Here is a 72,089-nt window from a genome sequence, read left to right as displayed (position 1 = left end):
AAATAAAAACAGGTGCACACACATATTGACACATTGATATTTAAGGAGATTTCTTATGGCTTTTTACGTTGAGCCATGGTAATGTGCCGTTACGTGCTTTTTAAATGAGCGTATTCAAGCACGGCAGGTGAGCTTCTGCTAGCTACGTGTGGTATGTGAACCCTTCAGTACACTTTAGCTGTTTGAGTCCCCTTTAAGCACAGATTCGATTAGCCTCCTTTCACTCTATCATGGTAACATTCTCCTCTTCGCCTCCATCCGAGCGGAGAAGCTTTAGCTCCAGCAACGACTCTGCAGCCATTAGACCCGTGAGAAGGTAAAGGTTAGCTCTCCAGTGGATAAAGCTGTGAAACCACAATGAAAATAAAAAGTGTTGGTTGGGGTGCATGAACGTATCCGCCTATCCGATTGAAACAGAATGATATTAGACGCTGAATGTATCTATAGTTGGTGGTTTCAGGAAATACCATTTCTGTCAGCTTGATTGGACGAAAGGGCAATGTTTTCTAGATAAATCTAATCTGTGGGCCCACCGCTGTGACACCCACGCTTAGTTAAACACACAGAGCAGTAGAAGAGGAAGGATTTATAAAAGGATATTTGATATGTTCGAGAAGGATTAAGCTATTACACTTCCAGTAAATTTAGAATGGCTGTCGAATGACCTTTATACATGGCGCCCCCTGTAGGACAAAAACATCTTTGTTCCCGGAGGCGCGGGTGGGAGTGCATAGGCCTGCCACTGTAAATACTTTATAAGGGAATGGTGACACGTGGAGTAGACCTCACAAAATGCCCTGAATGCCAGCAAACGGTGGGCGGCGGGGGTGGGGGGATGCGTCGGTCACCACAGGGGTCATGGGAACATGGGCACCCTGTCCGCAAGCCAGTAGGAAGGCGGACCTAAATATAGAAGAGGCCAGTGCACGTCCGATCCATGGGGAAGATAAATAGGCAAGCGATCCCTGTGGGCCGGTCGGCATGTGGGACCAGGTTGCCCATGGTGGAAGACATGGCGTTGCAGGGAGTACCCATAATGCTTTGCGGCTTGGTGCGTAGTGCTTAAGGGCTGAGAGCTCTCCAAATCGCATCCCGGGCCCTTCTGTCATCTGTAATCCCTGTTAGCTCCTCTGGATAGACACTTCTATGTATCTCAGTACCTGTTGTTAGTTTCTCCTCTTCACCTGTTCCATCACTTCTGGTCAGATCATTTTTCCTCAGTCTCGAAAACACATGGAACTCTTGATTAAAGAATCACATGACCGAACACTCTCCACCGAGTCCCGACATATCCGTACCTTTATCTTTTTGACTGATTTACATTTCAGCAAAACTGTAAGTCACATGAAAAAGTCATACATATACAAATCCGTATTGAGAGACCGTTTCCTGTTCATTGACATTGACTGTTCACTGACATTGACTCTTCACTGACATTGACTCTTCACTGACATTGACTGTTCACTGACATTGACTGTTCACTGACATTGACTGTTCACTGACATTGACTCTTCACTGACATTGACTCTTCACTGACATTGACTGTTCATCGACGTATTTAACAGCCTTGGTGGGCATTAATAACCGAAGCCGGTTGGAGGCGCGGTGACGCTATCTGGTTACCACGTGTGCCACTGTCCCTTTAACGCCTCCCCCTGCCCACCGCGCACTTGCGTCCATTGCCATCTAACATGGGAGAGCAGGGGGCGGCTTGTCAGCGTCTCTTTCCCTATGAATGCGCCTTTTCTAATCCTGGCTGCAATAATACTACTCCTGCTGTTAATGGCGGCCTGTTCCTAGGGAAGCCCAGACTGAGTGGGCGTTGGCTCAGGCTAACTTTAGCATGTTTTATTTCCATCCCGGTATAAATACCTATATCGTCCTATAATGTCTGTCAAACAAAGGCGATGACATTTTCCCACAGTACGTTACTGTTTTGCCTCAGCTTCCATACATCTGCTTCACCTTGTCCTTCTCTGCCCTGTGTGTGTATTCTGTTCATATATATATATATATATATATATATATATATATATATATATATATATATATATAATTACATCAGTTTCCAGGTCTTCTTTTCTGTTTAAACTTTTAATACTCTGTTAAAAACTCGATAACTGGATAAAAGTGGTTATGTCTCAGCTGGTTGATAAAATGAATAAAAAGCTAAGGAAGAGTGGGTATAATGGTACGGAATGCTGGTTTTTTTGTCCACGTACAGGAGGAAAACAGGAAGATGGGAAGGAAAAAAATTCAGATCTCTCGGATCCTGGACCAGCGGAATCGGCAGGTAAGCCTGTTTCTCTGTGCCTGTGGGGTTCTTGCTTTATTTCTGAGTGACTTTTTTTAGTTTGAATACCGAAGATAGAAAGTGATGGTGGGGGTGGGGGGATTTGGGAGTCAGAAAATAAATAAAGTATTAAACCACGCTTGTGGTTTTAGGTAATTTACACCCCAGGCATCCAGCTTTGTAAACGGGATCCAAGAGCCCTGTTGCATCCTGTTGCTGTTTACAGTCATACAGCCGATCTGTGTTGTGTTAACACTGAAGCTATGAAGTTCGCTCTTTAATACCCATTACCGTTTGACCGCTGAAGTGCGTTCATTTCAGTTTTAGCGCTGCGGTAACTGTGTCGTCCTCACCCCTCCCCTGACGCGCCAGGTTACCTTCACCAAGCGAAAGTTCGGCCTGATGAAGAAGGCCTATGAGTTGAGCGTGCTGTGCGACTGCGAGATCGCCCTCATCATCTTCAACAGCACCAACCGCCTCTTTCAGTACGCCAGCACTGACATGGACAAGGTCCTACTGAAGTACACCGAGTACAGCGAGCCACACGAGAGCCGCACCAACGCCGACATCCTGGAGGTGCAGCCCCCGCTTCTGCTGTTCAACCATCCATCCATCCATCCATCCATCCTTTCATCTGCCCATCCATCCATCCATTTTCCAGTCACTGCACTTGTCGCAGGACACACCGGACAAGATGTCAGTCCATTCTATGGCACACAAACCCTATTACACACTTAGAGACACCAATTAGTAAAAATAAACTTAAGTAATAGGATCGTGCTCACTGACAGGGTGGGTGACACGTCCCTAAGATCCCAAAGTAGCCTTTTCCCCGTAGCTGATTCTTGGCTCACTGCCCGGCTTGGCTCTGACTTGCCCTCTGACTGCCCTGCTGTCCCGTGCGAGTTTCGGGGGCGTTGGCTAGTTTTCATGGCTGTCTCATGTTCCCAGCTCAGGGCGTCTTACCTGCTTCTTCACAAGTCAGGCCACACCTCGCTGACATGGGCTGTTCTGACCAGTTACCTCGACAAATTTTCTGAACTGTCTGTGTTGTCCTCACCCCACCTATCCCCCACCCCTGTTGGCTGCAGACTCTGCGCAGGAAGGGCCTGGGGCTGGAAGGAGTGGAGGTCTACAGCGAGGAGGGTGTTCCAGTGCCGGCCGGGAAGTACCAGCAGCTTGAGGAGAGTGTGGACCTGTCTGTCGCACGCCAGCGTTACTATGTAGGTGGCGCGTCTGCGCGGGAAGGCGGGCCGTCCTCTGGGTCCATGTCCTCTGGGTCCATGTCCTCAGGGTCCTTCCTGAACCGATGGGAAGACACACAGCTGCTTAGGGAGTAGCACTGGCAGTAATCGTGACAAAAATCATGAAAAAAACACAACTTCAGGGAGGTGTTTCAGGATTGCCTGAAAGTGGCACCCCCACCCTCCCAGTCGAGGGTCCTGTTTTCGGGGGGTCTTAAGGATGTCAGCAGGCCTAATATCTTTAGGTTGCTGAACACTTACTGTTTCACAGTTATACGATAGACCATAGACCATAGTTTCCATATAATTAACTCACAAACTCTTTCCATCCATCTTCAGTAGTCTGGAGTCTTGTCAGACTTATGATGTCATCATCCCTAGTGTTAGCTGTTGCAAAGATAGTGTTTTTACAGTGTTGCTCGACTTGCACCCATCAGCATAGCCGGGGGGGTGGTTCTCTCATGCGGTTTCAGCTTGTTGCTCTGTACAGCGATGGAGCCCTTTGTTGGTGCTGAAGCGGAAGTTGCTTTGTGATGCACCTACCTTTCTTAGGCTCTATACTAGTTACCGCTTAAGCCCTAATCTGCCCTGAGAATCTGTCAGTTAAAGGCCTTTTCAACAGCCAGACACAAAATTGACCGAAAAACTGTCTCCCTCCCCCCCTTCCCCGAGTTCTTGCTCTTACATAGAGCCAAATTGTCGTCCCTGTAGCCGCCACCTGCTCCTCCCCCAGAAGGCCCGTATTTGCTTTCGGAGAACGGATTCTCGGCGGGAAACGGCCCGGGCCCCGCGCCGCACCGATCCCCTGCCTTTAAGCCTGGTTCCTTCAAACCAGGCACGCCAAGCCCGACGGGATCACATGCCCACTCATCTCTTGGGCCGCCGCACACAGGTGAGAGCACTGGCATCGCCAGGAGGTCACCTATTAGCCAAAGAGGGAAAGCACACATGTGATTGGTTAATTGACTGATTGTTTGTTGATTGGTTGGCTGGTTCGTTGATTGATTGGTTGGTTGGTTGGTTGGTAAGTAATTTTATTCATGCCCCTGAGAGGAAAAGTATTTAGACTAGCAACAAGAATATAGGAGGGAATAAATGTACAGTGTAGTAAAAAGGCAGTATGAGTCCAGTGGCATAAGGTACAAATGTGATTGGTTGGCAAGGCCTATGGAGTACAATATCGGTGAACCTGATAGGCTGAATGCACAGTGCCTTGAGGTAGGGGATCCTCACCATGTTGCTTGTGAGGAACTCAGGGCAGCAAAGGATCTGATAAGCTGACAGTGAGTTTCTGTCTGTGCTGGGTTGAGGACATAGAGCCCTCAGCCCTGAGTTTGCACATGGCCACTGGGGAAGGTTAAGCGTGTGCGATGCTCTGCTAGGGCTGCGTGTTCGGTGGGTGCCCCAGGCTGCATGCTGGATGGCGTGTAGGGAGCTATGAGCTCAGACTCGGTTTGAGCCCCGTAACGACATGTACAGGAAGAGGACTCCTCCGCAGTGCAGAATAGCCACCACCATGTTCAAAAAAAGCACCAGCTTTGCGGTTTCAGGGTGCTCACCTCTTGACAGACTTGACATCTCCTCGCTTTCAGAGGCACTAATAGTGAGCCGCTGGTGCAGGGCTGCAAGGCCCATGGTCTAGCTTGTGTAACAGGCCTCGTGCACCGCACGCTGTGCCTCGTCCAGAGACATCCGTCTGCCGTAATGAATCATAAGACCTGCATTGCCATTTTCACGGGTATTAGTGCAGTGAGCTTTGGAGAACTCGCAGGTCTTTTTGTGTATTCCAGACAATTAACACGCTGCTCCTAGTTAACAATGTCCCTTTTCACAATGCATTGGCGACTGGCTAAACAATTTTCTTAGAAACAGAGTTAAAGCACGCAAAAGTTGAGCCAGAGTTGGCAGAGGTTCCATTTTAACCACTTCCTGTCTTTCACTTCCTGTCTGTTCTGTAGGAATTGGCTACTCCGTGTTCTCACACGGTGGCCTGGGCAGAACTTTGGACATGAAGACTTCACCTCCGCTGAACCTGGGCTGTGACGGACGGCGCATCGAGTCGCACGCCGGTCTGCCTTGCAGCCGCGCCAACCTGAATGGCGGGGTGAGCCAATGGCCCGGCAATGCTAAGCGATGTTAACGGGGGCGACTGGTCGCCGGAGGTAGGGATTCAAGGGCCTTTCACACCTAGCTGCCATATTGGTGGGGCTGGAGGTGTCATGAGCTAAAACTGTCGAATCAATAATCGAGTTTCCTGTCAAATCTGCCGCTCTGGCTCCTGTATCCCCCCCCCCCCCCCCAGCTAAGAATGGCTTCCTTGGTTACCGGATCTTTTTCAGACGTTTGACCACGCTTTGCCCGCAGCTGTTCCTGCGCCCACCCAATGGACTGTGACTTTGTTCGTGGAAAAAAAAAATTCTGATCTTTATCATAGAGCTTTGTCATCATAAGATACAAATTTTCCTGGCCGCTTATGGTCGCTCTGCGCCCTCCTGCAAGTCGCTGCGATCTCCGCTCGTGGCGTGTCGTGGCGAATCTTTGGATCTCCCTGGCGTTGACCACCTCTTTGTGTCCCCCGACAGAGAGTGCTGTATCAAGGCGGCCATGCTGGAAACCACATGATACCCATGGGGAAAGCAGGTTGGACGGAAACTCTCTTTGGCCGCCGTTGGCAGCCGGAGCTCTCGCCTGCAGGGCTTCTTGTTGAGACTCCTGGTTTTTCCTTTGCCCACCTTCCTCAATCCACTGTTCAAAATAGCACTTTGTTCGAACGTCTCTCATATCCTTGTAACTGTAAAATGTTCTCCTTTTTAAAATTAAGAAAGCCCTTTGCACTTAGAGCAGTCTTTCCTAGTTCGGTCCTTGGAGATCCACAGATTAGGTAGGGAGCGAAAATGTGGACCGTCTGGGAGGTAGCAAAAATGTGGACCGTCTGTGGCTCCGTGAGAACCAGATTGGGAAACAATGACTTAGAGATAATAGTGAGACTGTTACCCTACAGATATTTATTATACCATTTTGGGAATGACTGTGATGTAGTCTCTCTTGTTATCCTCAGAGTATCCCTACGGGGGTTTCACCCACCCTGCCAGTTTACACCGATATGCTATGAGCCACTGGCAGCCATCGCCCCCCCAGGACACTGCCCACGGGTAAGGGGTTTCAAGCCCACCACCATGACAGTGCCAAAGCTTTGCCAGGAATTTTGGGTCACATATAGCCATTTAGCACACAACCTTCAACAGGCCAGGCAGCTCAAAGTCAATGATGAGGAAGTTACTCGCAAAAGTAATCTTTTACAGACAGAGGTGGGTAGTTCAGGTCCAGAGAGTACAAATCCAGACCAAGGTTTGTTTCAACCAACGAGTCGAACTCTGTGACTGTGACTCATTATACTCGTGAAGGAGGGCTATTTGAAGTAATTTTGTCCCCCATCTTGGGAACAAAAGGCGCTGAAAATGCGAGTGCTGACCATCCATTGAGCAGATCTTAATTTTAACATATGGACCAGCAGCCACCCCATACAGAAATAAAGACAGCATTGCAGATGCGTGAGTGACAGAGGCATCATGGGAAAGCAGAGCTGGATTCTATCACCAGTTTGAAACATTAGAAGCTGTTGACCATAGACAGCTACGGCCTGGGGAGTTCTGATTGCACCTCCTGAGTGCGTTTAACTCTGTCACTGCAGGATCTGAGCCAACCGATGTGAGCATGTGTCAGCGCTGAAAGGCAAATACAAACGCAGCTAAAAACTTATTACAACTAACTCAAAAATAGCTAAAATGGAAAACTGACTAAAAGCAAGCCAAATGCAAAAATAACATATATACCCAGTACAGACAATTAAAGGTAATCAGCCATTTTATGAAAATGTGTGCAAATACATGAGATGGACCTTAACTTTCTATCAGTGGTAAGGGTGCAGATTTGGCAGATGGTCTAAAGTCCTGTATTACCTGAATAGTTTAATACTTTAGTAGTTTATCATTGCTGATGCAGACCAGGAGATCCGGTACTGATGGGCTCTGTTTCTTAAAACCCATCTTCCATAGCCGAGGCTGTCTGAGATCAGTCAGTGAGAACCTGCTTACATGTGACAGGAAATGTCTGTGCGATGGGCTATGTGGAAGTCCATTCGGAGTCCTATGTGGCCGGAACTGACCTCAGCCAAAGACCAGAGCAAAACCAGTTTCATTGTGCTATTTTAGGAATATTAATGCTCCAGGATAAGTCCAGGAGCTGGTGCCCCTATAAGGTGCCTGACCAACTGACAAAACAGAAGCTGAGGCAGGAGGTCATGACTGACATCTCGGGGTAGTTTTCTCTGCTGTAGTCCGCACTGCCAGTGAATTATCCTTGTAGTGTAACCTGGTTCTAATATTTGTGCACAAGTGACACCTACAGGCTAATCCTGGCATTGCTGCCATAAAACAATATTGATTAATGGATATATCTCGCTGGATTTCTTGCAATGAACTGGCATCCTACAGTGGGCCCCTGAGTGGGCCCCTGAGTGGGCCCCTGAGTGGGCCCTGTACCTCCGCAGATTGACTCCAAAGTCACTCTGTGCCATCTTGCGGGGTGGTGTGTGGTTCAGCCGGTTAGGCCTTGTCTTTATAACCAGAAGGTCTGTGGTTTGAATCCTGGGGCTGGCAGACTGATGTCATCATTGGGCTTCTGAACAAAGCCTTTACATCTCACACTGCGCACCCCCCCCCCCCCAAGGTGGATGTAGGGGTCCCATTAAAGGGAGGAAATTAGGATGATTCAAAGTGCCCCTAAGTGACAGGGGCTGTGAAAATTGTATTGGTTGAGGGGTCCAATATTAAATGCTTTTGTGGGGCCTAAAATTTCTAGCAGCACCCCTGGATGGATGCGTGACTGTCCTCAGATCAAGTGGGACTTATGTAACTGCATATAAAAATAATAACATGCTATTGTTAGAGGAGTAAAAGTATGAGCCAGAACTCTTGCAGGGGACTGCTGAACGGTGCGAAATGTGTTCATAACCCCTGCTCTGGTTGCAGGATGCCCAGTGGGGGGTGCTCCCTCCCAGTGCCCAGCTCCGCGCCACCCCCGCATCTGCGCTCCTCCCTCAACCTCAGCATCAAATCCGAGCGCGCCTCCCCCGAGCACTCAGGCTCCCCGGCCACTCCACCCCTCCATCGCGTCGAGCACCAGTCGCCTATCAGCAACCATGAGGAGGCCGGCCACGCCCACCCCGAGGCATACCCAATCATGGAGAGGGAGGATGTGCCGAAAGGAGGCTATTTGTGTCAACACGGCTCAGCCCGGCCCACGGCGGAGGACAAGGGCGGGATGCCGATTCGGCAGCTAGAGATAGTGGATGGGTGGCAGAGATAGCCAGGCAGCCTGTTGGGGGGGGGGGGGAGGCTGGCTTCTTCATTTGCGTATCCCAAAGGATAAGCCCCAGTGTTCTACTCGTCCATGTGGGATCACACAGTTCCTTTTGTGTTCCGGAATGGGACAGAATTCGAGTCGGCTTGTCGGTTTTAGATACAGCTTCTGGATAGAGGAATCGAAATCCCTCTTACGGCCGTGTGGAGCCTGAGCAGGTGAGCTGAGCTCAGGACGTCCCCTTCACCTTCTCAGGGTACCAAAGGCTTTGCGTTTCAGAAAAGCACAGCGCCACCTGAAAGCCCCCCTGCTTCTTAATCGTAGTTTTTATTCTGCGCGGTAGTCGTGTGTCAGCGAGAATTGGTATAATCCCCCCCCACCCCCAACGCCAGTTGGAGATGTCACTGCGTGTGGCATCTTTTTACATTTCACAAAATGGCCCCCTTGGAAACCCAAAATTCAAAGTGTAGCAGTTCAGGTAAACTAAACTTAACTGAAATGACTGCTGGGGTACAGTAAACCATGCCATGAATAGTAAATTATAAAATCATTTTTTTTAGTCTTAGATCTTTTTTTTCATTGAAATGACTTTTTACATAATGATGGTTCCACGTTAATGTTATGATTCGATTGTTTTTCTTTGTTAGTTTTTCCTACCTTCACGACTTCACGTGTCCCAATAAGGGTTTTCTGAAAGATGCACTAGAAGATACCAGGCTTTCACCATCACACTTCCTGCCAGCCTCATATCTCATTTTTAAATGAACAAAGCGATTTTAAATGCATCTGATCTACCACTTTGTAATACGGCGTTTGATTACCATGACTCGTGCTCTGCTTCCAAATAAAATGCCTGCATATTTCTTTTTCTGTTTTCTATGGAAAGAAAGAAATATCTGTAGCTGAAACTTGCTTGTGTTTGCTTTCTTACAAGAGCTGGTGTTTATCTTTTTTGTCAATGTTTTAGCATCAGGGGAAACTGCAATGATTCGTTCAATGAGGGATCCCTCGTTCACAACTCCCTTTTGTCATCTGCTGATGTAATGATGGACTCAATGTGGCTAATATAATTTAAATAACATTAAGTATAAAATATAATAACATAGGGGTGGCATGGTGGTGCAGTGGTTAGCGCTGTTGCCTCACACCTCTGGGACCCGGGTTCGAGTCTCCGCCTGGGTTACATGTGTGCGGAGTTTGCATGTTCTCCCCATGTCGTCGTGGGGTTTCCTCTGGGTACTCCGGTTTCCCCCCACAGTCCAAAAACATGCAGAGGCTAATTGAAGTTACTAAATTGCCCATAGGTGTGTGTGTGTGACTGAATGGTGTGTGAGTGTGCCCTGCGATGGGCTGCCCCCCCATCCTGGGTTGTTCCCTGCCTCGTGCCCATCGCTTCCGGGATAGGCTCCGGACCCCCCGCGACCCAGTAGGATAAGCGGTTTGGAAAATGGATGGATGTATATAACATACAAAATGTGCATTAGACATATATACCATATTTAATTATATACAAATGTGAAATGCATTTCGATAACATGAAATTAAATGCAATATATCAGTTTAATAAAATTTTAATACAGTTTTATTGTATTAACTTACAAGCGACAGCTCTCCGCCAGCAGTAAATATTTAAGGCAGGGATGCCCAACTCTAGTCCTGGGGGGCCAGAGTCCTGCACATTTTTGGGTTTCCCCTCATTTAATACGCCCGATTCAACTCCTTGTGTTAATTACCAAACAGCTCTTTAGCGGAATCGTTTATGGTGGATCAGGGAAAGAACTAAGCTACACTGGGCTCTGGCCCCCCAGGACTGGAGTTGGGTACCCCTGATCACATCAGCAGGGCAAATTAAAGGAAGATTCCCAGCGAAGCATTTCTGTGCCAGGCCTGAAGAGGGCGCGAGTGCCTCCAGGGGCGCCGAATTAACCAGCCGGTTTCATGAAGCCTCAGACGGTGCGGGAGCGCTCATCGTCCGAAACAATATGAAATCGCTTGGCTACGTCTGCGCCCCCTCATAAGTCGGCCGCCAATATATTTCACCGGCACTGCCTATCAGTGAAGGATTCTGAACGAATCTTCGTTAAACGTACTCGAAAGAAGCATTATTTCCATCCTAGTCAGATTCATAAGCCGAGCGGCGTCTGTGTGAATCAAACTATTCGTAATCCTGGTAGGTAATAAAACATGCGGCTGCCAGCAGGTCGTGTGATCTTCTGCGGTTTGTAGTTTTTGCCACTTGGTGTCACCCTATTACTCTTTCTCATAGTGCCGCGAATCTTCACGAAAATAGTCCCTGTCGGATAAAAGCATGCGTATCATTAATACTTTCTTCGTTTTTCTTGACAAAAAAGACAATGAGGGAACAGCCTGGGGAAATTCAACCCTGCTTTACCACGGTGGATGTCTTCTTATTATTAATGGAGCATCAGAGAATAAGATATATTTGGCGCAAACAACCCAATGTTCACATGATATCCAAAAAAACTTGAAACTAATAGCAGCAGTTTAATTAAAGAGGCTACACAGTGTGCCATTCCGCTAACACTATAATTATAACTGTAATGGTTAAAGTTTTAAAACTGAATTTGCCGTTTAGTAATATTACACACAACTAAATGCTTTAAAATATATTGGTAGTAACATTACAAAAAGAGTCTGAAGTAATATACTATATTTATCTACCTTTATATTTTATTTAATGTGTTAAGCAAACGTCTTGTTATTAAGTGCTTAATTGATTACGTCTCTACTTGACATTTGTTGAAATACATCTGCAGTCATCTTTAGGTCCACATTGCGCCTTTCAGGTATTTTGTCTGTTTATATGGATGTCAAATAATTTCATATTTCATGTATCAACATGGACAATTCATATCCTATGAACTCTCAGGAGAAGGAAAAGCTTTTTTCCAGTTTCTGCAAGAATATGATATATTTGTATTTCATTGCACAGAACTGTACGTCTGTATTAAGCTTTTTCTTTTTTTTAATCAAATTGTTCTCCCCGAACATGGATTTACACCCCTTTCCTTCCTCAAGTTAAAAGAAAGCCACGGGGGCTGTGTCTGGGCTCCTCCCTCGAGAGCAGGGGCGGTCTGCGCGAGATGTCTGCATTCTCCACTTCAGGTCTCTATGGCAACAGCCGAGGCCGCTGCAGGCTTCAAACGGGACCTCCAAACAGATGCACATAATGAATGTAATTATATAGATATGTCAGCCCTGTCACCTTCCAGTTCATTAAGCGAGAGACTCTCCCACACCTGTCACGAGTGGCTTGATTTCGCGGAAATGCTCTGCTCTGCCTCAGGGTACATTATACAATATATGGCTTATAAAACGAGGGGGCATGTGAGCTTCCTTCGTAGGAGGAGAGATGCACAAAAAGAAAAACGTCTGCCTGCTTGGAAGAGTTGTTTGCTCTTCTTTGTCGAAGGGTACGGCATCTTAATATCCTCGCTTCCAAATTCCTTCAGGTTCCACTGTAATAAAATGTCAGTCGCTTAACGCCGCTTAACTGCCTCGTCGGTAACGTCGTCGCTTAACGCCGTCGTTCTCGTCTCTTGTCAGATGCTGAGGTTCGCCATTTACGCCTGGAGAAACACTTCGAAGTGCGATTTTATTATTATTTTTAAAATAATCAAAAAGCCTTATATATGGTTGCCAACTTTGGTCAGCTGGCTGGAGTGAGTTTTTCAAATCCAGATACGTCTGCACACACATGTACACTGATTTACATGTATGTAACAGTTTTATTACCGTGAAAATAGTCTGTAGGGTTTGCAAACTACCCAACGTAGCAATTTTAGGTTTATAATGGCGATAATACTGATTTTGTATAAAATTTCTTGCGTGAGCGTGATTGCCACGCCAGGTACACGAGAGCTGGCAGCCGTGCATCATGAAGGATCCCATCAAATGACCTGAGAATCCGGCCTGGCAGGTAGTGTGAGCGATCTTTTAATTATCATCGTGCATATGCAATCACGGGAATGTGAGAACATACGGAGGGGGCAGGGACGGATTACGACCGGGCCAGTGGGGCCGCTGCCCAGGGGCCCTTGGGGTGCAGGGGCCCCGTGGGGCACCTAGCCCAAAACAATTTACAACGCTTATCAACAATGTATTTTCGTTTGTCTATTTTAGAGGGCCTACATTCTTTGATCCTCTGCCTACAAGGGCCCCTGACCCTATAGGGAGGGCGTTTGGCTGCCAAGGGCCCTTGAATTGTGGTGGTTGTGGTGGTGGTGCTGGTGGTGGTGGTGGTGGTAGTGGTGGTGGCGGTGGGGGGGGGGGGGGTCCCTCGCGAATGTTTTGCCCAGGGGCCCACACAACCCATAATCCGTCCCTGGGAGGGGGTAGTGCATTTTGAGGCATTTATCTTACCAATGCTGTACTAGCAATTTTAGTGAAACGTACTGGGTAAAAACAATCAGCATTACCTTTGTGTTATTTCGAGTCGTATGTTGATTTGTACATTTTATAATATTTTTATTGTGTTTCTAGATTTTATTATGTTTTTTTTATTTTTGGGGGGAAAGTAGGGCTTGACCTATGAAATGATAAAAAAAAGGATATGGTTGAATATCTGGTCATTATTATTGGATGCCAGTAAAACCTCTCTGGAGGGTTCATAGCTTTGCAGGACACTCCTGCAGGTCAAGGGACACAGACCCTTGTGGATTAAGTCCATGTTAAAGGGGATGTGTGTAGGGTCACATCAGTCTCCCACACCTGCAGTGTGATGTCACTTTATTGTGATCCCATTAGGAAACATACTATCAGAGAGTAAAGCCACAGTGGATAGCTAAGGAAACCAGTACAGCTGTCCAGGGAGGCCGCAAACTGGAGGATGCAGTCATAGGTCACTGCCGACAATGACTTATTTGTTACAGAGAAGGAAAATCTCAGTATATTTGAAAGATTAATAATTGGAGTTGCTAAATTGTCCATAAGTGTGAATGTGTGTGTGTGTGTGTGTGTGTGTGTGTGTGTGTGTGTGTGTGTGTGTCCTGCAATGCGTTGGTGCCCCATCCTGGGCTGTTCCCAGCTTTGTGTCTGTAGTTTCCAGAATAGGCTCTGGAGCCCCACGACCATGCAAAGAACAAACGTGTATAGAAAATGGATGGATGGATGGATGGATGGATGAAGATCATTTTTAAAACATTTAAGTAAAACATTTTTATGAATGAAATTTCACCATTCACTGTTATTAGTTTCTGGATGCCAGGGATGCGGCTGTTTGTCATTCATTCACTAACTGTCTGTTATGCTCAGTGTTTGACAGGTAGTATATAATTGTCTGTAATGAAGCTGACTTAGTTAACTGTCTAAACACACACCGACCACTGGCCAAAAGCTGAGTGCCTTTACTGGTTTAGTGTGGGAATCAAATGATAACCCTAATAAATCATGCCATTTTCCAGACATATGTTCTGTGAGTCTATAGCTGTAACCCAGAGAGTGGGCTGCTTCTCTGCAGAACAGACACTCAACATGAGCGTGTTTTTCGGAACAAAAGCGAAGACAAAGCTAATCAGTAGCAGCATCAGGGCATCCCCGTTTCGGAAAGTCAAATGGAGAAGCTGTGTTTGCCATAAATGTATCAGAGCCAGTGGCCTGATCCAAGCTGTCACAAAGCAGGGGGGTTTATAGACAGATTAAATTTAATGGACTGAAAGGTCAAGAGGCAGAACACGACACACCAAGTTACCATTGTCATCTAAAAAAAAAAAACAACAGCCAATTTGCGGTCAAGAGATAAATTCTTGTCACATTTAGTGTCGCCCATCAAAGAAAAGATCAGCTGACCCCCTTCCCCCCCCCGTCAGACGTCACATGACACTGCTGTGCGTCCCCCTCCACTGGGCCCATAGAACATGCATAAAATTAATTGAGATTTTTTAAATTTTTTAAATAAAATATAATTATTTATATGTAATTTGTTGGTCTTTGATTTGGGTTACTGCTTATTTCCTCTGTGGGTTTGCAGTAAAGGGGAGCAGCGGAGTTTATCTGAACTTATACATTGATTGTGGTTTTTAGTTCTCAGGAAGATTATTTAAATGGCCCGTTTCACGTAAAGGCTCACATTACCCGCTTGTCGCTAGCCTGAAATAGCACATTAACTGTCAATTAGCTGGACCAGGGTGTCTCGGCTGCTGTCAGCTTGGTCCATCACCGGAGAAGCTTGCCACAAGAAGAATGTAATCTCAATGCTTAAAAAGCACTTATAAATGAAGAAGAAAAAAACAACAGACATTTTGATGCTTAAGGTTCAGAGAAGCTTTTTTCTTATATTATGTCAGAACCATTGTCTCTTAGTGTGGCCTACAGTAATTTTATTTACATTTTATTGTGCTTCAAACATGTAGCAGATGTATGATATACCTGGACTGAATAGCACTGATAATTGGAGGATATGAATTTCCATTCACCTCCCTTCTGAATGTGTTACCTTTGGAATAAATTATTAAGTACAGACAGGCAGATGTGAGCCACTCCTGGATTTGAGTGGCTGGGCTCTCAGTCAGGAACTAGCCCCCCCCCCCCCCCCCCCCGAACCCCCGAAAGCTACAGGCTAGCAAACCCTGGACACTCACAAGACAGCACTCTGCTAGTCAAAACCACAAAAAACAAACAAAAAAAAACAGAATTTCTTCCTGCAGAATTTCAGGCCTAGTTCAGTTAGGCTGTATCTCCAGAGTGAAAGTTGTTAGTTGTTCTCTGATTGCACTTACTGCTATGTGCTGGGACTGGTTGTGCATCAGTGATGTTTTGGATGAGATTCTTGTAATTTAGTACATCCTCTTTATGTTAAGTGTTCCAGTTTTATTCAAGAGTCTTACTCAACGGTAGAATTTCAGGTTAAATGTGTTAGTCAAGTTGATGTGGTCGCTGCACCGGAGCCAATCACCCTCAGCTGTTCCCTTAACTATTACGCTACATACTGCTCCTTTACGTGGTTACGTGCTGGGTAGGATGACGAGTGACATAAGGGTTATGAAACAACTACTTTGTTACTGGCAGACAGAAAGATGAAATAACACCGTTAAATTGCACACTTTTTTAGAAAGGTGTTTCTTTTTGCACTCATTACGTGATCACAAAGAAAATAGTGCTATGAACGCAACACAGGACACCTCCAGCACGAGATACAGGTGAAATCTGTTCCCTGGATAAGCAAAACTCATAAATCTAGAGAAATATATACACTCTTGGAGGCTGCTTCCCTCGGTCTTGCTTTTGTCAGGATTGTACAACATTGTTGATCCTCCCTGAAGGTTTCTGATCAAGACCAGTGAGGACAGCCTTCGGTGAGTAGCGGGAAGAAGGGTCCACATCACACCCCAGGCTCTCCAAACAAATGGTGCTATCGCGGTCAAGCTAGGCAGCAAAAAAAAAAACGGCACGATGCATGCTTCTCCTGACAGACGCCGCACCAATGCGTTTGGATCCTGAATGACGTAAGCTGCACGTCTGAGGACTCCTCATGTGCTCTCTGGAACATGTACGCCAGATCTGATCATGTGTTTATGTCACGCTTAAATACATGGGATCGCATTAGTTCAATTAATTAATTTCTTTGATTGATTTATAAATGCATTTATAAACAGTATTCTAATTCCAGCACTTCTTTTCCATTTGCAAGTAATATTCATTACATCTGATGTTTCTAACTCCGATTTTCCCTCTGGAGTTTCATTATCCATCCATCCATCCATCCATCCATCCGTCTTGTGTGTCTGGTTGTATTTTTTTTTAAACCGCTTTGTCTGTAAACAGGTAATGAGCCCTGGCTACCGGGGCGGGACATTGGGAAGAGCAGACGCAGACGGCGCAGACGGCGTCCTGTCTCCTCCCTCAGGGCTCTCGCGGTTCCCACACTCCGGAGCCGCCGCATTCGGGACAGGGGTCAGAGGCTGAGTGACGGCGCCCCCGCCGCCCCTTTGTGTCCCGGCCGCATGCTCCCCGCGCCTCATCTGTGTATATGCAAATGCGGCAGCCTGCGAGGGGCCGCCTTCTGTCGCCGCCGCCTGCGCTCGCACGCTCGCTCGCGCGCCCCTCGCGTCGCGCCACGTGTGCATAACCGGCGGATAACCATGGCAACCAGACAGACATGAGCAGATGTGGGGACAGGGGAGGGAGGGAGGCCGAGACGGGGCAGGTCTCGGGGAAGCGGGCCGCTCGGAGGCGAGCGGGTCTCCGTCCCTCTGCACTGCTGCGGGAACCGTAAGCTGGTCTCGACGTGCACTGGAGGTCTCATTTATCGAGGACCAGCCATGGGCGTCGCCGCCATTAAATGTACCCATCACATTTCATAATTATTCGTTTGGACCCCCCCCCCCCCACATTTAACATTAAATATTAGTTTTATCTCAGTGTGTGTCCCCCCCACATTCAAATGCTTCTGACACCCCTGGGACCAGCTAGCAGACAGGTGGCAGATATCACTGCGAATGCTGGCACAATACACAGATACCCCAGTTCCAGTCAAACCTTCTATAATCTTTTTTAAAATTAATATTAAAAAAAAATATATATATACTCTTTTGGCAAGCGATTATACTAACATGCATGGTCCTTGCTACCAGCCAGGTATCTTCAAACTGCTACAAAATACTACAAATCTAATTGTAGCTCTCAGTTCTCTTAGGCTACCTGGAAAAGATGCTCATTCGATTAATCTGTTCTTAATAGGATGCTACACATGAATAGCCTGTAGAGGGCGCTTCTCTGATGTCCTTCGTCGTGCTGCTTCTCTCCAAGTAGCTGAACTAGATGACAGGATTAATAGAAAGGATGCAGTTTATCACGCTACTGGAGAGAAGTCACAAGATGCAGTAACAAATTCTGTTTTAAAAAATCGAATATTCCAGTTGCAATATTCACCGTTTTTGTCAACATACTGCGAATGTAAACGACGTTGTTGACTGCGGTGTACTGCTTACAGTTGAATACATGCTTAATGTTTGGTCGAACTTTAATTCGTCAGCTTTTTTTGTTATGTTTCTTGTATATTCTAGGAAGCAATCTATGACGTATTCTGAATTGTTCCTTGTGCATGTAATGTATTCTAGCGACGCGCTGACGTGGCCTCAGACGACTGCCAGTGTTCATCTTGCACCGTGATACTGCCTGACCATTTCTATTTTCACTGTCAGCCACACACACACACACACACACACACACACACACACACGTATACACACACACACATATACATGTGTGTGTTTTTGTGTGTGTATTCTGCCATTTTGTTATTACTTCATTGTAAATTATCTGTAACTTTTGCTTTTCATGGAAAGGTAGTGTTTTTTTGTTTAGTAATTTCGTTTTATTAATTGCGAGACGAATATATAATGCGTATTCGTATATTTTGTTTTGGAAAGTAAAGACCCTGTTCGTTTCATTATCTTTTTTCCATTATTATTTCGTAATCGAATTTCTGTTGATCTCAGATTCTTGCACTTCGCAGGATGCTTGTGGAGGAATGTGGCCAAGGTAGTGGATTATTTATTAACCTCTGTAGCAATGTACTACTGTATTACAAACTCGAGAAGCATATATTCAATAAATTAACTTATTTAAGATAAACCGGATCTATATAATTTACTAGAATATTAAACAATACGCATTATAGCCTGTTAAAATACTAGATAATAGTCGTTATAAAGATGGCGACTATCGCAGTTCTAATTTTAATATGTTATATGTCTATATTATAGATATAAAAGGAACAATTTCCCTCTGGTTTTAGACATTTTATAGTAAATATTTATCGCTGATACTGTTTTTCCCCACTGCATTCATAATGTTAATCAAATCCTTTATGTTCGTCACTCCAAGACGGGAATAGTCACATGGACAGTCTATTGAGCTAATGCAACTACTCCAACAACCATCATCATCATCACCATCACCTTCATCATCATCAGATTAAAGGGAAAGTATTTCAGCTTTATCCTATATTGTCTTGTTTTAAACATGGTTGGATTTTTGTTCCGGTTAATTTGACTATAGAAGATTCATTCATCATTGACACAGTATTTTCTGCAAATGTAACCGAAAATGCAAACGTAGCTAAACATTAACAGAAGTCTATGATTATGCTTGCTATCGTGCACGATAGTTTCGTTTATAAAATACAACTTTATTTATTTTTGTCTGTTTGTTTTGCCTGGAAATCTTCATTTAGTGCAATGAGTGTGGATAAGGAACCCATACCCGTAAACGTCACGATGTTTAATTATACACGTAGACATTTTTTATGTGCTTGTGGTGTTACAGACGTTTATTAGAATATACTTCATATGTAGAGTAGCGACTTATTTTGACGCATGTCCTGAATTTTACATTTAATAAAATCCATTGGCTGGTATTAGTGTTTATCTTTGTTTTGTTTTTTTTGTTTTTTTTTTAATTCTGTATAGTATATATTAATAAGTCTATATCAGTACATTGGTGGGCAGCCACATGGCATTAATTTATACTCTTTATACTTTTTGTCCGTAATACCCCCCCACCTCCTCACCCCACCACCACCACGACCACGTTGTCGCGCATCCCTCCCTGCAGTTTACCGAAACGCAGCCGGGGGCTTTTACACGCACGCGGTCTGCATTGCAATTGGCCAGAAGTTGCAGTCAAAAGACTGTGCGCTTGAACTTGACCATCGGATGTGAATGGGAACCGGAGTCGCGAATTTGCCCCTTGCTCTTTCCTTTTCTTCCGAACATTTTGTTAAGTCTGATGGGGATCCTAATTACCATAAAATTCAGCCTGTTTTCAATTAAAAGGCACAAGCAGTTGGGCGCTAGTCTTTTCCACGAAATTGCAGGCTACGACGACTTGTTCCTTTGTAATCTGAGTAACAAATATTTTTACCGGTATGTAATTATGTATTTTATTTGTGTTTGTAAGAAAATTGTCCCAAGCTGCTTACCGGACCACTTGCTTGTCATTTCCGGGAGGCTACGGAAATCAGAGAAGTAAAGGTTATTGTTTGCTTGTGTATTTAATCAAATTTATAGACGTTTTTGCTTAATTAATTTCAGGAATAAAAATAAGCACGACATGTTTTTGTCAGTTTGTAAAAACAGATTCGATACATTGCTAGGTATTCTCTGTTATGACACAAACTATTTAATATTCACTGGCTACATAGTTTTTTACTATAGTCGCTATTTTGGTAAACTGTTGTAGCATTATAATTATTTAAAATGTTACGTTCTAGGGCATATTTATAAAGAATTAATCTGAAATCCGCGCATGATCGGGAGATGTTGCATAACGAAGTTTATTTACTTTAACCATGTGATTGGTGTGACTGTGTCGTATAAAGCTTGAATTAGCAAGAATGCATGGTAACAAAATTATGGCTAATTGCGTAAATTATAGTTAGCCCGTACGTAAATGTATCATTATGATATTATGGCCTGTCTTTTATCACCATTGGAGTGGAGTTGAAACGCTGATTGTTGCTTAATTGTCATATTTCAAGTGTGCTGCTTCCCAGCTGAGTACATTGAGTACTTTTCAGAAGTATTGTTATTACTATACAAGGGTCAGTTTTGTACCTGAACTTTACCTTCCCAACCGGGGGAATGGTTGTGTGGGTACTAATTAATTAGTCGTCTCCTTATAAACACCGTTAATTTAGTGGGACAGTTCAATTAGCTGATGGGTGTAGGCAAGGTATACATTTCTGCAAATGAGTGAGACTAACTCCTGCTCCGCGTGATACATGTTAAGTCATTAACTTTTCGGATAACTTACAATTCCGGACGCCTTTACGCGTTTTATAAGTTATGACTCATACCTTTATAGGTAATAAATAAATTGTAAAAAGTATGAAATCGTAGTATGTAGGATCCGTCTTCGAATGTTATTTCGTTGACAAACTTTTCACTCACTGTTACATTTCCAGACATTTTTCTTTTGAATATTCGAAGCCTTTTGGAATACAAGATTTCCCACGCTTCTAAGGCCTAGTCGAAAGATTTGATACATATAATTATTTGCGTAGAGTGATCAACGAAAATACATGCGTTATCGATATAGGCCAACTTTTCTCGTTGCTAAATGGATTAAAACAACATGCATACGAGAAATCCACAAAGAGCGATTTTGCTTTGATTGTTAGATACCCTTGCAAAACGTTTCATCCAGCCTGATCTGATGACAAACATGGCATAGCGCCGCACGTGGCGGAGAGAGGTACTGGTTGTGCACGCCACGATTTTCCATCCATCCGTTTTCCAAACCGCTTATTCTACTGGGTCACGGGAGTCCGGAGCCTATCCCGGAATCAATGGGAAACAACCCAGGATGGTGGGCCAGCCCATCGCAGGGCACACTCACACACCATTCACTCACGCATGCACACCTATGGGCAATTTTAGCAACTCCAGCTATTACCTCAGCATGTTTTTGGACTGTGGGGGGAAACCGGAGTACCCGGAGCAAACCCCACGACGACATGGGGAGAACATGCAAACTCCGCACGCATGTGAACCAGGTGGAGACTCGAACCCGGTGCTAACCACTCCACCACCATGCCGGCCGCGATTTTCTGCGCGATTTTGCCATTTGTTTGGTTGTCTTAAGTACTGTATATTTACATACAACTTGATTTTGATGGCTTCAGTGTTGCGCAAATGTAAAAGAATAGTTAATATATTAACTCAAAGTCAGTCTTCTGTCAAACCCTGATTTCTGATGTCACAATGTTAAGATAATGATCAGAATTTGATTACTTTATATATACACGCTGCCTTGCTCTACAACAGTGTTTCTCAACCCAGTCCCCGGGGACCCCTAAAGCAGCCAATCAAGAGCATTTAATACCTTGTACAGGTGCGGTGGAAACTGGGAGGAAGCTAAAATGTGGACTGTCTGGGGGTCTCCGGACTGGGTTGAGAAATACCGCTCTGCATCATTGATATATAGGCTACATAATACTTTCATTTGTATTTAACTTTTTTTTTTTTTACTGTTTTGAAAGATTTTACTTGGATTACAATACCATTAAATGTTACTTTTTCTTTGTTACACATCTATTAGTAATTTTACATGGAATATTTTTTCCTATTGTTTTTTTAGCATGGCAATGTTCTTTGTGAGATGCATCATGTGTGTAACTAGAAGGCTATATCAGAAAGGGAGCCACAGGGGAGAGTTTCATGTGTATAGCCTGGAGAACTATTGACACTACCCAACGTAGCTCGCAAATGTTTTTCACGTGATCATAGTTCAATGACGTAGCCGAATATTGGAATTGGCAGAAATGGAAACCTCGCTTGAGATTCCTGTTGATGCAGAATGTGGGACTTGACTAAGAGAATCTGAATTAAGTAACTGTGGCCCGAGTTTCCCGTTTTGTGTAATTGAAGACAAGGGTTTGGCTCTGCCATCAAACCCACGCACCAAATGTTTGGTGACCTGATCACCCCCCTTAGTGGTTAGAAAACCTGATGAAGGAAAGCGTTTTGTGACGGACTGACAGAGTTCAAAATTTGCACAGTCCCATATGTAGTGAAATTCGGAACGAAATTCACTGTCAAGACATGTATCCCGTTTCTGTTTTTGACTTTTTTTCACTGTCTAAAGAATCTCACTTACACGGGGAATTGGGAAATACCCGGTGTTTTGTAACGAAAAGTGGAATTAAGTTATCTGCAGTCCGGGGCGCAAACTTAATCAGTGATTGGTTGCAGCATTTCAAGCTTACCGTTTCCAGAAATGAGCTACACTGTAAAGTACCAAAGCACAATAGTTTCCACCTGCCTGAAGGTCTCAGTCTCAGGAGTAAATATTACATAAATATCATGTACTGCTTAAATGTACTGTTATAACAAACAGCCTATCTTAAACCAGTTGTTAAAATACTGTTTAAATAATACCCGTGATCTTAAACAACCGAGCAAACCAACGTCGCATAATTGAGTAGGGCTATCACGACGCTAACAAAATAAATAGTGGCTAGGCAGTCATGCCGCGGTGTATCCTTGTACAAACCTATAACACCCTTTGCTAGAATATCCATGGAAATAGCGTGTGTGTCAAGCCTAAAAACTATGAAGTGCAATGTTTAAAATCTGTTACAGGAGCTCTGAAATTCTACTTTTGTTTACTCAATCTTTCACATTCTTAATTTTATACAGAAATAAGGGCTCGGGATAGATTTTAAAACCGGGTTTCGTGTTTATCTTTATGAATCGTTTACTTAGTGCATATTTTCAGCATTTCTTTCTTTTACATAATTGCATAACGCATTTTTCGATTGAAACTGAATTCTCAAATGTTGTATGGTAAAATGCGCGTTATTTTTTGCTTGTGCTAGATGTTTTAGTGACTTAAAAGCAGAAAATACGGTACATCTCAGTGACGTTCTAATTCTTGTAACGAGCGTAATTTCCATGTAATAAGTTTTTATTAGCAATTTTAAATTAAACTATTACATGCTTTCAGTTTCGCTCTAGGAATATCTGATACGCTAAACGTAATTGCTGCATTGCCGATGAAAATGGAATCCTTCAGAAGTAAACACGTGCAGTTTAGCGTTCTCAAAACGTAGCTTTTATTTTTAATTGGTTGTCTTTGTTAAACTTATCTGTTGAGCTGGGACTATGAATTTCTCTATTTTGCGTCACTGAGATTTTCAATATAACAATTTGTTTATATCAACACAATATATTTTTCATTGCCACAGGCCCATCTTTCCAAGTAATTTTGAAGTTTTGGATTCATAAGAAATCATAGTCACCATTAAGGAAAATAATTCTTTTAATATAGTTTAAAAATATCTATTTTTCCACAACTACGACGTTCTAAGTGAAAGAATCCAAACGTTATAGCTTTTCATAGCTTCGTTGTTTAGGATACGGGAATTCGTCGTACTTAGACCTACATTTATCACTATATTTGAGATTTGATTGGCACAGTCTGTATGCTGGTTGATATATTGACAAAGCTTTCAGATACGCCAGATTGCAGTTTTTAAGCACTGCGAGAGTGCTATCCAGTGGAATGGGGCTTAAATGGTCACTACGGCAACTTCCATAGAGTGTCGCTGTTTCTTTATTGTAACAATGTCCCGGTTAGATCGCTTATCCAAGGCGGCGGTTTGTTGCGTCTCAGCGGTCACCTTTGGGTTATTAAAGAATCGAGTAAGGACACGTTGACCTTTTAGCTTGTTAACTGCAGTATTTTGACTGAAGTATATACAATTAAAACATTAATGCAATTTACAATAAAAATCTGGGTGCAATTAAACAAGTGTATATACAATCTATCAGAGTAATCACAGGTGTAGCCTAATCGCTAAACATGCCAAATGTCAGTCTAAGTAACAGTCTTCAGTTGTACGCTTGAAATGGATAATCATAATTAAATTCTAAATGATACTTTTGTGTGTTTAACTATTAAAGTTTTGATAGCTGTGCTGGACGTTGTTGATTTTAGCCTTTTTTCCTAAGGTGCATCTGTACACGTGTTTATATTAATACAGATTCTCACAGGAGCCAAATATTTTAACACCTGTGCCTTTTATAGAACTGCAGGTTTACTTCATTAGGTAGTCTTGACCAGTTGCAGTTGTCTAGATTTTTTCGAACGTGACTAGTTCAAAATTTTGGTCCTTTTCGAGCCATTCGTTTGTTGCCATGCTTTTAAACATATATCGTGCCCAGTTATTTAGTTTGGTTTATGAATTCATTTCGTCACCGATCATCTTTTCCTATAGCTGAGACATGTCATGCTAATGCTTTTTTAAATGATGAGTTTTTTTAACTAAATTAGTATAACACATTAACAACTAAACATTTTCTCACATTTTGAAGCCACATCCTAATTAAATTTTGGAATTTTACGGCAGTGCGATTGCCATTTTTTACCTGTAGAAAATATCTATAAACATTAATTTATGAAAGCTGCAGGAAAAAAACAAGCACTATATATTTTTTTTTCACGGGGTGGGGGGGGGACTCGGAATTATTTTGAAATGTTCATATTCCTTTATGTTTCGTACACAAATGTATGACGAACCTTCCGTCTGGACAGTGAGTTGCCGCCTTTTCACAGTGACGCGCACCTGGACACTCTGTTCTGTTGTTTTATAGTATTCAAAGTAATGCTCAATTTACAGACGATTCTGGCGCCTAGCTATCGTATAACAGCATAATAATATGGAATGAATTGAATTTGGTTGTAAAGCGTATTTTAAAACGCATCCAATGAATAAACCAAGCTATCCAGTGCCAAAAATTGCTGCAAAACGTGCCTGGAATTCATCTATTCGTGTGCTTCAACACTACACTTCCAGGGAACACAAAAAACGTCTTTAATTTGGGTTAATAGATTAATTCTCCTGGAATTCGTTATGAGTTGTTTTTATATCGTCACTGCCATTGAAATCATTGTTTGTTGAGCATGCAGGCAGAGGTTTATAATAGTAAAAAAAATCATACGATTCCAGTAAAAACGTATTTTGCGGTTATCCTGTTCTTACTAAAACTATTTTACTCTCTTAAATCAATGTGCTTCTAGTCACACTTGACATAAAGTGGCGCGCGATCACCGTGATCATAAATTGTGTGGATATCTGTACCAGTGCACTGTAGCCATCAAAATACACTTCGTCAAAAAGGAACTGCTGGGTAATGCACACATCCGAAATTTCTATCAATTTTATGCGTATGTGAGTTTGTATTGCCCCATAAAATAGTTTCATTATTATTTCTTTCTTACATTATATCACGTCTTTTACACGACAATTTATACACAGTTACACATATGTCATATTCGGCAACATATTCGAATACACATTCAAATCCGTGTGACTCGGTTCGGTTTCATGCTAGTATGATTGAAGGCTGCTCAATTTCAAGCGGATCTCAGTGTTGTAATGTTTAAAAACAGTGCTGCATGGCTGTGATTTAATAGCTCTGTGTGTGTGTGTGTGTGTGTGTGTGTGTGTGTGTGTGTGTGTGTGTGTGTGTGTCAAAGAGAGAGGGGGAGAGAGAGAGAGCTGGTTATTATCGCCAAGGTTATCTTAGGGTTGTAAGGGTCTCTTGTAAAGAATCTATGTGGCAAGTAATGTAGTAATCATGTAGTTTAGGTACAGTTATAAATTAAATCGTTTCACAATAAAAAATCAATTTGCAAAGTTCGTAAGACGATTCATAAATCTAAGATGGATACTCTGAAATTTTAAACTAACTCACTAGTTAAATCATTGAAAATGTAACTTAAAAGCTGTCTTTACTATACCGAAATCACCACATTTAACCACATTCTCGTGTGAAGGCGGATAAAATCTATGTATAATTTTGTAATACATGTTATATCAGAAGATGGCAATTTGAAAACCGTTATTATGCATATTTATATAAAAAACAAACTGGTAAGTTGGTAAGAATCGCCTTTTCGCAGATATAAATGCCGGACCGACGTTAATGTACGAGGTTTAAGCAATACACACCTTTCAGAATGTTATAAAATTATGGATAAAAATGACCTATCCCAGTGCTTGACGTCAGGACGCAATCACGCACGTAGTAAAATGTGGACATCTTGAGTCAACACTATTTTGGTATCTGCCAAGTCAACGGTGAGTCGAATCGCAGGTCTTTTGCTGTGCGCTGAGACGAAGAATCACTAGTGTAGCGTGCGCGATTAGAGCATAAAACTAGTGTTAATCAGCGCACGAATGCGCTATAAAATAATGCGGCGTGTTTCTCCTTAAGGATAGACAACGTTGTCCAGAGCCTATAGTTTTCAATGCCATCTTGCAGTATTGACACAGAAGCGTATTACAAGCACCTTCACTTGGCTCTCGTGTCCGCCCTTATTTTATTTGGAATGCAGCTCTCTGTACCGTTCTGTTATCCTGCGCATCTTTTCATAAGTCAGACGGTGCGCGTCGTTTATAACCGGACCGATTCGTCGCCGTTGTTATGATCATTTCGTTCTCTGTGTGATTCCGGTCTTCAAAGTGCAGTTGATGCAAGTGATACTTTAGGCGACGATGTGCAGATAATGCAGACGACGTACACGGCAGCCCCCTTTTCGTTCTTGCGCTGGTGCAAGACTTAAGGCACGAGTAATTTCACCATCAGCTCCTTGGAAGAGTGCCGCCACGCCTGTGGCAACGGTAGCCGTCATCAGTGAATGGAGAAATAAAGTAAACGGGAAACCTAATGAGAAGACGGGTGAATTATATATTTTGGTTAAATGATTTATTTTACGTATGATGGCAAAGTCATAAAGTTTTTTCTTTTTCAAGTGAAATAAATTTAGGGGAGGCGCGAAAGTATATAAATGATCTTAACTGGTCGCTCAAAGACGAACTATGCTAAGGCACACTACTGTGGGTAATAGTAAATTTTTGCAACTCTTGTACGTTACTCATTTCCGATTTTTAATGTAACATTTTTGCTCCTTCCACCCTTTCTATATTTATGTCTGATATATCTATGTATGCCGTGTCTGTCTTTTTGTCTGCCTATTTATATGTCTGTCTCTTTTTCTTATTTCTAAATGATTGATAAGATATAATGAAAAGATATAAGGCGTACTTGGGGGAGAGGAGGGGGAACCGTTCACGCTGAGTTGGAACAATAGGCATCAGTTCACAATGGACAATGAATAGAAGAGCTGCGCTGTTTGAGGTTCTGTACACGTTCACAGCAGCCGGGCCAGTGGAGGGCACTAATAACGGACTTGGACAGATACTCTGCTCGACTATGGGAAAACATAACGCCAGGCCGGATGCTAACAGAAATCAGGGAGTCTTCTTTGCTTCCAACTTCGTCGGTCTCAGGTCAGTCAGCCACAAGTAATGGCGGAGTCCAAAATTCGCTGTTCAGGATGGGATGTATTTTTCAATATAGTTTTTGGGGTCTTGCACTTCATCGATTACGGAGAACTTCTAACACGGGATGTCATTGGTTATTTTCACGTCCAGCCTAGTAAATTACACACGCCGCTTATTTTTTTTCATATATATTTCTAACAGTAAGGAAAAAAATATCAAACTTGTGTTATTTATGGACATTATTTCAATAATGCACATTATGGTGGATTATCCCAAAAGGCCTCGACGAGTAAGTATATGCGTTTTATATTTAATTTAATAACATATTTTTTTGGTAACGACTATGCCCTTGCCTTGATAAGATTCACAAGTCTATGCATTTATATGCACAATAACTTAAAAGGAATAGTTGAATTTCAGTATTATAAAATTTAGTGGGAGAGAGAGTGAGCACATTTTTTTCCGCTACTGGTGCTTGTAGTAAAATAGTATGAATGGTGTTTATCCTTCAATTTATTGCTGGCATTGTTGATGTGTTATTTTTATTTTGTGATTTTGTCATTCTTGTCAGAGAAATGTGACACAATAAATAATGCAGCCTTAGCGAAATCTTTCTCTAAGTCCTTTGCTAAGTAATCACGAGGCGAACTTGGTGGCCTCTGCGCTCGCGCTTAAAGCAAACAGTTGTGCGATTGTTATAGGAGCCTGGGAAAATATTTCAGGGTCTGGGAGGTGGAGTGTCTTGACGCCAGACCCTCTTGTTAAGAAGACTTCAGTGCTCCCAGACGTTATTGTCATGGTAATGAGCGCCAGCGCGTTGTTGAACTTGATGTTGACTTTTTTCTTTCGGACTACATTTTTCTCGGTCACTTGTTTGTGGGAAAATCTTCTCTATAGAGCTACAGTGTGAAATTAATTAATCGGGCCTTTTGGAAAGGGTAACAATAGAACCGAAAGGATCGTGGAAAGGTACAAAAGATCAGTATTTTAAAAATATATTTTATTATAATAAGCTAAGAAAGGGCCCAAAATATATCGTTTCCTAGGTGTCTGTTTAGGGTTAAATTGGTTTCTGGACTGATAGCATGAATTTTTTTCTTTCAAAACAACGACTTGAAAGTTTTGTATTTCATTTTCTCGATCTATACAGTTATTTACTAGTTATTAATGGAGCAGTGCTGTGGATTTCGAAATGGTATACAGGACTTCAAACGTTGCAATGAACTTCCCAAACGGTTTCGAAAATGAGGGTCTACGCCTGTGTGTGTAATGGGGAGAGCGTGCCTGTGTGGTTTCAAATATTATACAGAACAAACGATATCACCAATTTATATGAACTTTCTCATTACATTTTTTTGAGAAATGTATACACTCAAAATTTCCTCTTTTTAAATAATAATGACAGATGTGAGGTGTTTTTAAGGAATTCAAGGATTCAGTTAAAACATCTGTGAAATGTTGCTTGTAAATATAGTTCATATTCGTATAATAGCTGAAGTGATATTAATAACATCAATAATTTCTTATAACATTAAAACAAGTAAAGTTGCTCGCTGTTATTTCTTTGAGAAATTGTCGAGTTTTTATATAGAGTATTTTATATGCATATTTTACGGGCAACAGGTCCTGAAAATGAAGGCTGTCGTTTCGTGAGCTAAATATAGCACTTTTAACGTCATGTGGCGTTTAAATGATGAGTAGTGTTCGGCATTCATGTTTTTGTTTTTATATGTTTTATATCTGAATTTACATCGAAGTGGTCATTTATCATTCGACAGGCAAATGACGTATTAGGAAAATTTAAATAAGACAAAGCATATATTTAAAGTGTAGCAAATCTATGCATTAAAATGATGGAAAACCGAAACACGTGATCAACATCCTTTCCCGACAAAGAATTGCCCCTCCCTTAAGAGGTCCTTCAATAATTGTTTACATTTTTCTGCGTTTATGGGACTACATATTGGCAGTTCGAGGGTTTGCAGATTAGAACATTCATGACGTGTGGTGACATCACCGAAATAATTTTGTACGGACTTGTTCGAATTTGCTGTACCCTTGTGTGAATTATCTGTAAAAAAAAAAAACTAAAAAAAATGTATCCTACATTGATATCCGTTTTCTATATTATAGTGTACATGCATGGGCAGAAGTACAGTTATTTCTTTCATTTATTTCCCCGTCTTTAACAGAGCTGCACGTCATGGTTGCACCTACTACAGGAATCAAATATAGGCCTACGTATATATCTAGGCCTATAGGTCTAGTAAATATTGTAAAAGAATATCCTAAAAAAGAGAAATGGAAATTGAAATAATGTGAACATTTTATTTTTATTATTTAATTTGATATGCCATTTGTGTTCTCACTTTGAAATGCCCGTTCTATCTCTAGTGTAGCTGAAGTGTCTTGTATGTAGGATTGTAATATTTGGTACATATTTACGGATATGATATTCTTTAGTTAAATTATTTCCTGCCTTTTGGTGGGCCCTGCTTTGCCTCTGCAGTTCATCCATCCAGGTTACAATCGAAAGGGTTTTTTTGCTGCCTCTTACTGCTTTAGTCTTCCTGGCAGACCTCGTGCTATGGCTCGGTAGTCACTCCGCTGTTTAAGATGCTACGCGAATATTTTTTCCGAATTATACAGCCTGGGAATGACATTAAACTATATATTCCTGTTTACATTTAAGCTACCTATCCGGCAAATTAAAAAAAAATCCTAATTAGTTTGAATTAAGTTTCTTGTGATAAAACAAAGATAACATGTAAGATATATTATTTTGTCTGTTTTTCAGCCAAAATTAGCCCTATTCTCCGAATTTGCTATGAACTGTAGCACTTTCACGAGAGGCTGGTTGCTGAATCGAAACAATTGCTAAGGGAAAAAAACGCTTCAGCACCAAGGACAGAGCCAGTGCTGATAGTACATTAAAACACTACCTATAGCCCTCTGAGTTTTTGACATTAACTAAACATTGGTAACATGGGCAATGACGAAGAAATAGATCATGTAAACTTTCCGACGGTAATTTTCCAGCACCATAGTGTTAAAACTCCCGTATTTCGAAGACGAATTACTCAGTAATAGAAGTGGCAGTACTATATCTCGTTACTGGCCAGTTATGCTAAGCGTTCTTCGAGGCGAACTATAGCAAGTGTGTGATATGAAATACACCAAAAGCAATAGCTTTAAACCAAACTTGCAAATTAAAAACAACTATTCTGGGCGCAGGGTTCAAGCGCACACCAGTTTAACTTCTGTGTACCCCATGGCCAGCTGAAAGGTAACTATTTGTAGCAGGCATTGCTTATTAATATATCGTCAAAATATCGAAAATGCACAAAAAGGCACATTTGAATAAAAATTTGAAGGGGTTTAATTTTTAAAAATCATTCTTTGGTAAGAATAAAAAGTTAATACCTGCATTAAAATATGAACTTTTGCCAGTCAGAAACTTCCAGATGTACAGTCCCCGCTACCAATCCAAATTGAAAATAATACCAATTTAAGGAAAAAATAATTTTGAGTATCATATTGCAGAATTTTCTTGCCACAGTGTGATATTCTTTCATAGATAACATGAAAGAGGCGTGCAAAACACCGCTAATTAGTGTGGAATGCGTTTCATTAGTTTGAAATCAAGAATTGAGTACGCGTGCAGTGGCGCAATCATGAAGTGCGTGTAAAATAACTGCAATAAAAAGTTTGTTTTTAAAAACTTAAACGCTGCAGAGTTTGAGGTAGAGAGAGTAACAGTGACAAATATATCGTTTGATGTTGACATATTTTGCATGTGATTATCGTTTTAGCAGCATATATAAATTCCAGACAAAGACATTAAAATTTTGTTCTCAGGAAGAAGTCATTGTGATAAAGAAGATGAAATCATTGTGAATTAGTGGCCAAGATTTTGATCTATATGTCAACAGATGTACTGAAAATGAGTTAAATCCTTAATTGTTAAAGTGTTAATGTTCTCTGTAACCAAAATGTGGGCAGAACAATCATTTTCGTGTTAAAATTATTGATTGTGAAAAATGTCCCTAAATACGAAGTAATTGTACACATTGATTTTATCCGATAGTCGATTAAGCTGGATTCATGCGAGTAAAATTAATTTATCATGTTATATTAAACAGCTGTATAGAAAAATCTGGTTCGTTTAACTTGCGCATAACTCCGATTGCCGTAAATAAAGTTTACACATGTAGCCAACTTATGTATAACACAAAATCGACTATGCATTCATTTCTTCGGTCTTTGTAGGCCTACTTCTTTTTTATTTTAACCTGTGTGTGTGTGTGTGTCTGTGTGTGTGTGTGTGTGTGTGTGTGTGTGTGTGTGAGAGAGAGAGAGAGAGAGAGAGAGAGAGAGAGAGAGAAATTATCTGCCTACATGTTCTATGGCTTATTCTACCATATTTCTGCGGAGAAGAAAGGTTCAGCAATCTCACTGTTTAAACTTAGCAATTACGGGCCGAGTACTTGATTTTTTTTTTTCATTGGCTCGCTAAGCGGTTGCCAGTCGGTATTAATGCATGTCTGAGTATTCCAGACTAATTGATGGGATGAAGATTAGGCGTTTAACAAAGTGAGAGACAAAAATAACAGGCCAGATGGGTGTTCATGTCCAGTGTGACCATATAGCAGCAGAATACTCAGATAATAGTTGTATGTATGTATGTATGTATGTATGTATGTGTTATATTTTTGCCTGTTAAGTCTTTCATAATATATAAATGTGTGGATTGTTGATGCATAGTTAATTCTGATATTATTGTAAGGACAGCAATAATTATCCTAGACATTTCTACTCGGCCTGATGATGAAAGTGAATGTTGCATGCTTAATTTTACCCTTCAATTTATCAGATGAGGTCTGTACAGTAAATATTGTACTTATATACGTATTGACTCTAAATATCGTTAATGACTAAATGAGAACGGTGTTACCTAATGTAACATAAATGAGAATTGTTCATTTTTAAAATAAATTATGGAAAATGGACTGGAGTCAGCCATTACCCATGAACGCCCCTGCAGACTCGCAGAACGAGAGCACGCTCACAATGTGCTCGTTTTATCGTACATATCCTCCCTAGTAAAAAAAATCAGATAAATATGATTTATAAATTTAGTAGCTGAAATACAAAATTCTTAATTTAATCACCTTTTTGAATAGAAGCTGTTAAATCCACTGTCCTTTTTTTTATAATGTAGGCCTTTTTTCACAAATGCGACTATACAGAGGCCCAGTTTTCAATTTATGTGTAGCTCAGTAACGGAAATGCATAGATTTGTTTTTTACAATTCTTATTCTCATCCAATAACATTTTTTCGAATATATGCCATGTAAGTTCTTATATTGTATCATATATTATTGTTATGAACTTTATAAACTATTGTTATAAAGATGGAAAAAATATTTAGCCCGTCTTTCCATGACAAAAAGTGTTTGATAGGTTTAATAATAGCTATATGACAAAGTTGTCTCTGCCGTCGATTACATCTTAAATATGAGTTTCGAAAATCGGACATTAACGTTACATGTTTACAGATGTCATATTACGCTAATGAAGATGAAATGCGCGGCCGCTCTGATTTCTTTTGTCTTATTTACAATTAGAATCGCGTAATACATTATTACAAACCTATGACATTTCCATTTAAGACATTTTTAAAGATGGGACATGGTTTAACAGAATAAAAGTATTAGCCATGGATGTCCTGTTCATCTTCTCAGTGATCCTTGATAATCGATGCTAATGTATATTGGGGGAACAAAAATGAGTATTTTAGAGACTGGGATGTTCCTTTTCGGCACACTTCTCAGCACGTGACATTTTTATTTGCCTTAGCCTGTATACAGTAGGCCTGTTAGACGAGTTTTAAGAACGTGCAAAATGGAATTTTATCATTTTAAAATATAATCATAAAATATTATACCAATGATAATAGATTTGGCTTTGTTAGGTTGGTTCAGAACGTACGTTCAATTTAAGTTTACTAAAATTGAAATGAGGCATGAAATCAACATAACTGTGTCTTGTAATTTTTATATTGGCAATAAACGTGTTTTCAAGGAACATAGAAATTATTAATCTGCAAATGCTGTAATTTCACCTAGTACAGTACATATAAAATTTCAATCTAGAATATTGATGGATACAAATACATTTCCAGGCTGTTGTCGTCATGATATATGGTTTCTTAATAAAAGCATTAAGAACTTATCGATACGACATGTTTGTTTATTGTCAAGACAATCAAAATGTCAGTATAATTTCCGCTTGAGACTTGGAAGTAATAGTTGATTTCCGCGGCAAGGAAACAAGCTACTGTAACTCTGCTTAATGGACACAATTTGCACTCCCCATGCAGAGTATACGATTCTGTTCCTATAGACCTCCATCAAATTCAGTGAAACCATTTTATAAGCTATGAATGTTCTTGAAAAGAAATGTAACATTGGTCTTTTTGACAACCGTAAAAGATGCAACAGTTTGTGTTTTGTATTCACTCAATATTGTTGAAAGTACCTATAGTCTAGCTGCTTAGAAATAAACACGATGCACTATAAACCAATTATGTTTATTTAAATGGCTCAGTTAATTCCAGAGAAATGTCTCCGTGTAGCTGACTTGCTAGTTGTTTCGTGTAATATCATAGATGCTTATGGATACTTAGTTACGGCTACGTTTCCACAAGATGTTCAGCCATGTGTATCAATAAGCATGGCTAATGCTCGTGACATCACGGTGCTATTGGTGGTGTGACCCCCGTGGCCTATGCGAAGCCCCAGTCGCGCTTCTTTCTTCTCCTTTCTTTTCTCAACGGCAAGTCGGGTCCAATTCAGTCTGCTGAGCTTTATTCTCTTGTTGGATTGTCAGGTGCCGTAGACGTTCCCCGAGCTAAATTCATATCTGCGAGCCCGCTGAGATTAATCTAACCGCGAAGGTACTCACGTGTTGTGAAAGCGTGTGGGATTTCGTACCCTATTCATCAGTGCTGTTTATAGTATAGAATATGCAATCAAGGAAAGAACCAGTTATATTTGGCGCTTGGACGTTATAGCTAAATGTATGCAGATACGACTGGATACTTAAAAGGCGCCTTCAAGAAAAGTAGTTTCAGCCAAGTGTAAGTACATTGTCAAAATATACATATAAATTTACCATTTTTCTCGTAGTAACTTAATTGTGTTGCGTGGTTTGTTGTTAGACTGTAAAACTTATGTTTATTGAGGGTATTTACTTTTTATGCTTAAGTACAGTGATTTGTCATTGGGTAACATCGTGAATCTATGTATTTTTACCATTTTTAAATGATGTAATTACGGTTATCATGCAAAGCTTTAATATCACAGGCTAACATGCTTTCCATCTCGTAACTTCTCTTTTCTTTTATGCTCCGCATGCATATGAATGTCAGTGGGACAGTTTCATACCTACGCTCTGTTAACCACGGCAGACTAATGTAGCCTCAAGCTGTAAAGTTTTCCATGCATATATGCGACTTATCCGTCTCTGCCAGCCCATGCACGCGTCCTAGACGAGCTAGTTTTAGACTGTTGTTGTATCGAATTGCCTGTTTATCGGTATTCATTTTTTTGTCATCAGTTGATTAATTTATTACATGTTTAGATTTGTTTTCGTGTTATTTGCATGGCTGTGCGTTACATAACTGGGTATGTATGGTTTGCATGCTATTTTAATGACACAGTTGTCCTAATTTTCTGCTTTTTACTCCCTGGTGTTTTATGGGACCACATTCCTTCCGTGAACAGCACAGAACTTTATGCATTTTTATTAAGGCGTCTTGGGTATTCCGCTTCTTCGCAACGGTATGGATTGAATTATTCTGTTGAAGATAGAAGACCGGTAACGGTTTGCAATTAGCCTAATTCATTCCTTTCACTGAGAAGACGTGCTGCGCTAAATATAGACTTAAACGGGCGCCGGGTGAACTTGAACTGAGTGAAGGTGCATATCATTTATAAGGGGGAAGAGATTGATCCGATATAGGCCTCAAAACGAGGTAAAGTTTACATCTCGTGTTCAGATCTGTCTTTGTTACGAGCGTTTTGGATAAATGAAATCATGTCACAAGAGGGCCTACCTTAGTTCGAAGGGAATAGCATGTATTGTGGGGAAAAATAATCAACCAATAATACATACAAATGTCATAAATAAATAAATAAATTCATGCATACATAAGAAAGCCGGCTCCTGTAATCGAGCTTGACACTGTAGCGTGTGTATGTATTTCAGCTGGAGCCGCACACAAACGATTGGAAAGGCTCCATGTGATCACAACAGGAACGACATCTGGCGTGGCGGTCCCTTTAAGAGATGTGGGTTAGTTTTTCTCTTTGGTTATCTAGCTGTATGAGTTTATGTGATATCATAAAGCTAGAGAACCGAATGTATAAACTAATTCTGAAGACTTCGAGACCGCCAACGGAGCGCGGAGAATGGGAAAGGGGGGCGATCGGAGGAAGAACGAGGGAGCGCTTGGCACGGAGGGAAGGCTGTGTCCGCAGAAAACGGCACGAAATACGGACGCTGGGAGAATTTAGGGGACGGACGGGTGAAAATGGAATGAGTGCCAGGACAGATACGCTGCTGATCGCATGGCCTGGAATGCCCTGGGAAAAGACATATGTGGAAAACGAGTGATATTGCACCGTTCGACCGGAGGCAGGTTCCTTTCTAACGAAGATGAAAATACGCGACAGTATTAGTAGGAATCTTTGGAGATCCTAATACTGGGGTCTAATAAAAACGAAGTGACTGCTTTATGATACCTTGCATATTTGTGTAATGTGTGCAAATGTAATATTTCTGTGTTGGCGTTTGAATGAAAGGTACGCAGAAATGGTTAAAAGAAGCGTTTGGAGTGATTGGTCCGTACCTCAGACTCACGTGATTCTCCAAGCGGCAGTTCTTATGCATGGTGTGTCATGTAATATGGAAAATATTTATACCGTCATTTTATACGAAGAAAATGTCGAGTATTTTCATCTTTGTCTTAAAAAGTTGAAAATAATTCTGGGACGCATTAATCCTGTTTTTTTTTTGTAAATATGAATATAAGAATAGAAATTAATAGATTAACAGTGCGTTTGCGCATTTTAGGCTCTAGAACAGACGTCGAAAAATTAAGTATCGTTATATATTCTGATTTTGTTTTCTTGAGCGTCGGTTTGAGTTTATTGTATATTTCGTTCCATTTAGCTGGAAGTCAGCATTAACTGACTTAATAATTTCTATTCTTGGTGTTAGGCATAATACGACAATTCAAACATGAATTGATGTTTTCTGCATTTTTGTGCTGTCCTGACTGATGTTTAGCTGCCAAGAATTAATCTGGTAGCGAAGCGGACTTTCAGTAGTCACGTTTGATAATACACTAATTTAACATATGACGTACCTGTGTATCCGTAGTAAAACACAACTTGTTCATTTACTCATAGGATGCATTGCATGTGTTTGTTAACATGTGACCATTTTTTATGCCTGAAAGTTTATCTGACGCACTGGTGTCTATGATCCAATTTTTCCCACCTAAAAGTGCCACCTTGGTGTGTATAACAGTATACATACTCACAGTTCAACAACTTTACAGTTTTATTGTCCTTTTCTCCCTCTCTGGGCACCTATGAATTAGTGGGAAACATGGCTGCGCACCAATCATGTTGTATAAAACAGCAGTGATGTGTAAGTATGTAATGGGCCATTTTGTGTGTTTAAAAGTAGCTCCCCATGGGTGCTAATGTGCAGGGCTGTTTGTAATACCCCGATGAATTTGAACAAACAGCCTCATGCTGGGTTAAAGTTCAGCCTCCAGAGAGCAGAATGGACAAAGCAAATCTTCCAGAGCCTGCATGGTCAGATATTTATGTTACAGCAAACCAGTGTGACTCCCACCATATTTTTGTTGCTGTCATTCTACCCTAGGAACCTCCGGGTTGAAACTGCATTGCTTAAAGACCAATACTTCTAATTGGTAAATCAATGAATATAGTATTCAGTTTATTTCTTATACCGAATGATTAAAATCCTGGCAGGTCTGATGGACAATGCCGTTTTAGTCTGTTTAGCTCAGAAATACTTTATAATGCTCATTACTGATATATCAGTCCAGGACTGGCTTGTTTATGAATTCCCATTTGTAAAGCTTTTACGCCTGGATGTTTAATTGAATCCTGACGTAAACAAAGTAGGGCTGAGTAATATGAGAATGAAATATTACAAAGGAAAACGGTCCCAGTGCATGTTTCTTTTGACAACCAGTTCCGGGAGATGACATGGCGACTGAGCGTTCTGGAAATAACCTGCTTCGAAATGATGAGCGTGTTGGCTGACCTCATGCCCGCAACAAGCGGCATAAGTCACTCGGTGGATGTTGCCGGCCCGCCAGTGGAGGTGCACAAAGATCTCTGTGCAATGTAAATTTCAGAGAGAAATAAGCTGGCGATCCCGCCTTAAGTAAACTGGCTTTCATTGAGATTGAAATGCAGGGACGAGACGGGACATTTTCCCACATTAATGTGTTTCTAGCCTGGACCAGCAGGTGCGGTCGTGTCTCAGCACCTGGCATAGGAAGTGAGTCCATTGTCTCATCATTTGTTGTTGTACGTTTAAACCAACTGTGCATTGTGTCCCATTAGATGGCTATGTCAAAATGGCAGTCTTGTGGCTTAGGTGTACAGTTTAGGCCTTCAGAATGCCCATCCACATGGACCTTAGCTCAAGTGCGCAAAATGCTGTCTGGCATTAGTGTGGAATCCATTGCAGTGTATGTAGGTAGCTTAGCTGTGTACGTATAACAAGCGTGCGTGTGCGTGTGTGTGCGTGTGCATGTGTGTGTGCGTGTGCATGGCACAAATGTTCCCTCCACAAATCCGGGAATGTCTTTGGCATTATGCTGCCTGGTGTATTGGCAGACTGCTGGAAAGACTGTCTTGATATTTACTGTGCATTATCCTAGCTGCTCAGAGTGGAACTGGTAATACAAGCGGGTTTTAGAATCACTGTTTGCCTTCTGTATGAAAAGCAAAGGGTGTTTGAACAGTTAACATGGAATATTTGGTCAGTAGAGAATTACGACATTTTTCTCTGGACAGCGAGGTTCTCCAAGTGCGGAGCAGTGTTAAAATTCCTTAAAGTGCTCTGGTGAAATCCGTCTTTACAATATATGCCATCAAATAAATATGTGTGTGTAGCACCTTCAAGTAGACCAATAGTTATTCAAAATTTACCATTCTTAGTGAGGGTCATGGTGCTATTCAAAATCATCATCATTATTTTTTATTTCTTTGAATGCATACTGTATATTTTGTGTACTCCCCTGTCTGCTTAGGAATCCAACTAACAGCTGTACTATTCATTTACAGTGTTTATTTTTTATTTAGGTCAAGTTTCCTGAGGCCTGTATGAAACATTGTGGCCCTATTTAATAACAAAAGTAATACAACCAATATAACCAACCAGCTGTTGAGCATCTAAAATGACCTATTATTATTATTATAATTATTATTATTATTATTTATTGATCTCGTATTTTTTCAATAGTATCACCTAGTCACACAAGGTAAAACATAGCATGCAAGCTTAATATGCTTAATTGAATTGGTCTAATGCTAGCTAATTGTGTGTTAAATGTGCGTTATTCTGTGACGGGGGTGGGGGGGGGGGAGTTGTGTATTAGCTTTGTCTGAGATACTGAAGTCAGCCTGGTAGCTTAGCAACTGCGTTTGACCCATGGAATTGAAAAAAACTATTGTAATTGTATATGCGATTTGCATTTCTGATTGTTGACAAAGGTTAATACTACGTCATTGTACCCAGCTGTTTTTTAAATGATGTTTGAATACCACGATACTGTGAGATTAACTATGTACTACACTAAATTATGCGCTTTTGAGCACCTAGTATGATTCAGATTTAATCTTAATGTTTTTCACCAACGCTACAGTGGTCACTTTTTTAATTTTATATGTATCAATTCGATAAAATCACACATCCGCGACGTACGGTTGTGTTGATTTAGGTAATTTTTAACTCGACTTTGGTATATGATTTAGTGTAGTTAAATAGATTTGTAAGGTAGGCCTACCTGAATATGAAATTCATATTATTACAATGGTTTTCACCTGCTGGTTAACTATGTAACCTAATTAGTATAAATTAAAATTAAGAAAATGCCTCATTTCCATGTGTTTATTTATAAAAAAATTACCAGAGAATACTGAAACAGTTTCTGAAATATCAGTTATTTGTGCGATATACAGTCTGTTTATTTTTAAGGCGTCCATTATCAATAAATTTTGTAAGCATAATTGTGTTTTTATCGTAATTTATGTTGGCCTAATCATATCGCAGCGTGTTTAGTGTTTAAAGTCTAGGTTAACAAGTATCTAAATGTTTGATAGGCTTGTTCAGGTGTTTTCGCTTCCATTTTTCCATTAACGCTATAAAATAATATTCTGTTTTAACTGCAGAGTGCGTCATCCTTTGCAGGCTGTATAAGATACTTTAAATTCTCCTTTTGTTAATTTGTCGTTTAAAATGTTATAGACGATCTATCGATACCAGTGATTTGTTAGCTGTTTTGAGACTGCCAGCTGACTTTTTTGTCTGTGTTTCTGTTAGAATTTATGCGTTTTATTTGGTTATTCGTATGTCCTTACTTATTGCGTTTGGTTTCTCTAATATTTTTTGTATTTCTTAAAATATCAACCATCACATAAAGTAGAAACTTAAGCTAGTATTTGCAATTTTTTTCCTTATTGTACCTGGTGATTATTGATAATGGAACTGCAGTATTTAAAGTTAAGCTTTTTGGCATAGGTTGTGAGGACAGAAATCCTGTTGAAAACGAAGAAAACGGCATCCAACGGGGTACTGCTTTCGTTTGAGGTCATTTCAATTAGCTGTGTGCTTTGTGATTTGCAATGCATTATGTCATGGGTTACACCACAATAGCAAATTGACATGAAATCCAATTTACAAGTAGTACAATAGGGACAACACAAATTTGTTTGCATATGTAAAATATAATGTAGAAGTATAGATGAAAATGAATTTGGTTGTACTTCGTGCTGTTTCCACAACGAACGTTAATTCATTCATTAATAAAATGGGAGATTGAGGAATTACTGGTGGTCACATTTAACAAGCGTAGCAAAACCAGTGACGTAATTAGGCAGAACTTTGAAAAAATTAATTCGTTTTGCAATGCTGCAGTTGTACCACTGCAGTGGTCCGCACCTCCTACAGACGTGCACGGTGGCAGTCATGACCACAGTAAGCAGGTTTGCGGCAGTGAGACTGGTACTAGTGATGTTAATGGCTGTGTTCCTCAGGTTGCCTCAACCAGCTCTCTGCCTCCCCTCCACCCCCCCTCCGCCACTGAGCTGGTTTTGATGTGTGTGCCAGGGAAGGGCTTTCATGCCCGTATCAACAAGCTGCCAGAACAGTTTCTCTTTGAACGGCATGGTGTCACAGTTAAAGAAAATATTTTTGATTGCGTTCCCTTGATTTTATTTTATTTTAACGTGTCTCTGGCCCCCTTGTCCTGACAGAGAAAGGGGCTACAGAAAAAGCCAACACTGTGGGTATGCGTCCTCAGCAAATGTAAAACTTTTTAAATAAAGGAACAAAAAAAAAACTTACTTGACTCATACTTTGGATGGTGCGGCCTTAGGCATCGTTAATTACAGTAAATTTGAAAGGCTCCTTCAAATATGTTTGCAGTTTTCTCACATAAATACATTCAAACTTTGTAAATAGTGTTTTATTTAATGTATAGAAAACCTGTGTTGCTTATCCAGTGAGTTCCTCCCAGATTAAAAATTCAGTTTGTCAGCATTTGTGTTGGGGGTTCAATTGATGTGGGCCAATGAATCCTTTTATGCTACGACATATTGAAGGTAACCGGCATGTTTGAAACGACCCGCATATTTTCCAGTTCAGATCCGAATATGGGTGTGATGTGATGGCAGTGTTCGATTTTTCTCCAGCTGCACATACAGCTACGGCAACCTCTAATTTCTCTACCCCCCCCCCCCTTCTGGCCATGCAGGATGCAGTGGACACCTTCCCGACATCGGCGACCTGGCCGCCGGCGATCTTCCCAGCACGGAGCTGGAGATATCCCACGGTGAGAAGGTAAGGAGCACTGCAGGGGGGACGTCTCGTCTGGCCAAATCTGAGACACTGCCAAGCCTCGCCCCTACCATTTGCGCACCTTTTATTCCCCTGGCTTACCTCTTCTATACAGTTACTCATTACAGCTGAAAGAAAAAGACTGCAGCTGCACTTCCGTAAGTCACAGGCCATGGAGGAGAAACACTACAAACAGTGACTGCCCATTTTAAAAAGCCTTGTTATCAAACTTCATTTTTATGCTCCTTTTTTCATGCCATTGCAGGTGATTCATCCTCGGTATTAGTCACGCGGGACATTGCCTGCATGAAAAGAGAGACCCTTAAATTTTGTCTTGCCAGTAGCGGGGGCCAAGGCCCAAGTCAGTTATTAAGCACCGCCGATGACGGGGTGGGGGTGTGTCAGTCGTACCGTCGGCCGTGGTCTGTTGAGCCTCATATTATTGCACACAGAGGGAAGCTCACTGAAGCCAGGTCTAGGAATGCCAGGTCCAATTATAGGGAGGGGATTGTCTTCAAAAACGGGTCATGATTTCTAGTAAGAGACTTTGCCGTTTTGGATTTTTCTAAAGTATTTTTCTGATGCTTTAATCACTACAGGAAGACCGCCTTTCATCCCCATTATATTCGCGAGAAGCCAAACATTTCTATGGCCATTATCTCCAGAACTAGGCAAGTCCTAGCAGAGCGACCTTGATGGATATGTAGCACTAAAGGCCCTTTCAGGACAGTCTTTAAATCCAAGATGCCCAAATGCAGTCATGGAGAGCTGGAATCTTGCACAGCTCTCTTCCTTCTGTTCCACCACACCTGATTCAGCTCAACTGTGTGGTAATTAGCAAACAAATGGAATTGGGTGTGTGAAATGGGGGGAAACCTAAAAAATGTGGCTGGTATCTCAGGTCTCTGTGCATATGTCTGCCTTTTGGTCATTTCGATTCCTCCCACACTTTCAAGATGTGCAGAAATAAATAAACCCTTTATTTGCCATTTGAATGAGTATTAGTACAGGTATACTGGAATTCTTCTCTTTGCCGACCCCATCATGCTCTCCATAGCTGGAGGGGGGGGGGGGGTGTCACAGTGCAGGGTCAGCTAGTGTGTGGCACCCCTGGAGCTGGGGGTTAAGGGCTTTGTTCAAGGACCCATGAGCATATGACTGTTTTGTTGAGGCCGGAGTTTGAACCAGCGATCTTCTGATCATAGTTACAGAACCTTAGCCCACTGAGCCACTGCCCGCCCCTGGCATTTCTGTGGGCTGATGTTCCTCTTACAAGGTGAACTCTCCTCATTTCTCTTTATACTTCAGAGGACCACTGCCTGGGGTTATTAAAAACAGGGTGATGAAGATGAAGTTGCTGGCCTCATGGTTAACACAGTCACTTTATAAATGAGTTTAACTGGAAATGTTAATTAGTTTGTAAAATAACGACACACACACATTAAGAACAGTATCCCAAGTGTTTATGGTGGTAATTTGGTAGAAAGCGAGAAATAATTGGTGTTTAATGGCCCTGATATTCTGAAGGGGCTGGCGCGGAGATGTTGGCGGCTCCTTTGAGGAGATCCAGCATCACTGCGGTCTGCTCCTCCTCTCCGTCTTCATGCCACCTCCTCATCCCCTTAAGATGCTCAGAGATCTTTGGCTGTGGATTTGTTGTGTATTCTCATGCGGAAAGATTGCCAGGGTGGCTTAATCCATCACCCCTCTAATTTGTACCCCCCCCCCTTTAACCAGCACCACCCTCTTCGTCACCCCTTTAGGTCGCATGCTGCCCTTCCTCCCTTCCTAACTACACATTTTCAGGGTTCCCCCTTTTGTTTACTCCACTTTCTTATTTACGGTGAGCTTTTCCACAAGGTAGATGGGGGGTAGGGGGCGGGAGGGTTAGGACATTCTTCTCCTCTGCATTAAGTTTAGCTACAATTCACTTGACAGGTGTAAACGTTGTGAAAGCGGTTATTTTATTTTATTTTATTCTCCACACGGAATATTTCACAAACTCTGACAAAGCTTGTTTTTTCGAAACGTTGTTCAGGAAGTGATGATTCCCCCCCCCCCACTATCTTTATTAGCGATGCCACATTCGGCTGCCGAGTGCGATAGGCTTGCGTCCCTGGCCAGGCGCTGAACCGAGCAGGGTGGATTTCTTCTCTGTAATACACTTGCTGTGTTTGAATACCATCATTGCTCAACTGCCGATATTAAGCCGTGCGATGACTTCTGGGGTTTGCTTACAAAGCATGGGGCAGAATTTTGCCTGGGGGGGGGGGGGGAGTGGTCATTCTGTTCACCTGCATATCATCAGTGTTACCCACAATCCTCACTGACCCTTAGGGTGTGTTCTGCGGAGGAGCCGGTAGCTAAGTTGCGGCAAGCGCTGTGTGGGCTAAAAAAATCAATGAAGGTCCTGTTGCTTTTAACGGCATCCTGCAGAGCTGCCCTGCCCTGTATCCCAGGCACAGGGGAGGGTTCACCAGCTGGCAAAGGGTGTCGGAGCTGAGTTAAGCCTACTGGTGAGAATAAAGTTGAGAGGAGGACTGCAAAGTGAGTCCTATTCAAGAAAAGGCCTTTCTTTATCGGAAAGATGGAGCAGACTTTATTTTTTTTCTTTTCAAGGCCAAATCCATCCTGTGACATGGCCCAGCACTACATCATCTTTGCCCAAAGGAGGAATTGCATTGAATATCAGAAACAGAACATCAGAGGAGCTTTTAAACCCCGCGGCTATACACTACACTGAGCCATCTCTCAACCTCTCCCCGCTTGGCGCTCGTCTCCGCGCACAAGAGTTGCCAGTTGCATGTATGTAGTCAATATCGGATCTCAAAAGCAGATGGATCGATTTTAAATTTTTTTTTCCCTGTGCTTTTGCAGACGCATATTCAGAGCGCGGAGGTGGATTCTCTTCTTTGTTTGGCATCCCAGTTAAGCGATAATCTGTGTGCTTTTAGATGTGTCGGAGGATCCTGTTGACTCATAACCTGATGTATATTGCTATGACAACATCTGTGAGGTAGTTGTGGGTTACACAACAAGCAGTGCTGTGCTCCTTTGTGATGCGCTATACATTGACACTGGGCTTTTGTATATAAGTATCTATATACAAGTATTCACTTTCAGTGAAATCTACCGTAAGCCAGTGATGGTATTTGTATCAGAGGTTGAGGTCTCATTCACTGAGAGTGATCCGCATTGTCTGCTTGCTCTTGGCTTTAGAAGGCCATCCATTCGATCGATTGCGGAGCTGTCCCATACGCAGCTTCTTCAGTAGCGGCACCGACTCTGTCAGGGGTCTCTGAGGCTCCTTGCCATCTCCCTTGGAGTTTTCTAGACCTGTTAGGGAGGAAGACGGAGATCTTTGAGAGTTTGATAGGTGTGCTCCTAATACAGTACCAGTCAAAAGTCTGGGCACAGCTACTCATAGACTTTATTTGTACATTTTGGAATAATTATAAACAAATTTAAAACCAATGGAATTTTGCACAAAAAAAAAAAAAAAACAATTTGTTGCTAATGGGAGTTTGTGGGTTTGGACTCCAGAAGGTTGCCAGTTCAAATCTCATGGTCAACAGAGTGATCCCACCCTCAGGTCCTTCAGAAAGGCCCTTAACCCCAGTTGCTCCAGGGACTTACGACCCTACTGTCTCCTCCACACCAATCTCATGATGTAGTCTCCTGTGATGCGTTTCCAGCTGTCCTGAAGGAGGTCCCACATATGCTGAGCGCTCATTGGTCGCTTTTCCTTCACTCTCTGCTCTGACTCCTACACCATCTATATTGCCTTTAGGTGGCCAGGTCATGTGATTCACCATGCTTTTGTAGGTAGATTGGCATGTTCTGACTTTTGACTGTTACTTCAGTACTTGTAAAGTACAGTAGCACAGATCCCCAATTCAGGTACCCTTGAAGCAGAGAAACACATCTGCAATCGAGTAAGGAAGGATTATCAGTGTCTCGTGAAATCTCTTATGAGGCCTTTACATGTATCGTGCTCCCCTGTCATTGCAAACCTGTTGTGAATTTTATCTGATTTCTGATTTTCTAACTGGAATATTTGATGTACGTTTTCAAAATACTGAAAACATAGAATGTGTATTTACAGTGCTGGGCATTTCAGGCCCAGAAGCTAAAAATTCAAAGCAAGATTTTGTTTCTACCAACCAGTTGAGTCTCTGTGACTGTGACTCTTTATACTCGACTGCTTGGTAGAAACAAAATCACGGTCTGGTTTCGTAGCTTCTGGTCCTGAAATGCCCAACACTGAGTATTTATTTGTCCTGAAAGCTTTTCTACATCATACTGTCCATTAATTTCACAGCAGCCCTCGCAGTTCTATGAAATAACCCCCTCAAAAGCAAGTTTTACATATGCAGCAAGACGGATATGTAGCTTTAGATTCTTGTCCAAGCACCGGCATGTGCAAACATTCCTGGTCACCGGGCAGGAAGGCCCACAAGTTGTCGACATTTCTGCCAGCTTTGCAGATTTGTATGCTGGAAGCGCTCTGCTCGCCTGTCCTTATAAGTTGATTTAAATTATGCCCTCCGCATTATAAGGCTTGATAGGAAATAAATCTCTAAATGAATTCAGTGAATAGGGACGAGGGAGAGGAGGGTTTGCGGGGGGGGAAGGGGGGTGTGCACAGGGGGAATATTGGCGTATGTTAACATAAATTAAAGCCTATCTGCAGCAAGGGTAGGTGGTGAAGCCTTTTCCTGTTATAAAAGACAGTAAGAGACTGAAAAGTATGTGACTGATAAGTCAGGGAGGCGTATGAAACATGTTGCTGGAATAATTGTGGAACTGGAGGGGAGAGTGGAGTGACGGGCATGGGATGACGGCTGTGCGTGTGTGGGGCTTGAGCCGCAGGAAAGCGGCAGGCTCTGTGAGCTGAGTAGGCCCCTGTTATTCCTATGTAAACTAGACCTTGAATTGTGAGGTGTATTTATGAGGGTGGGGGTGGGGGGGGGGCTCTGAAAGGCAGCCTACTGTTGACTGAATGGGATGGATTTGGGAGGAGGGGTGGGGGGATGTGGGGGCTAGGGGTGGACTCCACTGGTTCAATGCGACGCCTGGCGCAGCTGTGAAAAGGGTCCTCTCCTTTTTCCCACGCCCGATGGCTGCGTGAGACAGTGCTTCAGCCGGCTGGGGTCAAGTCGCGTCCCTAATATATACATGGGGCCTGTCTAGTTACACAACGCACACGCACAGTCCATTTGTTTAATGTGTGCACACAGACGAACGCGCCCTCTTATGCTCACACACATGGCAGGGCCGGGTGGGGGTGGGGGGCACTAATTTTGACCACAGTGGAAGTATTGTCTGGGGCTCCGGAATAACGGTCCTGGGTTCGACGCATTAACAGACCGCGTGAGAGCAGACGCCTGCTATTCTCTCACACCTTCAGAAAACTGCTGAAGAATATCATTCAAGTGATAATTGGGTGCGAAGCCTCCTTTCGTAGTTTGTTCTCATGTCCAGTCTGATCTGTTCTTCCCTCCATTCTTTCTTCTCTATATCTAGTTTGGAATGTTTCATCTTATTTAGTGGTTCTTATAAAGTGCCAGGTTCCCTGTATCTGCCAGGGTATCTATGCCCTCCTGGTGTCCCTGGAAGTTCGGGGCATGAGGCAAGGGGGACGCTGGGCAGGGGGGGGGACTCTGGGCAGTGGGGGGGGCTCTGGGCAGTGGGGGGGGCTCTGGGCAGGATGCTCGTCCCGGCCCATTCTCCGGAAGATTGAGGCTCTAGATTTTGCTGCAGGTTTTTGAAGGTCTACAGATGGTTCTCGTTGCGGTTTACATGCACCTCTTCTCCTGAGGCACTCCTTCTCTGCCTGTGACAGCCCCCACCTCGTCAGGTGCTTGTCTGGACCTTGGCCATCCAGTGGAGCGGGGGGGGGGGGGTCCCTCAGTCCCGAGCTGTGGAGTGGGTGAGAGGGAATGGAGACTGGGGTGTGAAAAGGCTAGTTGATTTAAACAGGGGCCGTGGGGGTGGGGGTTGAGTGAGGGGGGTGTCACTGTAGGAGGACATAGCAACTCTCCAGGAATGTCTCCTGGCTTGACTTTCAATTAGAGCCGTGATCCATATCCAAAGAATAAAGGAGAACGGGAGCCAAACAGCCCGGTAGAGCTTCAATTCAGCTGCAGGAATGTGCCCCTTTGATGGGACAGACATTTTTAATAAACCAGCAACGATAGACGGAGCAGCCCGGCTCTACCGGCCAGGGAGTCTTTTGTTGGTCTGAGGTTTCTGGGAGACGTGAACCAGGCAGAACGTGTGAGGAGCTTGCTGATGAGATACGGGTGGAAAGATTAGGAGATGCATCAACATTTCAGGTCACACTTCTTTGACGATGGTCGTAATTATGGTGCGTGTTTTTCCGTCGTGGTCAGAGGTGGGAGTTCCGAGCAATGTCTCGCCATAATACCCTGCTCAGACCGTCCTCCTAAGAGTGAATCGTCTAGGGCTTGTTTATGATGCTCCACACAAATCCCCCCCCCAGGAAGCAATAGAAACAACCCCAATGTCCCTGACAAAGTGTGTATATGGCTGTAGACCCCACCCTGCTGCATTTGGTCTGGAATTGGATTCACGGTGGAAATCACCTTGAGCTACGCTGGACCACAGAGGTGCCCCTGATTTAGCATCTCCAGCTGTTTGGAACAGGACCCCCCCCCAAACACACACACACACACACACACACTCTGTGTCCAAAATAGCCTTTAGTGCCCTTATTATGGTCCATATACATGATGAATGAAACGTTATGAACTTCAGAACTCAATACTCTGAATTCTGAATTCACTGCTTGCTTTTTCTCTTATTTTGTTTCTTCAGTTTCCAATTGGATCGGAAGCAGAAACCTGGCGCTCCGTAGGGCGACACCGGGATTAATGCACCGGCTGCAGAGAGGCGCGCCTGCTGTACCCTCGAACGAGGTACTTAACCTGGCCCGCTCCGGTAAAATACCCGGCTGTGTACATGAGCACGGCGTGACAAAGATTACGATTTGGTTTGAGAGGAGCTGTCTGGAACCCGAGTGAACTGCAGGGTCTTGCTGCACTTTGAGGGTTCTCTGGTTGGCAATGGTGTTGACTATGTAGGTTCTTCTGGAGCAGCTCCATTTTATAAAGAATGATACGCTTGACGCCTCCCCCCCCCCCCCCCAACCACAGATGCACACACTCACTCTTTTTGAAGAGTTCCCTAACCCTAGTGATCGCACGGGGGGGAGGGAGGCAGTGTTGGAGAAGACTTGGGCTGTGTTGGAAGACCAATCCCCCAACAGCCCCCACACCTCCACCAAGCCCTCCCCAGAATCAATAATCACTGTGGAGGGTCTGGATGTGTCCCCTAAGGGGGGAGAGGGAGAGGCAGGGGCGGCATCCTGCCCCAGGCCCAGCAACCCTGTGCGGCTCAGGACCCCCCCCCAGCGAGGGTGTGATCTCAGCCCTTGTTCATGCAGCACCTGCCCCTCCTCCACCACCACACTGCCTCCCCACCAGCGAACGCCTTTCCCGGCTTCAGGGATGTTTCCCTGAGCAAACCGTGCTTCGTGGATGTTTTCACCGAAAGTTCTCAGCATTCTGGCGGCGGGAAACTCTTCATAGGAGAGACTCTGTCCTTCATCTGTTGTCCTTTGTTGTAAAAATTTTTGGTACTAAAAGTAGTTGGGGGGGCTGGAGCACTTTATCCCAAGAAACAATTTATTTTATCCCACAAACCACCTGGGATTGGGCAGGGGGTCAGGATTACCCTGCCTTGACACTCACTGCGCGGTTTAACCAATCAGGAACCGATTGAGAAACTGACAAGATTAAACCGATTAGCGGTTGGCTGTGATGATGATGATGATGATGATGATGATGGTTGTTCCCACTGTGGGTCTCACATCTGCACTAGTTGGGTCCGGAAAGTTCCTCCCAGCCTGCCTTTGGTTTATTATAACCGATGAATGAACTCACTGGGTGTCCTAGTTTTGGTGAGGAGTTTCTCCTGGTGACGCGCTTCGCCAGCAGCTTCCGCCGCCGCCCTCCTTCCCCATGTCCCTCTCTGGCTCGCAGGCTCCGTCATGCCGCTTCTCTCACACGCCCTGCATGAGCCGTGACCTCCTTCTCACCACCCTTGCCTCACGCTAAAAAGTTCCCTGACTCTCTCCGCCTGCCCCGTCTCCTCCTACCTGCTCTCTCCTGCTCTCTTCTCCTCCGCCATACCTTCCACCTCCTCTTTCACTATAGCCCCCCTGCACCTCCTCTTACTTACCTCTCCTTCTCCCCAGCTCCTTTTTCGCCACTTTAATTGAGTCAGTGCGCATCCTGACCACCCCCCTTCATTCCTCCATAGCCCTGCGCCCCTCCCTCACAGGAGGGGGACATTGTCTACCCCGTCCCGTCGATGTAATCCCTTCGGCCAGGACAATAGCTTGTCCTCAGACTGTTGAGGTGAATTAGCCCCCCAACGGGTGAGAGGCTGTACTCCACCTATTCAGTGCCCTTCCACCCCCCAGGCGAGGGATCGTCCCAACGTATATGGCCTCTGCATGTCCAGTTAGTGGTGTTTGCGTTTACGGACACGTCCAACAAGGTGACATAACGAGCCGCCTTTGTGTCTGCGTTATCGAGTCCCAGTTTGGGTTATCGAGTCCCAGTTTGGGCAGTGCTCTGCCCAGTCTCATGCCTTCAGGAAAAATACCAAAAATACATCTTCCCCAGCACAAACCATTCTATGCTCAGGCAGGCATGAGCTGTATTTTTTTCCACAGAGTTGTCGCAGGGATTCAGACGATCCCATTTGTTTGACCTTCATGGAATGCACAGATATTTCCTTATGTTCTTATCTTCAATTAAAACTACTGCGTTTCTATATTTGTGCAAAATACAATCAATGAAAATATTGGGAAAAAATTTTTAATAGCGTACAAAGTACCACAAACAACAAATATTTTGAAAAAATGAAACAAGAATTTTTTTTCTTTTTATTATTTGTGGGAGATTTGCGTAACAAAATATGTAAATTTCTGCGTTTTCATTGTGATGAATGCCACCTGTTATATAAATTCAGTGCTGTTGCTTTAAAACTTCACACGTTGTGTGATGACACTGCTGGCAACAAACGTGTGAACACAGATCTGGCAGCGCCAGGATCCTGCTGGTACCCCGTCCCCCTGCCGTCCGCCTCTTCCTCTCCTGTCAGCTGTGGTGAGAGCAGGGAGACTTCCCTCTAACGAGTGAGCTGGGAGCATCTCCGCCGGCCTGGCGTCGTCACCTAGCGAAGAGGAGGCAGTGTTGCCATGGGAACAAATGCTCGGTGTTAACCTGAGGGAAAACGAACAAAGTGGGGCTGTACACAGCGCAAGTGGCATGGATCCCAGAGTGGATGGCGACCAGGGTGTCTGTGTTGAACCTCCCAACGATTAACCAGTGTTTGGTTTCAGTGTGAGGCCCCCAGGTACTGTGCAGGTCAGGTTTGGGACATGCTTGTTCCCCCACTGGCAGATACTCCCCCTTTCTGTGAAACTTTTTAACAGTTACTTAGCTTTGGCCTTATGAGCTCAGAAAAGCCCAGATAACTTGGGAGGGTTGTTCTCACAAACCTGAGAATTTTTCTTAAACACTATTTCTTTGTAATTTTTTTGTTTTGTTTTTGCATGCGCAGTAGTTGACATCACCTTAACTTTTTAGGTATATTAAAACTTAGTAATTTGTTCCTTTGGTTTAATGATTTTTTTTAAAAAACCATTTCCCCCAAATAGGCAGCCAAAATCTAAATACTGTAACACTATTAAGTTGAAATAACACACAAAACTACATGAAATGTTTATATATCTTTCAACTTAATTGCAGGTAACCCACAATTACCAGTCAATTTGTATGATAATATGGATATATTTTTACTCAGTTTGTTTCGTGACTTTTACAATTGCTTTCCCCTCATCTCCGTAGCTCGTGCCCTAGATTAGATCAAATACTTTTAATGCAGAAATAAATAATAATATTGTAAAACTGATTAACTACCCCAGAAGCAAAATCAAGTTTAGACAATGAAGTTGTATAATTTTAGTCTAAAAAAATTATAAATTATAATTATAATTAAATATACACACGTCACCATACATGGGCCTTTCAGAGGACACTGATAAGCTTAATGGCCATTTTCAGGGGATTATTTTTTTTATATTTTCACCATACATCCATCTCTCCATTCATTTTCCAACTGTTTATCTAGTACTGGGTCATGCAGGGCAGCACAGGGCACAGGGCTGTGGTACAGCCTGGATGGGATGCCAGTCTATCGCAGGGCAAAGGGCTGGGGTACAGCCTGGACGGGATGCCGGTCCATCGCAGGGCACAGGGCTGGGGGACACCCTGGACGGGATGCCGGTCCATCGCAGGGCACAGGGCTGGGGGACACCCTGGACGGGATGCCAGTCCATCGCAGGGCACAGGGCTGGGGGACACCCTGGACGGGATGCCGGTCCATCGCAGGGCACAGGGCTGGGATACAGCCTGGATGGGATGCCAGTCCATCGCAGGGCACAGGGCTGGGATACAGCCTGGATGGGATGCCGGTCCATCGCAGGGCACAGGGCTGGGGGACACCCTGGACGGGATGCCAGTCCATCGCAGGGCACAGGGCTGGGGGACACCCTGGACGGGATGCCAGTCCATCGCAGGGCACAGGGCTGGGGGACACCCTGGATGGGATGCCAGTCCATCGCAGGGCACAGGGCTGGGATACAGCCTGGATGGGATGCCGGTCCATCGCAGGGCACAGGGCTGGGGGACACCCTGGACGGGATGCCAGTCCATCGCAGGGCACAGGGCTGGGGGACACCCTGGATGGGATGCCAGTCTATCGCAGGGCACAGGGCTGGGATACAGCCTGGATGGGATGCCGGTCCATCGCAGGGCACAGGGCTGGGGTACAGCCTGGATGGGATGCTGGTCCATCGCAGGGCACAGGGCTGGGGTACAGCCTGGATGGGATGCCGGTCCATCGCAGGGCACAGGGCTGAGGTAAAGCCTGGACGGGATGCCAGTCCATCGCAGGGCACAGGGCTGAGGTACAGCCTGGACGGGATGCCAGTCCATCGCAGGGCACAGGGCTGGGATACAGCCTGGATGGGATGCCAATCCATCGCAGGGCACAGGGCTGGGATACAGCCTGGATGGGATGCCAGTCCATCGCAGGGCACAGGGCTGGGATACAGCCTGGATGGGATGCCGGTCCATCGCAGGGCACAGGGCTGGGGGACACCCTGGACGGGATGCCAGTCCATCGCAGGGCACAGGGCTGGGGGACACCCTGGATGGGATGCCAGTCTATCGCAGGGCACAGGGCTGAGGTACAGCCTGGATGGGATGCCGGTCCATCGCAGGGCACAGGGCTGGGGTACAGCCTGGATGGGATGCCGGTCCATCGCAGGGCACAGGGCTGGGGTACAGTCTGGACGGGATGCCAGTCCATCGCAGGGCACAGGGCTGAGGTAAAGCCTGGACGGGATGCCAGTCCATCGCAGGGCACAGGGCTGAGGTACAGCCTGGACGGGATGCCAGTCCATCGCAGGGCACAGGGCTGGGGTACAGCCTGTATGGGATGCCAGTCCATCGCAGGGCACAGGGCTGAGGTACAGCCTGGACGGGATGCCAGTCCATCGCAGGGCACAGGGCTGGGGTACAGCCTGTATGGGATGCCAGTCCATCGCAGGGCACAGGGCTGGGGTACAGCCTGGATGGGATGCCGGTCCATCGCAGGGCACAGGGCTGGGGGACACCCTGGACGGGATGCCAGTCCATCGCAGGGCACAGGGCTGGGGGACACCCTGGATGGGATGCCGGTCCATCGCAGGGCACAGGGCTGGGGTACAGCCTGGATGGGATGCCAGTCCATCGCAGGGCACAGGGCTGAGGTACAGCCTGGACGGGATGCCAGTCCATCGCAGGGCACAGGGCTGGGGTACAGCCTGTATGGGATGCCAGTCCATCGCAGGGCACAGGGCTGGGGTACAGCCTGTATGGGATGCCAGTCCATCGCAGGGCACAGGGCTGAGGTACAGCCTGGACGGGATGCCAGTCCATCGCAGGGCACAGGGCTGGGGTACAGCCTGTATGGGATGCCAGTCCATCGCAGGGCACAGGGCTGGGGTGCAGCCTGGACGGGATGCCGGTCCATCACAAGGCGTGCACACCCAGAAATGATGATATCCATTGCTGCATATATTAAGGTCTTCTTCCAATTTATTTACAGCTTATTGATGCCATAAATTGATAAATGGGTTTTTTTTGCATTTGTGGACGTGTCACAATGATGCCGGTAAAGTGTTACTCTGTGAGAATAAGCCATAAGCACTTCTTCCTGCACTGCAGATTGCCGCTTGGTCTTGGATTGTTCTGCGGACGTGAACCCTGCTCTGCATTTGGACCCTGTAACGCTATTCATCAGCTTGAGGGCCATAAATATTCATTTGATATCTATGTTTAAAATGTGTGCTTCTTTTAACAATGGCCTGAAATGTGAAGAGCGGGTAAGAATGAAAATGAGGCTCGTGCACAGCAGCCCGGGGGGGGCGGTGTCCGCGCCACACGTGTGCACTAACCCCCAGGCGGAGGCGTACGTGTGTGATGGAAGGTCCCACACGTGTCAGTACCCATCCTGGTCACATGACTCGAAACGCACTCCTCCGGTGCCAGCCTCCCCCTCTCCTCCTGTGCTCTGCTCCTCTGAGGTGCAGCATCGGTGATGCCCCCCCCACCTCCCCCAGCTCTGGTTCCCCGAATGAAGCATATAAAATGCTTTGGCTGCATTTGCCGTCACCATAGCCAGATCGCCCCACCACCACCCCCAGTCCGTCCCACCCTGTCCTTCAGCCCTGCACACGGCCGCCCCCAATAATATTTATAGCATAATCCCTCTCTGCCCCCCCTATATTTTTTCATAACACAAGTCCAATGCCAGGACCCCCCCCTAGTTACTGCCCCCCATCAGTGCTGACATGTGGACATGTGCCTTGTTCTCCATTTATTTTGCCCCCCACTCCCTCAGGCCGCTGTCCATCCATCCTGCTGGCAGGCCACAATGTGACCGCTTCCCACTGCAGCATGGGGGGGGGGGCGCTGCTTGAATGCAGGGGCCCCCCTTTGTGTCCCATCTGGGGGGGGAATTAACACCCACGTCTGGGCCCGTGAATAGCATTATTGTGTCTGAGACGTCCACTTCACAGCTCACCCCCCCAACTCCCCGCGCCCCCCTCTCCTGCCCAGCCGGGGCCTCTTACCACTTCTCCACCATCCCAAACCTGGTTCCCTAACAGGTTTCTCAGACCCCACCCCCGACAGGTCCTGAGGGTGGGGCCAAATTACAGTCAGAGGTTACAAGTCATGGTGCGATGCTGGGAACGGTCCCACGCCTCTGTGCCCCCATTTCACAGCCCGCAGGTTTGCCCATCTCCCCTTTTGGGCCTTTGGAGGAATGCAGAGAAGGGGGACAGGGGTATAGTGAGGGCCCGGCTCACAATGGGACAGGGGTCCGTAAAGAAACGTCCTCATTTACATCATAACAGGCGCCGGGGACCATTGCAATTATGTATGGTCATACAAAATAACCGCCAACTCGGATATGCTTATGGGAAATACTTGGGGCACGTAACATACAAAGTGATTCATCTTATAACGCTGAAAGGCTTTTTCAGTATTAAAAGATTAAATGCTTTGCATTCAGTGTTCTGCAAATAAAACATGATTCGTTGTGTTGTTCTCTTAGGGGGTAAAAAATAAAAAAAACTATACATGCAGTTAGACCGCTGTGGGTGTCAGAAGCTAGCTGAGGTGGGATTTTCAAGAGGGGGTGGATTTGGGAGAAACCGTTGTACCGGTAATGAGGCTAATTTGGTCAAACGGCAGTGATGGCTGCTTTTATAGGGGCACTGTCATGATATCTGTCACAATGGGCCCAGATCCTCATTCCGGCTCGTTTTCCTGAGGTCATGTAAGGAACTAGTCGACCGGGGCTGAGATTCGGCTCCCGATTCAGCCCTTTCAAAGGGGGGCATCACTATTTGTATAGGACCCAAAGGCACAAGCGAGGAACCTCGAGCTGAAATGACCTTCCTCTCTCTCTCACGCACATACTCACCGGGAGCCGGAGTGCATGGAGGACATTGCCGGGCCAGTAGTCTGCACTCAGAGCTTGAGCAGCTGCCGATTTGCCACGGGCTCTCTTCCTCTGCTCCTCCTCTCCTTGGTTTCTCAGCCTGGCCCCCTCTCCCTCATCTCAGGGTTTCGGGAGGCCAGCCTGGTGCAGGGCGGCCTCGCCGTGGAGCAGGTAGATGTGGCGTACAGCCATCCCCGCCGGCTACCGGCTGAAATCAATACGGTTGGAGGGAGGGAGGGATGCAGCTCAAGGCCGCCTGATGTGGACCCCCGCAGGGCCCCGGGCCCACCGCTCCTTCCCGGAGAGGGGGCTCGACCTCACACCACTGGCTACGGAGGCCTATCTCGGCAGACAGTATGCGAGCAAGTGACCCTCCCCATCCGCCGAACTGCGTCCCAAGTATCACAGGCTTTGCATCTGCTTGTATGGTACTTTTACGCAATTTAATCGGTTCATCTTTCCCTCCTTCTGGAACTGATTGTCTTTCATTCACTCTCTTTCCTTCTTTCACACCCATCTACGTTCTGTGTGTGAACAGTAAGATTGATCCCCTAAAACCAAATGCCCAATTAACCTGGGAGAGTTTCCAGAGTCATCTTGGAGTCCATCGTGGTGTTAAAGGTAGATCCAGAATGCCAAGAACACTCCTGCAGGGAACCGGCAAACTAAGAGAGGGGAAGTTCTTGCCTTTCTGTGGCACACCTGACTGACACCATGAGATTTTTTAACTTTTTTGAAGCCCCAGCAAAGAAACGCTTTAGAATGGGCTGACATATTTTATTATGAAATTTATGGTAAGGATGTGCAGTGACTAGTTCTGCTGGCAAGGCTCCAGTCAGATCTTAGGTGATGCTGCGAAACAGCCACAGGAAACAGCCACAGGAAACAGCTACAGGAAACAGCCACAGGAAGTGCCACAGGAAGTGCCTGCATCTGACCTTCAGGGACGTCCTGGGCCAGCAGCCGCTTGTCACTTCAGCATTCCGGCAAGTGGAAGACATGGTTGGGCCCCAGAAAAATTCTACTCAATGGGACCCCCTCCCTTCTCCAAACCAAAGCTACCATTATTCACGCTCACACACTCATGCCCCCCCCCAGTGTCTGGGCCCCTGAGATTGTTCCCTTTTCTCCCCCTTTATGGGCGGCCCTCTCAGAAGTGTCTGTGGTTAACAGGACCGGCAAAGCCCGGCTCTGACGGAATGCTACTTAACATGGGAGAACACACTTGTGTTCATGCGCACACACACACACACACACACACACACACACACACACACCGGTCCCAGATCCTGCAAGGGGCGTGTTAAAATCTACCGGTTGATCCGGAGGGTCTCTGTATGTGTTTTTGGACCTTTTGTCCTCTAATTCCGAGAAAGGAATAGGAGCCGGACTTGTATCTGTGCTGTGGCCTCGTTCCTGAAGCCGCCCTGGTCTCAGGCCTACAGCCTGACCCGTACACTCCCGTCGGACCAGCTGGTCCCGCGGCGAGCCGCTGGCACGGGGAGGCCAGTACCGCGTGGCACCCCCGAGGGGCACCATCGCTGACAAAACGGTCGCCGTGGTTTTAACGGCCGCCACCTGCTCGTTAACGATATGCAAATGCCAGCTAATTCCATTTACGGGGACCGCGGCCTCACTTGGGCCGCCACGCCGGGCGCTAAATCGCTAACAGGCCGCCACGCCGGGCGCTAAATCGCTAACAGGCCGCCACGCCGCTTTCTTTGTCTCCGTCTCCCTTTTGTTCGCGCCCCTTTCGTCTCGATGGCCGTCCCGCCGCGATTCTGTAAGCACGGCCCGGCGGTGTACCATATGCGCTGTCTGGGGCCCTTCCCCATCGCAGGTCCTCCCATATGCAAATCCCACGCGCCAAAGCCCCGCGTGTCGCGAGGCTGCAGACGGGCCGGCGCAGTATAATGACCTCATTATTATGCGCCCTGCGCAAACAAGGTAGTGCTTCATGTTCTACCACGGAGCGATGCAGCAGGGCATATTGTCTCTCAGGTGTGAGATCACCAGATCTCTTTCCTTCTGATGTCTCAGTCGACCATCATTCTGTTTAACTCACTTATACATATTTATCCTCCTTCAATTTAAGCCCAAACATTGTGCTTTCTTATTTGGATTTACTGCAAACAAGCATTTCGCTAAAAAAATACATTGTGGGCTCTTGGTGCAGTGCCTGTTGTCTTAGGATGATGGGCAGAGGTCACATGACATGCTTCAAGGCCCTGTGATGCCTTGTGATTGTGATTTTTTTAGTTGTTGTTGTTAGCTTTGAGCTCGCCCAGAGCTGGGGGGCCGTGTGTTTGTGCTGATATGGTCCCCCTGAAGCATAATTGGTCGACACAGAACCAGTATAACAACGAGCGCTAAACCCGGGAAATGGCTTGTCGTTCACACACGTCCAGCTGTTTTACCGACAGGATGGGATTTTCGTGTTTGTTAGAGCAGGACAGTTTGCCATGGCCAGTGTGTTGAACCTCCAGAATAAGAGTACCAGTAAGCATTATGAGTAACTGCGGTTCACGGGGATGAAGGCGTCGCACAGGGATTAATCGGCAGCATAATATCCTTTCCTTCATTCTTCTTTGCTGAAAGAATTCTTTTTTTTTTTTTAATAAACCCCCAAGAGAAATAATTAAAAATGAATGCAAATTACTTCAATTGAAGAGTTATGGTCCATAATAATTCCTTAATTTATTTATAAATTTCTCAGAAACAATTCTGTCTGCGCAAAACCAAATCTCTTTCGATTTTTATTACGGTTTGGGAGTTCTGCAGAAGGATCGGCTGAAAATGTCATGCAGTCACTGAGTGCCCGTGAAACTGCTCTCAGTCCAACAGGAGATACTGTTTTATAGACTTGCTTCTTAGATCCACAGCGAGCCGTTACAGCCGACGTGAAAATTCAGTGTGTGCGGTGTTTGGATATTTTATATATATGTGAAATAATTTTAAAAAGCCGTCAGAAAAAATGGGGTGAAATGGAAGGGATTTTGAGGGTCTTGTGTTGTGTTGGAGGGGTTATTTTTTGGGGGGAGGGGGTGTGCTTGAGGCAATTCAGACTGTCTAGCTGAGACGGTATATGTATAAAGAGGAAATAATGGCCGGAATTGTGTCTGGGTCAGCTAGACTGTGCTTGGCTTTGCAATTTGCATATGCAGAACAGCTGGCGATCCCATATGTTTCAGACGCACCAGACAGAATTACACCCCCCCGTTCCCGACACTCCACCCCTACCATCCCTACACTCTCTTCACAAAAGCAGATGCGCACTCCCACGCTGACACCCCTTTATAGGACCCGGCGAATATGTTCACACTTTCACTGGAAAACACACTTTCACCACGCTCCCTTCGCTGAAACAAAAAAAGAACTAGCATGTTACAGCCACTCCCTTATCCGTGTGTGTGTGGTATGCACATCTGCGATTATTCTCAACTCGATGGCAAGAGGGGAGCGAGGCTTGGTACAATAAATTCTGTTAGAGCTGGGAGGGCTATGAAAGAGTAGAGGTCTGTTTACAGGGCGGTGGATGCAGATTTTTCTTCTCTGAGGTAGCAGAGGTACAGATGGACCCTGGAAACCCCCAAAGAGTAACCTTTGGAGTGACCCCCCCCACATCGACACATTTCAGTACCAGCCTTCATTTGTGCCCAGCTGGGCTTGGTCTTTAAACACGCCAGCGATGAGATGACTCGAGAATCAAATTAAATGCCAAGTTCGTCTCTGTGGGTCCTTTTTTATTAAAGGGCTTTAATTTAATTGGCAGGGGGCTCAGGAATTATTTTCCCTTTGACAACAATGATAGTTTGGTGACTCGCTTCAGAGAGCCCTGTCCTGCTTTCTCTCTTTCTCGTTTTTTCCTGCTCCTCCAGTCTTCTGCATGTCTTTTCATGTTTCTGCATGTGTTTGTGCAGATTTAAGACTCCAACCTTCATCCATTTGCATGCCTGTGATTCACTCACTGGTGTCGAATGAAATCCATGCACCTCAAAATTCCTGCACCGTGCATTGATGCATGCTGCTTCCTTTCCTGCATTTGTGCACTTTGTTTATTGTTCTGTAGAATGCATGTGTGCATACTGCTTCCCTTCCTGCATTTGTCCATTCTGCTGCCCTTCCTGCATTTGTCCATTCTGCTTCCCATCCTGCACCTTGTATTTGTGGGTACTGCTTCCCTTCCTGCACTGTACAGTTGGGTATTATACTTTGTTTCCTTGCACTAAGCATTTATGCATGCTACTTCACTTTTTGCATCATGCATCTGTGTACTTTGTTTATTCTCTTTTCAAATGCACTTGTGCATGCTGCTTCTATTCTTGCATTTTTGCATACTGCCTCCTTTCCTGCAGCATGCATTCCTGCGTACTGCTTCCTTTCCGCACCTTGCATTTATGAATGCTGCTTCACTTCCTGGTACATCAGCGCCTGCTGCTTCCTTGCCTGAGCCATGCATCTGTGTACCTTGCTTATTCTCCTGCAACATGCATTTGTGCATACTGCTTCCTTTCTGCACCTTGCATTTATGAATGCTGCTTCACTTCCTGGTACATCAGCGCCTGCTGCTTCCTTGCCTGAGCCATGCATCTGTGTACCTTGCTTATTCTCCTGCAGCATGCATTTGCCCTTCTTTCTTTTTTTCATAAAGACTTTCATGTGCTATAAGACCCACTGCTTCCAGTCAAGTGGGTATTGATTGCATGAGCTCTACACAGAAGCCAAACTTACTAAAAGCATTTTTGGCTGTTCCAAAAGTCCCAGGTGTCTTTTTGCCATTAACACTTTTAATTAACTGATTTTAATAAGTCATGTTTTTTTAAGCTTCAGCTATAAAAACAAATATAAAATGTTTCACACTGTATTGGTAGATCTGAGAAATGTATCACTTGTACAATGTAAATAAGTAGTAAAAATTTCTTTATTAAATATATATGTAAATGTACTTTTTTGCAAGTATATTTTTATTTAGTTTCTAGAGAAAACAACTTTATGGTAGCCTTATGTGTAAAAAGAAATCCTTCAATTTATTTAATCTCTGAGTGAAATAAGTGTAAATAAATACTTGTAAATGTTCAAATAATACTGAACTCTACCATTGTCTTTTACCTGCTTTTGGCAGGAAATCTGTCTTCTGGTGCAGCATAATGTTTGATTCCTGCATTCTGTTTTTAAACTATACTCTGAAACAAAGAGAGCGGACAGTTCATGAAATGGCAAAAATGTCCGTGACCCCCAAACATAGGGGAAGCCCTGCACGGTCCGTGGGGCCTTGTGCTGTAGCCCGTCCACCTGAGCTTCAGCTTTGGCCGGTAGCAGAGCTGGGGTCTGCGTGGGAGAGAGAGACACAGATGGCGTGCTAAAGAGAGATCTTGCTTTAATTAGAGCATTTGAGTTTAGGGCCCCATGCCACAGCCTGGCTGGTGAGAACAGCCTTCTAGTCTGCTTTGTGAGGGAAGGGAGAGGCGCCCGATAGCCTTAGCAGCACTGAACGTGCTGAATCACTTTATGGTAAGGATGCAGCAGCGGGGATGTACAGGGTACGCCGGAGATACAGACCGGAGGGAAGCAGGGCAGGCTGCTCACGGAGAGGCGTGTTGATGTTACACTGTGCCTGTGGGGGGTGCCCTGGCAGCTGAGCATGAGGATAATCGAAAGAACGCTTCGTCCTCTCAGGCACAGGATTGACAGCTCCTGCTGTCTGAATGCCACCCTGGCTGGTGACCCCAGGAGTCAAGGTCAGACGGGAGCCTCATCTGTTATGCAGCCCTGGCCGTGTGGACTGGGGCACAAGTGTGTTTGATTATTAACAAGTTGGGAGTTGCTCCTCTGAGTCTACGTCTGGACCTCTGGGTGCTTTAGAGAAGCTGCAGTGTATTAGCTGATCATCCTTTAGCCCCTGCGTAATTAGCTCTTTCCTTCGACGAGCGTATTTGGTCCGGTGTGGGGTCTACTGCATCTACGCCCTCGCACTCTCATCTTCATGAAGCTGTGGGTCTGACATATATTTGTCTTGTTTGATGTTGTTACTTGTCTGCTTTAACCCCCTTCAGGGTGTCCTGCTTCATTTACTCATGTGCTCTTCTCTTGAGCTGTATTTGCCCTACATTTAAAAACAGTTTTTTTTAGTTCTCTAGGCTTGTTCTCTAAAAATATCTTAACTTTACAGTTGCCCTCATTTTTAACTGTAGGTCATGTAGAAAGTTGTTTGTACAGACCGATCCTACAAAAGGACCGTCGGAGCATCTATAGGCACTTTCACACCGAAGTTCCGCAACCTGGTCCCTGGACTGTCTCGACCTGGAACTTTTGTAGCTCCTGGTCACATGTGTGTGTTGCTTTCACACCCCAGAACTAGGTTTCTAGGCTTTGTAGAATTTCATACCAAACTGCATCGCCACGCCAAAAAAATGGAGGATAAATAAGCCATTTTTTTAGTTATTGGTGGGGGGGGGGGGATTGATTCCTATCAAAATGGGACACGGCCTTTTATTTATATATTATCCTGCCAATAAGTACTGGGAAGTGTCAGCATCGGCATATTAGAGAAAAGTATATTAATTAGCGATCAAATTTTCCGATGCAGAAATATGGAGATGCAAAAAAAACCCTTACTTATATTAACTAATTAAATGTAATTGGGGTACAAAGATTTTTCTTTTTTTGTAACTCCCAGGTTCGCACCGGTGCAGTGGGGCTACTGCAGTTTAGCCTCTTCAGTAGTTTGTGTTTTAATTCAAAAGTACTGGTCTCGGTGCTAAAAAAGGGTTCTGGAACTGCTCCATGAACTACCTCTGAGGAACTACAATTGGGCTGAGTTCCTGCAGTGTGAACACAACAGAAGTCCCTGGTTCTGGAAAAAGCTTCTGGTCCCAGAAAAAGGTTCTGCCAGTGTGAAAGCGCTTTATGTCTATTCGGTTGCTGGGGAGTCCAAGGTGGCACCTCCAGCTGTTTGTGACTGAGGGGGGCACAGTGTGGTGCAGGTGTGACTCAGAGACTCCTATGCTGGCAGTTGCACTCGGAAAGACCCCCGAATCGGCACATCCGATTGGGGGGGGGGGAGGAGGAGGTGCTCACTGGTTTCAAATGCGAAGCTTTAACTCTCCGTGATCAATAGGAACTCCCATAGCTTATGCCGTCCCTGTTACTCCCATCTTCCTACGATGCCAGAGCACGGACCCCAGATTCTGTTGTGTAGCTGCCTGCAGTGTGCCTGACAGAAAAGCAAAGTAGCACAGGGACCGCAATACCAAAGGGAGCCGATTTCAGCTTTTTTCTGCATCAGTACTAATGTAGCGTCCGTAGAAAAGCTGTTTTTCTGCCAGTCTGCATAGGTTACCTTCATTAGATGTGCTTTCATGTACACACCGTACTGCTGACTTTCTGTATGGCAGAGTTTTATGTAACAGGGCCCTGGTGGTATTTAATTACCAGTTGGGTCGACTGTACTACATTTGCAGAGGTAAAGTCATACCATAAAATGAAGAGGACTGGGAAATATTAACGGTTACTGATGCGGTGCGTTGTGGTCTATATACTTAGCCTGTTCTGAGGTTCCTGTTAGGGACAAGTGAAGATCCACGGTGTCCAAACTGGACTCAGTTTTGAATACTGAGGTCCGTCCTCTCAATAGAGAGCTGGAACAGCTGAAGGGCACCTGGGCTTTCTTTGACTTGGCTCTTTGACTCCTCACTGTACTGTGTGATGGATCTTCAGTGTTTCAACCTCACTTGTTTTATACACTTTGTTCCTATTGAACGTAGCACTAGTGAACTTTGTTCATGACTGGTGTCACTCAGAATGAACCGGCACATGAATACAATAACCTAGTTATTTCTAGAGTGTAGCCTTCTTAGTTACCTATATTTGGTGCTGTAGCAGGAAGTCACATTTAAATGATTAGCGAAGCCAGCAGCTCTTACGCCATTTAGCTAGCTGGCAGTGACTCTCAGGAAGACGTGGTTTATGTGCAGTCACCTACTTTTGCTCCCGTAGAGAGTTCGAACGAGGAGCTTAGTTTAATTGTGATTGATTCCCAGCTGCTGGTTGCGACTGAGACCTGACGGTATTAACTCCCGTGATCGTCACGCGTTCAGAGGAGTAGTGTTTGTGTGTTTGAGAACGAAACCTAAGTTCCGGATGAGATGCGTGGCTGTATCCCCTTTACAGACTCGGCAAATCGCAGTAGCACCTGCGGTTTCTAAACTGTGCCGGCTCTAAATAAATACACATACTGTGTGTGTAAACACTCGTGTCCCTTTAAGAGGGAGGACGTCTGTCTCATGAGAGCTGTTCCAGAGAAAGGAAGTGAGTGAATAGGCAACGAAGACAGCGTCGCACCCTCTGGTAGATTCCATTATTCATCCCGGCGTATGCTTCATTAGTCCAGCTGAAAGAGACCCCCCTCCCTACTGCCTCAATAGACCTGTCTTTGGCCTGGGGGGGGGGGGGGGGGGGGAGTACCACCTCCCGATCACTCCCATGCCTAATCGTCTCAACTTGTGCTGAAATCAAGCTTAGTAACGGCACTTTTGTGCAATCCGCTCATGCGGCCCTGCTCCGGCTCCCGCTCATTCTCTCATCTCGGCTCAGCCAGCCACCCACCGCTTAAATCCCTATCAGCGTGTCAACAAAATGTCTTCTCAGTTGGGGCTGATATGCAGTCGCTCCTGGAGATTAACCTCCTCCCCGCCGGACTGCTCTTCCCGCCCCGGCTCGTAGCGTCCGGCGCTTGCGCACATCACGCGATGACCGCGTCTTGATGAGTGGAGCGAACGCCTTCTATCAAACTGCAGCGGTTTCTGTGATCCTTTGGTCGTGTCTGAATGGAACCTACAGAGTTTGACATCAATCCCTTCCCAGAATAACCACACAAGCTCAGATGAATACAAGGATGTTATCCTAGTCTGTAATGTCGCTGCACAGTAATTTTCTATAAACACCTTTACACTTTGGTCCTGTACAGTGTAAATGTACTACTTGTCCACTTTATACCACAGTTTTGTAAAGTAAAATATATTTAATGTGATTATGTCTACGTTCATAGTATTTGAAGGCTCTTGATAAATTTGAAAAATAAGTTTGGCTGCATGAAAATTAGGAGATGAAAGTAAGACCGGGATCTACTATCTATGGTAGGACCCTGTCAGATATCACCCTGCTTGTCATCCTCAATGGTAGACCACCCCCCCCCCCCAATACTGACCCCAGCTACTTGAATTTGGACAGTGCAATAATTATTTTCAACTACAGTATTGATTTATGGAAAAATATCCTTGCTAGTGTTGCATGATTTATACTATCCCAGTTTTACTCTGAACCCTGAGTAATTTACAGTATAACATATACAATGCTCATGAAATGTTTTAAAAAGTTAGACTGCATGCCAAAGGGCAAGAATTAGTGAGAAAAAAAATATCATTCACTTTATCAGTATAATTCTGAAACTAATGAATGATACTTCACTCTCTGTTATTGAAGCAGTTTTTTCACAGCTTATTTGTGAGAAATTTAGGTAAATCAAGGCAGCATTAAGGATGAATGTCAGTGGTTGTGCTAATCTGCCTGGCTTGTGGTGTACTTGGCTGTTCAGTTAATCCTCAGATGGGGGTCTCCTTCATCGGCAGTATAGGCAATATCGTATTCGTTTAAATAACGTGTGTGTCTGTGCATACTTGTGTGTTCACCCTCGAGTTCATCTGTAGGTCTGGTGCCATGGCTCCCCGACTCTGGGGTGGTGAATCCGTCTTTGTTTCAAACCAGAGTCTGTCTGTTTGCTCAGGTGTCGCACCCCGCTTCTGATCTCCCCGGGCGACCGTCTCGTTGGGGTGTTCCGGAAGCAGCGTTGCCGGGAGAGAGTCCATCAGAGTCACGAAAGCTCTCCTCTTTACTAAGCTGTGGAACGAAAGCCGTTACTCGCTTTTTAATGCAAATTATATCTTAAGAAGTTTTCATTGGCTGTAAGGTGTAACTGATCTTTAAATGTCCATTTTTTGAGATTGATTTCCTCTGCAGGATTTCGTTTACTCTTAAGGAAGTAGGTGCTTCTAGAACGTGGGTGTAGGACAAACTGGGGTGGTGTGTGGTTATATGATTATAGAATGTAGGAGAAAAAATTTTTGTAAGTCTACTCATCCATCCATCCATCCATCCCATCCATCAGTTTTCTGTAACCACTTTTCCTGTAGAAGATGGCGGTGATGATCCTGCTGAGTGATTTAAATTTGCGTTCCTTTTTGTATTGCGGTCCCTCTGTCTTTTTGCTTTTCTGTCAGGCACACTTCAGGCAGCTGCACAACAGAATCCGGGGTCCTTGCACTGTGAGCGTAGGCAGATGTGAGTAACTGAAATGGCATGAGCTCGTCCTTGAGACATGACTCAAGGTGACTCCTCCACTTTATTCAGGAGCATCTAGGTAGAAAGCTAGAGCCACACTCTGCTCTCTGTCAATCTCGCTTGCTTGACACGACTCCGGACAAAGCCCATCCTTTGCTGCGAGCCAGCTGGACTTTGTCCCATTCAGCACACTCAAGGCCAAGCACACTGAGATACTACACATGATGGTGACGTTTGTTGACATATGATGCAAAGTGCTCAAGTGTATGTAAAGAGCCCAAGCGCACAAGGATTTCATGAAAGCAATGGCACTTGATATCTGAAGAGAGAAACTACAGCTGTGCTGTCATTTGTGTTGCTTGTGTTTGGCGTTATCCTTCACAGTGGCCTAGGCTATGTTAACATGCGTTATACAACTTTGCACCCTTACACTGAAACTTCTTTGGAGAAATGTTGGGTTCTGATATTTAGCCAAAGACCCGCTTCCATGCAGTGTTTACCAAAGTGTAGATAACATGCACACCAAGCATGCTGCACTTCACTTATTTGAGGAACAGGACACCCTTGAACACTTGTTGAATACTTGCATGAATGCCAAGTGTGGTAAGTGTGTTGATGTGGTCCCAGTGGGATAAATGGAACAGCGCCATAGTTTTTCCAAACCCAGATTCTTTCTATTTGTCATTAGGAGACAGGACAAGATACCTTGAACATTTTAACACACAAAGTAAGATCGCATTGACTCAAGCACCCAGCTCTCAATGCCCGAGTCCATCAGACAGAAGGGAGTCGATTTTTAAGAGTCATACAGTCCTGGTGAATATGGACTGCAGTGTCTCATAGGTGAATCTGGTTATATCCATTTAGATTGTATCATTAAATGATCTGTTAGGGCACTTAGGTTTACCAGAGACATTACAGCTAAAACAGGCTAATTTTTAAGTGGATCCTAAAAAGTTTAAGATTTAAGCCAGTATTTTCCATCCTGGTCCTCTGGGAACCCCCAGACGGTGCACGTTTTTGCTCCCTTTCAGCTTAGGGGAGGGAGGGAGCAAAAAAATGGGCCGACTGGGGCTCCCCGAGGACCAGTTTAATGTATGAACTGATACAGGATTTAAATGCAGCCCCAACTTGAGAACCACCGTTTCCTCCCCCTCGCGGATGCCAGTTAACACCTTCAGAGGGGCAGGGTCTGCGGCTGGGGTTTGTATATAGCCGCAGTCCCGCTGGATTCTGCTGTCCGTGTTTTCCGGGCATCCCGTCTCTCCTTCTCCCTCCCGCTTTTTGGCATGAGAATGGCAGCCTGACGTTCCCCTTGCCAGCTCTCTGAAAAGGAGTTTGGGTGAAGCCGTCGTCTATGAACAATGGCTAAATGAGGCCGCCCGACCCGATCCGTAAGGAAGTGTTTCCCAAGGGGGCCTCCACATGGCGCACTATTGGCAAAGCTCTGGCCAGCCCCCCATTCACGGCTCCGTCATGGTCACTTGTGGTGGTGGTGGTGGTTGGGGGGGGGGGGGGTCGCTTGATTCATGCAAACTGTGATCCAGTGACATGTATTTTTAATGAGGGCCTATGTCTTTGTCGGGCGGCCGGCTGCCTGTTCTGCGACGGTGGGCTGGGCCCCATGGCAGCGCGGCCGCCCAACACCCCCCTCGGAGACCACTGCCGGCCGTCCGAGGTCAGACACAAAGCACACAGACCCCCTCCGGCAGGAGAGGAATGCCACTTTTCCCCACGCCGTACCGGAGCGCCGCGATAATTTCATCAGAGACCGGCTCTGCACCGCAACAGTGCTGTTCTGTTTGTATCTGTGTCTATATAAAATATAATAAATTCTCATGAGACCCCTTCAGCATCATTTAGTGTCTTCAACTAAAGATTCTGGCAGGCTGACATTTTTCCTCAAAAAATAAAAAAAACTAAGGATCTAACATTTTTTTTTGCCTCAGTGGATAACATTGTTGCTTCACACTTCCATGGTTGGGGGGTAAAAATCCAAGTAGTTAGGAAGTTAGGCTAATTGGCATCAGTAAAACTGCTTATGGTGTGTGTGTGTGTGTGTGTGTGTGTGTGTGTGTGGTGTCTGTGTGTGTGTGTCTGTGTGTGTGCGTGCATACCCTGTAATGGATTGGCATCCCATATAGGGTCTCCCCCCAGCCTTGTGCCCTCAGCTGCCTGGGACTGGCTCCAGGCCTCACCATGACCTTGTCTGGGATAAACGGTTGGAAGATGGACAGATGTATTATTTAAAATCCAATGCCGTGACTGAAACGAGCTCAGGATTACAAAGTTTCACTTTATTTTATCTTACTCCGGAATTTCTCAAGGGGATGCCTCTCCCTTTGATCAGCCGTCGCGTCGTCACTGTGCCAAAACTGTAAGCTTACAAGCAGCAGGACTGATGAAAGTAGGAGCTGCTGGGTGGAGCTGTAATAGAGGGTGATTGAAGAACAAACAAACAAATGAACAATGAATTAACAAATAATGTGACCTGACCTCATTGCTGCTGATTCATACACTGCTTCACGACCATGTGGGTGGATGCAAGAGTGTAGTAGGGATACAACTTGGGGGGGGGGGGGACATGAATAAAGCCAAATTAAATATTGGGGAACACATGTTCCTTCATCTATCCCTGGTTCCCATGAAGGCCATAGGTTTGGTTTCATCATACAGCGTGTTATTCATGCAGGCGGGTTTGGGAGGGAGCCAATCACAACGCGGCTCCAGCTCTCGGAGCAGTACTTAAACAAGCCCACCCACCCACCCCATCCCAAACCTTAATGGGACACCAGACAGACAGTCTGAATTGACTGCCCCCCCCCCCCCCCCGACCTCCCCCGCCGTAGGAAGACAAATGCACCCCCCCGCCCTCTCCCTGTTTTATTGAGGTCTCCCAGACATACCCCCCCAGTCAAACTGAATATATTAAGCCCATCCCTGCCAACACCACATCCACCCCCACCCGATCGTAAGACCGTTTTCTAGACTACTCTGTCCCAAACCTGACTCCTCTCCAAGCGCTCGCTAACCCCAAAGTCGCCCGTCCTCTTGAGAGAATCTCCTCCATCGCCTCTCAGGCACACGTTCGGGGGCTTCCGAGGGTATTTTAGTTTCTAACATCCAGACTTTATCAATAGGCGATGATTATGAAAATAATGAGCATGCCTGCAAATTTATTAACGTGAATGAATGTCACCGGTCTATGAAGACAATCAGCATCATATCGTACGAATTAAAGCATTTGCCAAGAATCCAAATAAACGGCATTCACTTGTACATTTAATTAGCGTGTGTATATATATGTATATATATATATATATATATATATATATATATATATATATATATATATATATATATATATGTTGTTTTCTTTCATTGATTTCGGTATGTTTCCATGTCGGGCGCATTGAATTGCCTTCGATGGCCGGCTGCTTCCCGCTCGCATCACATGAGTGGCTACTGCGCAGAGTGACGTTGCAGGGCTGTAATGCGCCGCCCCCGCTTATGAATGAGTGGGGTGACTAGTTAGCGTGTTGCCACCTTAATCCCAGAGGTAATATTCTCCCGGTCCCAGCTGACTGCCCCAGGGTCATCTGGAGTGCCCAGACAGGCCGTGCCGTGACCTGTGTCTGTCTGCAGGCTTGGGGTCAAACCGACCCCCCCCCCCCCCCCCTTGTCGATAAAGCCTGCACTTTCATTCCTCCTCCAGCCCGCATGTAAACACTGCCTCGACCTTGACAGCAAAGTGAACACTGGGCTCATAGCCACATAGTAAAATTACGGGGTCTGAACACACCCCACCTCAAAATTTGTTTGCTCCTCATCAAGTCCGCCGAGTGGAACCACCCCCCTCCTCCCACACGCACACCTCCCCCCCCCCACAACGTATTTCTGGCTACAGGCCTAGTGAACACAATTTTGTCTTTTAACAGACAAGCATGGTATGTCTTGTGCCGAGAACACAAGAAGTTTGTGGTGTGGGGGCCCAGTTTATGTAGGAGTTTTCCCTCCCAGGGTATTGTTATAACCTTTTGTTTTTTTGTTTTGTCTCCGCAGAAGATGCTAGATCAGGCTTGTAAGGTGAGCTTCAGAAGAGAGACTCTTCTCCCTCATACTCTGTCTCCCTGGGAGGGCCTCCATCACTGATCCCAGATCAGTGGTCTTATTTCACCACCCTTACCGATTTGCTGCGAAGATCAGAGCTGGCTGCTTCTCCAGTGGATAATTATACTTTTAAATACAACTAAGAAAACGTTAATCAGGCATGTAAGTAATTGGCACCATCATGAAGGAAGAGTTAGTATCAAAAGAACATTTACTCTGTTTTCAGGGTTTACTGTTTTACCGCGACAAATAGGGGCACCTAAGCCACTGGTTTCATTATACTCTTCCCACTATTTGAGCATTTCTTAAATTATCACTCTTCTTTGAGGTGATAAAATCTTTGAAAAGAAATGTGTTTTGACACCAGCCTATTTTTACACTCTGCCAGAGAATTTAACACGGTTCCAACTTTGCCGTGAGGTTTAAGCGATCAGGATCTACCAGCTTTGTAATGACAAACCGCAGCTTGAAAGCTCTTTTCTGGAGAGTGGCAGAGAATGTTAAAGCACAGATTTAATTTATCCCCAGACTACACAGGCAATGACAACATCTAACTAGGAGGATTAAGGGACGGCACAGAGGCGTGCCAGTATTTAGTTATATTAAAAACACCTTCGTTTTCATGCCGGCATATGCAAGGCCAGACCTCTTTATCTCCCAAGGGGTCCTACATTTCCTGTACTACATTCTGTTTCTAGCCAGCAAAGCAGCTATCCTGATTCCCTCTAACAAAATTTGTCGATTTAACAATGAAAATTATGAGTTTTATCTTTCATCTCTTTTATCTCTGATGTAAGTCATGTGTTGTAGTGTTATAAGCTTAGTAGTACAAACTGCCATCCTGTCTATTTATTGTAGTAACTGTCATATTTGAAAGAAGTGTGTTCTTTTTCCAAAATCATGTCAATAAAACTTTTTGCAAATGAACTCTGTTTGCCTTTCTCCTTTATTAAAAAAAACCTTTGCTAGTAGCTTGTGGACTGTTTGTGGTATAGATGCATTGTTATTGATTTCTAATTTCCCAAAAACCAAACGGAAATGTGCGGGAAAGAAAAGCCGTGCATCCGGACGCTCAGGTCGTAACCGGGCCTGACTGGATACTGGGGTGTACCCTTCGTCCCAGCTGCTACTCAGAGCCTCTTCCTCGTAAGCAGAGGGAGATGATCTTGGCCTTGCCACCCACTGAGCTGCGTGGCATCGAGCACAGGCCACCCACACAGGCTCCACTGAGCTGTGACATGTATGCAGGCTCACTGAGCGTGGCAGTTTCCACTGCGTTCACGGGGATAAACTTCAGAGTGGGAGACCTTTTCTGAAAAGGAGATTTCAGTTGAGACGGCTCCCCCCTGCACCCATCGCCACCCCCTCCAAGGGCTCGGGTTCCTTCGGGTTACTTCTTTCTGAAATCTCTGGTATGGGGTTAGGCCACACCTCTCACTGTATCCATCCCGTGATGAGGCAGGGTGCCATTTAAGGAGGACACCGCTGCGAGGAAGGTCTTTATCAGATGCATCGTGAAATGACTGTCATACTATAAAATTAATGGATGCGTGTCACGCCCTAAACAGATGCATATGCAGTCTGGTGGCTGAAATGAACAGATTAATAC

At 44.5% G+C, this 72,089-nt stretch overlaps 1 protein-coding gene and 1 long non-coding RNA gene across 3 annotated transcripts in view; both read left to right on the top strand.

Annotated features, from left to right (window-relative positions):
* LOC125726995 (myocyte-specific enhancer factor 2B-like) overlaps window positions 1-9,806 on the top strand; it is a 12,926-nt gene extending 3,120 nt beyond the window's left edge. The window contains exons 2-9 of the mRNA XM_049003554.1: window positions 2,225-2,293; window positions 2,666-2,869; window positions 3,385-3,516; window positions 4,249-4,429; window positions 5,496-5,641; window positions 6,120-6,177; window positions 6,596-6,689; window positions 8,568-9,806. Of these exons, the coding sequence (XP_048859511.1) occupies window positions 2,240-2,293; window positions 2,666-2,869; window positions 3,385-3,516; window positions 4,249-4,429; window positions 5,496-5,641; window positions 6,120-6,177; window positions 6,596-6,689; window positions 8,568-8,904 (1,206 nt within the window). The 5' untranslated portion in view covers window positions 2,225-2,239 and the 3' untranslated portion in view covers window positions 8,905-9,806. The remainder of the gene's footprint in view (window positions 1-2,224; window positions 2,294-2,665; window positions 2,870-3,384; window positions 3,517-4,248; window positions 4,430-5,495; window positions 5,642-6,119; window positions 6,178-6,595; window positions 6,690-8,567) is intronic.
* A 16,647-nt stretch (window positions 9,807-26,453) lies between these two features.
* LOC125726997 (uncharacterized) lies at window positions 26,454-71,341 on the top strand. Of its 2 annotated transcripts, none has more exons than XR_007388490.1 (4): window positions 26,454-26,506; window positions 41,802-41,887; window positions 48,725-48,825; window positions 70,433-71,341. It is a non-coding gene; the product is annotated as an uncharacterized LOC125726997 (long non-coding RNA). The 2 variants fall into 2 exon arrangements; XR_007388491.1 differs by lacking the exon at window positions 26,454-26,506 and adding an exon at window positions 27,432-27,718.
* Window positions 71,342-72,089: the final 748 nt, after the last annotated feature.

This window comes from Brienomyrus brachyistius, unplaced genomic scaffold (assembly GCF_023856365.1).
Source record: "Brienomyrus brachyistius isolate T26 unplaced genomic scaffold, BBRACH_0.4 scaffold82, whole genome shotgun sequence".
Taxonomy (NCBI): domain Eukaryota; kingdom Metazoa; phylum Chordata; class Actinopteri; order Osteoglossiformes; family Mormyridae; genus Brienomyrus; species Brienomyrus brachyistius.
Note: the sequence above shows the minus strand (reverse complement) of the source record. Positions and strands in the feature narration are given on the sequence as shown.